Here is a 72089-nt window from a genome sequence, read left to right as displayed (position 1 = left end):
CAAAACGAAAAAAATGATGGTGTAAGTTGCACATCAATAAAAAAACACAATTTACCACTACTATCAAAAATAGAAATCTGCATGCCCTTTTACTGCAAGATTTTTAATTCATCCTGTCGAGCAGCGAAAGACTTGAAAGAAACGGCAACATGAGAGAAAAAGTAAAGGCGACACGCGAATTACTTATTACATTTAAGATTTGATAACACCTGCGAAAAGTAGGAAGTAAGAAAATAGCTTGCAACCGCGAGCAGCTCGGAGGTCGTACAGAAGCGAAAGAGGAAAAGGAAGAGAACGCAGAGGAAGAGAAGATCGGTGGTTAAGCCGCTTTTTGCTAAGTGGAGATGAGAAGCCAGGAGAACCGACCCGGTGAACTGAGGTCCCCGAGGACAGAACGGTACCCTGTGCCCTCTTCCTCCTCTTCCTCCTTATCCCACCTCCACCAGAGTTCCTTCTCCCCATCGCATGCTACCGAGGACGAACAGCAACCGCCTTCAGCCTCTCTTTCCCGTAAATTCCTATTCACGTGTTTTTCATCCATTCTACCGTGCATTCGTGCTACTTGCACCAGCTCACGTTTACGGTCTACCGTTTCTCTCACGAATTGAAATTCTCGCGCGAACTTGTTTATAGATACGGGGTTGAAGCCAATAATATAGCCAATTATCGTTAATATCGTTATCTAAGATTAAAAATAATCTAATTAAGAAAGATTTGATAAGTCTCTTTTCATCTAATCTGGTTTTGTCTAATTTGTGCATTTTTTAAAAAAAATATTTTTTTAAAAAAATTGTATTTTTTTTTTAAATGAGAATAGAAAGGAATACATGTAAAAAATAACACGAGTATCATATTTGAATATTCGTAAAATATAAAATACATTTTATTTTTTACATTTTATTACATTTTATTATTAAGGTTTTATTAAGTATAACAATCTGATATTCTCTTTCTCTGTAGATTTATAGATTTTGATAAAAATTTTATTGGAAATAAAAAGAGAAAATAACGTATTTAGAATAATAACTGATCTAGTAACTCTAAAGAATATAAAAAAAATACAAAGCTATTCTTTTTTTAAATATTAGTTTAAAAATAAATTTCTAAAAATAATTTTCATATATTAGACCATTATGATTCTCAATCTTTTGAGTTAAAAGTAATGTAAAAATTTTTATTTACTATTTCGTATTTGTAAAATGTAAAAATATACACACATTTTTTTTGTATGATATATTAATTTAAAGTATATCTAGTATTAAGTATTATAATTTGTTAAGTATCTTATCTTATTAACTTCAAATATTCTCTTCTTTTGCAGATTTGTAAATATAAAACATCTTTTCAGAAATATTTAAATTATTTTATTATTTTTAATAGAAAATATGCGAAGTAATAATAAGAAACTAATAATAATGATATTGTCAAATATTTAACCAAGTCGAAAATAGTTGATACAAAGATACACAAATAACATGAAAAATTTTCCTAAAATTTAAGAATTCTTAGGATTCATGGTATATCATCATGGTTGTTAACAAACGAACTCTTGAAAAAAATTGTAAAATTGTCAATCGAAAACGTAACAGTTAAGATTGGATCGGTAAAGGAAAGAAACAAAGACAGATTTCCGGCGAGGTCGATCGAACGGTGTTTGAACGCCTCCTCGATTCCTCTATCGGGTGAAAGCAACGTGTTCCTGGTAATGACTTCGTCATAGTCTCGACTCCGCGCCCGTTGTCTAGTAATAGTGGTAATACCAAGCAGAGTTACGGGACTATTGACGTACCGCTGTGCTACCGAAAAACATTCCTTGCCTATTTTGCTATGCGTTAATTAAAGCATCTTGTTGTCTCCCAGACTATTGGAAAGAGCGATCGTATAAATCTTTATCAGCGCTGGAACTATCGATATGTGTACTATATCCAATATACTATAGACGAATGATTATGAGAATGAAAATAAATAAGTAGGGAAAAGTAGGATAAAGCGGAACATTAATATTTCTATTAAAAATATTTATGAAAAGATATTGTATGATACGAATCTAAAAGATATATACAGCTATTGAAGCATCTTAATTATGGTCCTGTGAAGATGCTTTTTCAACGATTATATTGATGGCGAAAAATTTAAAACGTAGAATTTTCGAAGAAATAATGGAATAATAATTATTTTTTTTAATTTGAGCATTTACAAATTATTGGGATAAATAAAACATTGCATTCTTATATTATGATTCTTACGTTGGATTTTGATAGTTTAACCGATTTTTCGATTCAAGCTGAAGTATAAATATTGAAGTTTTTTTTAAAATGGATCACTTCATTTTTATAACAAAAATGAAAGTATTTTTTTAAATAACCATTCTATTTTAAAATTAAATTATTAAATTTTAAAATTATTAAACTGAATAATAATATTTAAATTGTTCACAAGTCCAAAGATTGCATCAATATCAAGAAAATTTATATATTATGATTATTGTAAAAAATTTATCTATTTATTTCTGAATTTATATTTTCATTTTAAAAAAAAATAAATTTCATAATTTTAAATAAATATTCGATTTTGATAAGCGATATTTTAAGATCTTTAAAAAAATCTTTTTTTTTTATAACTAAATATTTTTTTTAATTTTATTTTTTCGTAATCAAAGATCCATTCATTTTTATATAAAATAATACTTATATTTGTCTTTCATTTTTTTTTATTAACATATAATGCAATATAAATTTAAGCATTCTATTTTATTTAATTATATCTAATACAATTCCTGGCTAATTCTGAATAAAAAATATGCTTTTAATAATTCTAAAAATAAAAAAAACTGCAATTATTAAAAACAAAACTGATTATTTTATCAAGTTTGATAGTGTTAAAATAGTAAAATACTGATTTCATTCTCTCAAAAATTATTATTAATTATAAGAAACAAATTTTCACAAATTTTTTTTTTTACCAAAAGAGAAAAAAAAATATGAAACAAATTTTTTTTTCTCATATTTCAAGACTAAAAAGTTTTTTTTGATTAATTTTAATCATTTAATTAATTTTGATTAATTAATTTTTATTCAATAATTTTTATTCAATTTACTGTTTTGTTTTATGGAGCCTGAGAATGAACATTTCCTTTGCTTATATGTAATTTCGTTACTGATAAAATGTCATTAGAATTAAATTTAAATCATCATATGCATATAAAATTATAAAAATAATACTATATTATTACAAAAAATATTTGAATATATATTTATTTTCGACAGCATTGTATTTTAATTAAAATTATATACAAAAAAAGTATCTATCATTAAATAAAATATCGAAATAAATAAAAAAAATTCTAGATAAAGAAAACAGAAATCAAAATTATATTAGTATCTGAATATTTTTGAAAATAATTATAAAAATGCATATATATATGTATGTATGATAATGTAACATAGCGTAACATCATAAAATTAATTTCTAAAATATATCATATAATAAAAAGAAAAGATTTTTTTTATCGTTCGAAAAGTTATATTTTTTTACTTACTTTCAATAATTTTTTCCCTCTCTCATTTTCTCTTTTTCAAAATTTGCATTTTTTAAGATATTAATATATACTTTTTACTTATACATAGAATCCTGTAAATGAGTTTTCACTTTGATACTTTTTTGTAATGTTATTACATTAATCTTATACCATTCAATTCCTAGCTTTTTAATTATATCATTATAAATAAATTATCCCAGAATAGCATCGTTATCGTGCATATATTTCCTTTTCGTTTTTCTATCTAATCAACCGTAAAAATATTCAATCAATTTTAATTAATCACATCCATTAATTTTTGAATAAAAATTTTCCAATCATTTCGACGAATCGATATCATTCAATCTTTTCTTTATCTTGTTTCTTTCGTTCTATTTCACATAGCTTCTTACGTAGAGAAATATCTACTATTAATTAAAGAAGAAAAAAAAATAAATAAAAAGAAAGAGAAAAAACAAGGCGATCGAAGTTCGATAAAAAAAAAAAAGAAAGAATCTCGGCACAAGGAATTCGAGTCGAAGCAAAAAAAAAAAAAAGAGAGAGAAAGAAAAAAAGAGATGGACCTTACCGGAAGTGGCCGAGACTCGATCACCCTCGGATCGTTACAATGAGGCTCTCCCGAGTCGTGGAACGAAGGAAAGCGAGGGAGAGGGAAAGAAAGCAGGTGAAGAAATTGGAGAGATAGAGATCGAGAGAGCCGATGAACGAAGAAAGGAAAATAAGGGAAGAAGGAGGAGGGCTCTACTGTCACGGGAACGCCACGCGTGATCGAGTTACCTGGACGAACTGGCGTGGCGCAGGTGAGGTTGGTGCACGGCCTGCGGGACAAAGAACCGCAAGAAATACCGATACTACCTTACTCCGGGACTGTGAGGTCGCTGTCGCGACTCAAAATCGGGACGATCGCACATCGACCGCTACCTTTCCTCAACTAGATGCTTGTTCAGACGCTGTGGCGGATCGATCGAGAAAAAGTATGAAAACCGTCTTTTCTCTACCTCGATCGCATCTTTCACGCGAAAAAAAGAATCGATTTCGTTCGAATGTTGGACAATGAAGCGCGCTTTTACAGGAGGCCAGACATGCGAGCCCTTCGAAGACATCGATATGTCGAAACATAGATACCCTCTAGCATTGCCTCATCCTTCCTGTGCGGTTTCGCCGTTACGATCTCTTACGCAGTGTACAGATATATGTATACACCGCCAATATATCGAGAATAGAGCAAGTGATCATTGGCGCAACATCCAGACGGCGCGGCAGTCGCTTTTTTTCCCTCCCAACTTTTATGATGATAGGCTGAAAAGACGGACAAATGTGGACAAAATGGAGAAAATATATAATTTTTTGAAATCCAATTGGTCCTTTGCTATTTGCTATTAGTCCTTTGCTATCTTTATAAGAATAAAATTCGGATCATCCCGTTGTTTCCTTCTGTTGTGAAAAGTCGAAATGAAAGGTAAGAGCAAAAATGAAAAATAATTTATCCGTTTGGCAAAATTGAAATTAAAAAAATTATTATTATTCATTCTTTCCGTGATATTTAATTAAAGTATATTTGTATAAAGTATATATGTATATTTTATTTTATAAATGATATAATTAATTAGATTCAAGTATTAAAATGTTTATTTTTTTATTATTTATATTTTTATTGTATGTTTATATTTTCATATTCCTTAAATATGAACTTGTTTTGAATTATTTACTATGTATTTAGGAACTATTTTAATTCTATAATTCGAGTTCTGAATAGCCCAATCTCGATTGTCATCACCATTGCCTCTATAAATCCAAATAATTGTATGTCACAACCTGTCAATAATTGACCATTTGATATTTTCTTTTTACTTTTAATACTATAATCGATTAACACTATGACATTATGTTTAAATATATTATACATGAATGATTAAAATTAAAATAATATTATAAAAATAATTAAGTATATATATATATATATATATATTTCCTATATATTTCCTATATAACTAATTATATATATATATATATATATATTATTATATATATATATATAATTAGTTTCTATAGTAAAAAAGTATATATATATAATTATGTTTTTGACTGAATAAAAATTAATATCAATTTTGTTAAAAGTTAAATCTATATATTTTACTTGAAAACAAAAAATTGTATCTATCTCAAAAACAAAAACAATATTTGGACTTTTCTTCCTTTAATAATTGAAGAAATATTAACACAAGAAATCTTTATGTCTACTACTTATCTACTTGTTAATTATTGTTAATTAATTGTTATTAAACTACTTATTAATTAAGATGAAATAAAGATTTCATCTTGAGATTCGATTATATCTATTTGATATTTTAATTATTAATTCAATTCTATATTCGTAAATAAAAATTTATAATATAATAATTATACGAACACATATATTTTATTATATAATTCATCTTTTAATTTGAATTAAACAAATATAAAATTTTTTTCTTCGATCATCTTTATAATAAAAAAAAAATATAATTTGTCAAGTTTCCTATATATTATACCACTTTAAAATATTTTAATAGTTTTTAATCTGAAATTTCTTATATGTATTTGACCTCAAGCTTACTTTTAGATTAACCTTATAAATTGGATAATTGAACCACTATTTCTGAATCAGAAACGTTTAAGAAACCGATACACGATAAAGAAAGTAATAGCGACAAATTTAAATTTAATAGAAATGAAAACAAATATATATATATCGGGTGTTGCAAATATTATAATATAACAAAGAAAATAGATGATTGAATAAAATTATTGTAATTGCGAAAAGTAATTAAACGAAAACTATAAAATATAAAAATAGAAATAATTATTAAAATAAAAATATTTATGTACATAAAATATTAATTTATATGTCAATTCTAAAGATTAAAATAAATACAAAAGTTGATAAAAATTGTTTATAAAAATTATTTATTAAATTATAAGCAATTTATAAAATTTATAATTTATATAAAATTTATAATTAGATGAGAGACATATAGAGTGAGACAATTCTCTTTCCGTCATTCATCTAACGTAAATTTCAATTGCTTATAACTTAATGAATAATTCAAATTCATCAATATATTAATCATATTCATCATATGTCATTTTTCATCTATATTTAAACAAATTTATATAGATTAATTGGATAATTATCATAATTTTTGACATATATATATTTTTTTTTTTAGAATATATTTATTACATATACAATATATTTATTCCATAGATATCATGAACAAAAATTTTACATTTTCTTCATTAATTGGAAACATAATCCAATCTTGAAAAATGGTCCATTTCTCCAATCTATTACGCTTTTTCTCGTTACACTTATCTCTTTCCTTTCGATTCCCTTCGTTATTTGTCTCTTCCTTATTACGAAATATACATGTTTCTCGTGAAACGGCGACAAAGAAACCTTTAATTTGGTTACTATCGCGAGAAACGCGGCACCTCACTCTCTTTGTATCATACTTCCTGTATTGCAAGGGCGAAATTATGAGAGGGATGGGCAACATGGATGAGATGCAATGAGCCCTCTTTTGTCTCGACCTCCAACAAGATCTTTGTTGTTTCTTTTTACAAGGCTCATATTCCGAACAAATTTCTGGTTATTCCACTTTTTACATCCTTACCACGTTGTACATTCTCTGCACACGTATCACCAAAGAAATTTCTGCTTATTGTTAATACTATCTTTATTACTGAATTGGTGTTAATTCAAATGGAAAAAAAGAAAAATGAAAAAAGATATGTAACATATGTTTTATCTTAATTAGAATTTTTATAAACTATATTGATAAATATAATAAATTTGTATAACAATTTTTTTCTATATAGAAATGATAAAGAGATTAAGTTATATTTTGGTTATCTACAAATAGTCTAAGAATAGATAATTTTATTAAATATACTTTTTTTATATAATATATCTTTATCTATTGTTTAAAATTTTTCACTTTTTTCAGTCATAAAAAATATTAAAATAGTATATAATGTTATAAAAGTGATGTTAAGTTTATATTTTATTTCGAATCAAACATAACAAATTATTGATATTTTCAAGTTAAACATATTTATATTTTTAAATTTTTTACAATAGGTATAAAATTTTATAACAATTTGTTTAAGATTGTGAATATATATTTCAAAAAATAAATAAATATTTCAAATCAAAAAAACATAATATAAAAAGTTTGATATAGATATTTTTTATTTTAAAATTTAAACAATTTTATCCAATATATAATTTTACATAATTAATTTAATTTCAATAACAACAATAATATAATTAATTTCTTGTCTTGAAAAAATAACGTATATATTTTCTAATTATTTTAGAATTAAAAGATGTTTATAATCTTAATTCTCCTCCATATAAAATTTAATTTAGTTAATGATTAAAATATTATTTAAATAAAACTACAAAAAAAAGAAATATTTTTTATATGTAAAAAAAATTTGTAAAAATATTTTAATAAATTTAAGTATTATTTAATATATATATATATATCAAAAGAACAAAAACATTTTTCATGCAAATATTGATGAAAACAACTGAGATATAAAGAAATAAAATTGATTAATTATTTTTATTTATATTTAATGAAATTAATAATAGCAATATAATTTATGAATTAAAAAATAATGTTTATTATCTTCATAAATTCATAATAATGAATATTTTTTAGCTAAATAATTAGCTAATAAATTAGCTTAATAAATTATTATAATAATATATTTAAATAACTTAATATTTCTTTAGATTATTTAATTATTTGATTTTTATCGATTTTGTGAAAATATTTCTTGGAGTATTGGTCTGTAATGGGCAATTTAAAGCGACAATTTTGAGAATAAGTATCGCTACATTGTAAAAATTCTCAGATTCAAAATTTAACGGTTTATGGTAATAAGGATGAATATTAATTCATTGAAATAAAATAACAGATAATGTAATCACAATGTCCATTCATTTATTAATTTATTCAAATAGAAAATAAACTATTTTTCTTAAAATAAAAATTCTTTATTTCGAATAAAATACATCCCATTAAATATTTAAACACGCATTTTCAATCGTATAAAAATTCGCGTTCTAATTATAATATATTTCTCAATAAAAAATCAAATCAAAGAAAAAGCATTATATCGATAGATCTGCAAAATAAATTTAACTAAAAAAAAAAAACAAAAGAATATCATATACATTACTTAAAGTGAAATAATTAAAATAAAATAATCCTACTTTGAAATCACATACTATATATTAACAATATATTCTTATTATAATTCTTATTATCATAATAAAAAAAAATTATAATACATCTACGATTATCGTTAAATATTCTTCATTTCAAAGAGTATGAAAATAAAAATTCAACTCATTTCAAACAAAATATAACTTCTATTAATCACGTTTAAACACATTTAAACTCATCGTAAAATTCATTCGTTCTAATTATAATACATCTATGATTGTCGTTAAATTCTTCATCTCGAAGGTGACGAAGGGAGATATGACGAAGTGACGGAAACAGACCGACAGTCGAGAAGGGGAAAGGAAGAGAAGAGAAGGGAGAGTGGGAGGGGCGAGCACGTATATGTGTGCCGAGGGGGGCAGAAGGACGATGGGAAGACACGAAAAGAATGTAACGAGAGTGACCGAGCGAGGACCACGTCGCAAATTGTCTGAATTAATGCTGCACTAGGGTCGTTTTAACGTGTCGAGATAAAACTCGTCCCATATGGAATGATTTTCGATCTCGTTAGGCTGATCGCGTTCGTCGCTCCGCTTTCAAATATCGCCCGACCTTGAGATTTGCTCCCGGAAGTTTGTTTTCGCAAACCTCGAATTTTTACGACGTCCCCCACGCGCTGAAAACCGACATGCAACATCGAACGGTGGACAAAACTTCCACCGTTCGCGTAGATTGACGCAAACCGAGTTGAAATGATCTCAATTAGAGAGGTTCGGTGTTAGTCTGAGTCGGACAGCGTTCTTTCAGCCGCCAGTTCCGACGTCTTCGCCTTTCAAAAGTTTCGTCACCGAGATATCATCGAATCTACGTACTAAAATTCTTCTTGTTTTTTTCACAGTGGTAAAGAATATTAAAATCAAGATCGTGATGTAACAATGATGTTTATATATATATTTATTTATTATTATATATATATATTTTTTAATCGAATCTAGATGTATAATCTATTTCTTATTTATATGGAATGTAAATTTTTATAAAGATAATAAAATATTTATTCTTATATTTATGTATAAAATATAATAATAAGCAATATAAAGTTTATATATTTTTTTAATCAAACAATATTCATAATAGACTATTTCTTGGATTTACATTTATAATCTGTGAATTCGGTGAAATGACCATAATAAATTCGTTTATAATTCTTTTTTAATTTCAACATTCATTTATTTCTAAATAAATGAATCAAAAATTGATTTTTAAATTCGCGGAACTTGAATATAAATATCTTGAAACTTAATTTTTTCGTTTTGTTTTTTCTCATATCAACTATTGTATTCCATACTTTTCACAAAAATAACAAAAAGTTGTTTCGATGTTAAGAACACGAAACTAATGTTACGAGAATTTCAAGAAAACTTCATCGAATATGTTCTCGATAAATTTATTAATAATTTTTATTAATAAATTATTAATAATTTTATTAATAATTTATTAATAATTTTTAAATAAAATAAAATTGAATAAAATAAATATTCAATGTGTCTAATGATAATAAATATTAAAAAAATTTAACTCAACAACGTACCGATATTTATAAATTTATATATTTCATCTAGATTTTGAAAATATTTGTTTTTTATATCAAGCAATAGAGCTGAATCTGTTTAAAAAGGGTCAAAGGGAGTTTCAAAGGTAACCTCTGGTAATTGCAAGCGAACCAGTGCTGAGAAATAGGCAATTAAAAGCAATTAAGCATTAACCTACTTTCTATCATAAGTTAGCCGTCGCATTTTGGATCGTCTACGTTCTATAAAAGAAAGGTTAAAAATAATATTAAGAAATATCATTTATATCCGTATAAATTCCATTTTTTCTTCGAGAAACAGAGAGATAAATCAATAAAAGAAAAGATCGTTCTCCGGAGGATCTTAGTGATTATCGAAAACGAGATGAGCTTGATCGAGGAAGAGCCTCGCCTTTTTCCTTCGTGAGAAACGAGGAAGGCGTGTCCATGATCAACCTTCTCTTTCTTCTTTCTTTTTTTTTTATCTACATTTTTCATCTTTTAAAGTATCATATCGATTGATAAATAAATAGATAAAATCTATTATTATAGCTAAATCGTACTATTATCATTATGATGCTTATTGTGATGATTCATGGAAATGTACTAAAATAAACTTAAATAAATAAATATTCTTGCATTTGAGAATTAGATTGAATAATAAATAGTGATGGAATCGAGTACATATCGCAAACGAGATTCATATATTGATAGGACAGATTAAAATCAGATTTTTATTTCGAAAAATAGAAATGACACTTTCAAATAGAATCAAATTTAATAAATATGTGATAAATTTCGAAATTTTTCGAATTTTATTAAAAATTTTCCTTTTAAAATTATTATTTAAATTTTAAATTTAAATAATTTGAATATCTTTGAAAGTAATATTATAATTTTTATAGTTAATTAAATTATAATGCATATATATTAAATAGTTACATATCTCTCATAAGATAATGCTATGTTATTTTACTTATTATTAGTTTCGTCAGAAACATTATTTTATATTTTTATATTCTTAATAAAACTATATTTAATCAAATATTATTTTTAAGCAGTTATAAGTAGAAAATAAAATTTTATAATTCTATATAATTTTTCTAAATCTTATTTATTCGATTATTATTTATAAGAAATTCAATCTAATCTCGAAAAAATATTTAATCTGAAATTCAAAATCAATACAAGAATATCTAATATATTAGAAAAAATTTATTTCTTATTAATAATTTGATAAACAAATTTTTTAAAATGCAAAAATTATTATTTTCATTGATTTTATAAATTTTTGTAGAATAATATAATTTTGCATTCTAGACAAAAATAATATTCAATAAGAAGAAATTTGAAATAAATTTAAAATAGATTAAAGAAAATTATCATTTCCTTCAATTATATATTATATGTATTTCTAATTTGTTATATTATATTATTATAGACCATATATAAAAGTCAGAAAATACATACATCTTGTTTTAAAAAAACAAAAAATTAAAACTTCAAAACACTTCAAAAATGAATTTTACAGAAATTATTTTTTGTACGTTAGATCAATTTTTTTTTCATTATTAAAAAATAATCATATAATTTTGATTCTTTTCGTTCTATCCAATCTAATAACAAGACTTAAATGTGAAGAAAAAAATGTAATTCAAGTAGATTAAAAACGTAAAAGGTTAAAAGATAAAATAATATCCCTCATGTTGCAAGTTCCCGCGTGTATCCTTTGGTCCGGCCTAAAGATCGAGTTCCATCTCTCTCCAGGGATCGATTCGACCTCCTAAGAGATTCTCACGAAACTTTGTAGAAACTTAAAATAAAAATTCAACGTAAAACGTGGCGATTCTTTTGTCTTATAAGCTTTTTCTGCTTCCGGCGATAGGGATCCCTTCAGAAGAGAACCGATCCATCGAAGAATCGAAGAAGAAAGCCAAAGGAATCTCGAGGTATATATTCCAAGTCGTGGATGTTTCAACTGACATACACCACTGAAAGCGTCGAGTAATCGATAATAAGTTAATGGGCAGGTTTGCTCCGCTCGCTTGGTCGGTTGCTCACGAGCGAGGTATTCGATCGAGTCGATGACAACTTCCGGCGGTGGTAACGAGCGGTCGACACGCGATTGCGACTGCAATGTTCTGCAAGGTTTGGCCTCTGTCGAATCACAGGATACGTTCTTAACTTAACTTTAAAAATCTAAAATTATTCCTTAAGAATTTCGTACAAAAATTTCTTCTTGTCTTCTTTTAAATAATAACACTTACGATCAGCTATTTCCTTTTCTTTTACTTTTAATATGTTTTATCTTTTTCTTCTCGATCATATGACGCTTGATCTTGGATTTTTCTTTTTTTTTTTTTAAAGAATCTTGCGTCGCTCTACATCACCGAAAGCGGAAAGTCGACAGCGGCACCGAATACCGTTTGATAAAACGGCGAAGAAAGAGGAAGAAGACGAAGAAGAAAGAGAAGAACAAGAAGAAGAAAACGATGGAGAGAGAGCAGGACGTGCCGTTATCGTTCTCCACATAACCGTACCTCCAACAGAGGGCGTGATCCCAGATCACCTCTCGTCCTAAGGAAGGTCAGATCACCATACTCTTCTGTTTTCTTCGCTCCTGTTTTACCTGTTAAACGATTTCGAAGAAAATTTCTGAGATGTTTATTTTGTTTCATACGATTTTTCATTTCGTTTTTTTTCGACAGCCTCTTCTTTTCAATAAATATCCCAATGTATCAATTTTTTTTTGAAAAGTGCATTTTTTTTAAATAAAATATGTATATAAATGACTTTAAATTATGTACTTAATTTAAAATAAATATTATATGCATATATAAAAATTCTATTCCTTTCACTTTTTTTCATTTACTTTTATTTTTTTCTAATTGTTTCTTAATTATTGTTTTAATTAATTATTCGTTTCTTTATTTGTTTCTTGACAATAAAAGAAAAAAAAGAAACAGTGAAAAGATTGAAAAGGATCAGGTTATATTTTCCTAGTGATGGGAAAGACACGGCAATCGAAAGACTCGAACGCCTTGATGCCTTAATGCCTCGATGCCACTACGTAACGGCTCCTTGTGACTTCTTTGGCTTCCGAGACAAACGAGGGTCGCCGAAGACCCGGAAGTTCGTTCGACTCGGCGCATTAACTCCTCGTCTGCCATCGTATTACATGTCTTTTAGACTCTTAGAAATTCTCCAGCTTCTGCTACATGAATCTATACGAAGAGACGATAACAATTGGAATATTAAATACTTATATAAACTATGAATATGGATTCCTCTGAATTGTCAACATTTCAATTCTTATGTTCTTTTCATTTTTTCATTTATGGAGAATATCTATTTTTTAACTCGTTTTAATGAATAAGAATCATTTGAAATAATATTTTGCAGCGTTTTTTTGAGATATGATATAATTTTTACAATAATCAAATGAGTTCTTTTTTGTTCTTATAATTATGGTATATTGATTTTACAATTATGTATAATAATGTATATTTTAAATATATATACAATATATTAATATATTTATGAAACATCTTTATATTTTATATAGGGTTCCTAAAACAAATGAAAATTTTTATACAGAAATGTGGATTGTGATTTATTTATTGAATTATGTGTAATTGATTACAAATTTAAATTACTTATAATTTAATAAATAAGACTTTTTGTATACCAATTTTTATATTGAATCAATTTTCCCAAAAAATATTTCATGAATATATTAATATCGTGATTTTTTTTATTATATATATATTATATTATATAATATATATAAAATATTACATATATTAACATTTCGAATATTCTGAATTCGATTTTTTCAAAAATGAAGTTTCAAATAAAAAAAATTATTTCTTTTTTTTTTCAATTTATAAAAATATATAATTGTAATACATCTTGATACATCTCTTATTATTATGTTCCTATATTTTAAATTTAACTTTTCATTTTTATTATATTACAGTTTATTATTAATATATACATTAAATAAGTTAAATAAGATAGTATACAAGAATTTTCATTATTCGAATATATCCATCATTCCTATTTCATAATGATTTTGATCATGACGGATGTATTTGACGTAAAATCGGCTAAGGGATTAAACGAGATATTAAAAACTTATATTATGGCAAATATAAAATATTGAATATAAAATTCAAAATCCAATTTTCAATTATCAATATTTCATAACATTCAATTACTATACTACTTATATATACTATATATACTATAATTTTTAATATAAATATAATTTTTCATCGTGCATTCAATTTTCTTTTTAAACAATTACAAATCATCATTATGGAATAAAATAATAAAATAAAAATATGTATATATGAAATATTAATGTCGAATTTTTTTTTCTTTTTTTATTGATATACAATTTTTCATAAAATATAATCCTTTGAGATATTTTTGAGATAATTGAACATGATTACTTCATGAAGAATCTTTGATATTTTTTGTCTGACACAGTAAGTCATAAGTCACTTCCATTATCTTATTATATTCTCTTAGATATATTAAGATAAATAGATATTGAAAATTTTCATTATATAATTTTTTTTATAAATAATTGCAAATTCTAAAAATCAATTTCTTAAAGTCTAAATTAAGAAATATTTTAAAGATTAGAAGAATAAAAATAATGAATTTTCAAAAGAAAATATAATTAAATATTTAAAAGTGTCATAAGGAAATAAAATTCAAAATCCGGATTTATCGTATAAATCATATCTTTTTCTTACATTTTAAAGTCATTTTTTTTCGAAACCAAGAAAAATGAATGAAGAAAAATATAAAACAATGTTTCTTTTACCATAAAAATTTCTGTTATTTCTTTATTTTTTAAATAACTTTACTATTATTATTACTTTTTAATTTTTAATTACTATTAAATTACTACTAAATATTTTTTCATTGATTCAATAATTTATTTTATTTTCATTAAGAATCAATAATTACTAAGTGATAATAAATAATATAAATCAAATATTTTCTTTTTTTTAATACATAAATTTATTACATTTTTATTATTTTATTATAAATTAAAAATCATATAAAACAATATAATATAATATTAAAATCTATATATATTATATTAAAAAAATATCTATATATTAAAAAAATCATCTAATACATTAAAAAAATTTTTATGAAATATTTCAATTGAAGAAGATTAAATAAAATTACATAAGATTACATAAAATTTTTGAATATCAAAATATAAGAAAAAACACGAGTTTAGTTGAAATAATATTATTCCGTATCCTAATAACTAATATTTTTTTTTCTTTTTTATTCAAAAATATGCTATTATTTTAATTTTTCTTTCCAATTTCGAAACATACATTTTATTTTGTCCATTGGTAAATAAAATTTGAAATCTTTGGCAATTGACATTACATGATATCAAAATCCATTATTGATCATAAATTTGAAAATAGTGGAATTCTTTAAACGAGAATAGATTTTGTGAAAAAATGAACAATCTAATAGAAAAGAAAAAGAAAATTACAATTAAAAAATAAGATTCGTAGTTATAAATCATAAAATTGATCAAAAAAGAAACTTTAAGAAAATTGCTTTTATTACAAAATATTTTATTTAGAGCTATTTTATTTGACAAAATATTTTTTTTTATATATTTTATTCGCATTAAATTTTAAAAGTTTGAATAATGTGGAATAATCTTGTAAATAATTAATTAAAAGACACAACTTAAATTTAATTTTTATATATCTTATCTATATATTTTGTATATCTTATCTATTATATCATTTTTATAATTTACATTTTTCTTTAATTTCTTCAACATGCAGATGAAACAAATAATAATATTATATTATTTTATAATTATATCTTTTAATTTTATCATTCTTTATGAAACTCTATTTATTATATATATAATTACAAATATTGGTCAAAAATTTTACGATGATAACTCGTTTTGAATAGAAATTAAAATATATAAAAGAAACAATTATTTCACATTTTACAAGATATTCCAAAACTACTTGAATCTACATATGAAAATAATAAAAAAAATTCATATAAATTCATAAATTCATAAATTCTTTATTTGTTTTTTTTTTTTCGAGTTATATTTTATGTTGGAACTGTTGTTACTTCTATCGAAAAATAGAAATAGTTGAACTGATTCTATTATTTACAACTTAATATCTTATATAGAAGGCCTATTAACAAAAATAATTGGCGAGAAAATTAAATGATATTTCTTGAAAATATCTGAAGAAATGAAGAAAATAAAATGATGACACGTATTCAAACTGATTCAAATGCAAGAAGATCATTTTAAACATCTGTTATAAAAATAAGAAAGTATATATTGAAAATAAAATCAAATAAGAGATACATATGTTTATATATTATACGAATTCTTTTTATCATTTTCACATGTACAGTCATGTAACAGCTTCTTATAGTATAATCAAAAATTTTGCTAGTTATAAATCAGTCGAAACAATAAATAAAATCCAATAAATAATCAAAATCAAAATTTCTCAATATTTTGTGATTCACCTTTAAACTGACCTCCTCGAATTTTGAGCAAATCACATTATGAGCGAAGTAATTCAAGAAGTTAGAAACAAGACGGATTCAAATGTACCTGTTACATCGGAAGCTGGTCGAAGGCGCCGTTCGAGACACGCCAGTGTGGGAAGCTGCGTCGGCGTAAGCTGCCTCGCGCTTCGTCACGCTGCGTTACTCTGCACCGTTCTGCCTCGCATTACGTCCACAATTGATCCTAACGCGCTAGACGCCGAGCCAATTAAGAGACCTCTTGTCCGATTACGTCATCCACCACCGATACCCCACCGTCCTCGAGCTTTCTACTGCGGTCCAAACGGTATATTTCTCTCCCGGCTTGCGTCAAATTCACCTACGATCACCAAACGTTCATGAAAAAATCGGTAGCGCGCGTTGTTCTAACCTTCTTCGACTATGAAGAATGGAGAAAATAATAGATATATTGAAGAAATAATAGAAAATTAAAATATTTCCACGGGTAAATATCACTTAAAAATATTATTTCGTTTAAATTATGGGTAAATCGGTAATTTAACCTTCTTCAACTATCAAGGCTGGGAAAAAAATAAATATGTCAAAGAAATAATAAAAAATTAAAGTATTTCCATATATACTATTTAAAGTAAATTAAAGTAAATTAAAAATAAAAAGAGTAAATACTATTTAAAGGTATATTTCGTTTAAATTATGAATAAATCATAGATAGTCTAACTTTTTTTGATCAAGTCTGAGGAAAATATTAGATATATTAAAGAAATATTTAGAGAATATTTTTATGAACGAGTATTTAAAGCTATGATTTTGTTTAATGTTTAAATTATGGGTAAATCAGTAAATTAATAGTCTGTTCTTCTATCAAGGCTGGGAAAATATTAAATATGTTGAAACAATGGAAAATTGAGATATTTCCATGAATAAATATTATTTAAAGATATTATTTCATTTAATGTTTAAATTATAGGTAAATATTATTTACTACTCGAATTCGATGAAATATTTATTTTTCGATTGATTAAAACGCAATAAACATCATCGAAGATATTTTAAAATAGATTCTTTGTATTTAGATAATAGATAAAAATGTAATAATATTAAAGTTGTGACTACGATTTATTTTCTTTAGCTCTGTCAGTTCCAATTTGTCATACGAAAAATTTTTAATCAATCGAAAAAATCGAAATTAAAAATTAATAGTATTTATACATTAATTAAATAATTTCTAGTATACATTCTGTTCATCATTTATTTTTTTTCTTACATAAGTAATCGTATGAGAATAAAATAGTCATTTTCATATATCTTTTGTATATCAAATAACATGTAAATTGGATTCAAACTGAAAAATAAAAATTATATAATTATTTTATATTATTTATATTATTTATATAATTTATATAATTATTTATATAATAACAAAAAAATTTGTTTTTAAATTTTGCTCTAATGAATTCTTAGGAACAAAAATTATTTGTTATTATTATTATTATTATTTATTATTTTTAAATTATTTTTTTATAAGATTATATTAATTTTCAAAGTTTTAATCTATTGATTTTCATATATATTTTTAAACATATGTTTCGATTTGTTCATTTTTATTTTTATATCATCCATTATGATCTTATGTTACAAATTTATTATATTTTTAACTCAATATTTAAATTGATACTCATAATATAAATGGATAAAATTAATATCTCAATAATTTTGATCTAATCTAAAACAAAATTTCTTTATTCAAAATTATTTCTAAATAATGAGAAACATTAATTATTGAAAAAAAAAATTATAAAATAAATGAAAATAATAATTTTTAAATTATTTGCGATATTTTAATAAATTTGTAAATTAAATTTAAATTCTGATAATTTAAATATTATTACAAAAAAGACAACTCTTTCGCCATTAAAACCTTATTCTTATGTTTCATACCACCCTAGTGTATATATACTTTGACAAACGTGTGACCTAATTTGCACGACAGCTTAATGATACATACCTAATGAATTGTCGGATTTTATATAAGATGCATCAGTTGATTTTTCAAGCGTATAGTTTTCCAGGAAGAAACTACTATCCTCCCTCGAAACTACGCATGAGGAAAAATAAAGAAAGGGAGACATTCCATCGGAGTTCTTTCCAGGTAGCCGTGACCTCCTCCTTCTCCTTTCTCATCGTCAGTACCAGGCCCGTTATTTTCGCCGTCGAGTCGACGAAGCAAGTCTTTGATTCAAGTCTTCTTGACACATCCTACTTCTGTCCGCCAGAAACATAATAAATACGAAATTTAGCAATATTAATGAACCAAAAGAAATACACATTTTCATTAATAAATCGACTGAATTAAGTGAATAGCGAAAGATTCTGTTAATTTTATGTGATAAAATTATAACAAGTTATAATTTATTTATATTTTTATTTATTTTTCATTTTTCTTATATTTATATATTGTCATTACATGTAAATTTAATTCTATAAATTTTATATCATTTTTTTACAATTACATTATCTATTTTATAAATAATAAATATTTATATTAAGTATTTTTATTCTTTGAAGTATGTAAGGAAATATTTAAGGAAACATTTAAAAAGTTCTGTAATAATTTAAATGAATAAAAATATATTAAAGCATCCTTAAAGCCTTTTAATGATTAAAAAACTCTAAGATATATCTAATATAAATTCTCTAATTAGCTATTGAATAATTAGAATGAAGTCTAGTATTAAGGGAAAACAAGTATTTCAATTGTTATTCTGAAGTAAATATTATTTACAGATAGTTATCATTTTTTATATATTATATATTCAAATATGACTGTAAATTAAATCTGTAAATTATATGAAATTATATTTATATTTAAATTTATCATAATATTATTTAAAAAATATTTATAAATAATAAATACTCAATACAAATAAAATAAATACTCAATACAAAATTTCTGCATTTAATATAAAGTTTATAGGGTTTATATTATGAAACATTATGATATTCAAATACAAAATATAATACATTTTAAAAAAATTGTTATATAAATTAGATTATATATCTATAAAAATCATTCGTGTAATAAATAATGCATGCGAATATAATGAAACATATTATGCTCTTTTTTTTATTTAATATATATTATATTGAAAACAAAAAGTAAGTCTTTTTATATAATAATTTACTAATTAATTAATCAATTTTTTAATAGCGTAATTTATAAATTTCGTTTATTTTATTATTAAATTTATTATTTTTGTACATTTGATTTTATTTTATACATTTTATTTTATTATTAATATTAATTTGTAATCTCTGACATTTAAAATTTCAATAATGATGTTAATTTAATAATACATATTTCTATAATATATAATATATAACATTGTCTTTAAACAGTATCTAATTAATATTATTTTTTAATAGAATTTTTCATTTTCACAAAAAATATAGATCATTCATTACGTAAGTCACTTTATAAACTACTAGTGTACAGTACTTTTTTACAGATAGTGTAAATATTAAATATTTTTATTTTCATCTGATCTTGTTATCGTTCCACATTGTCGTAACACTTCTTATCTGAATATGCATATAATATCTATAAATATGCATAAATCTTTAACATCAAAATGTTATGTCACTATGATACATCAATAGTGACTACAAAGAATACTTATAGTCGATTCATATACACTTTGTTTTCCAACGAAACAGTTTTTTATCAAGTTCATTTTTGCAATGTTCGATTTTTATAGTCAAACATATATATATATTTAAATAAAACAAAATTTCTGTCAAATACAAAAACTTGATATATCATTTCTTCAAAAATATATAAAAATGTATGAATTTTTATATATATTTAGATCAAATCTGATAGTTTACAAAAAATGTATTACGCAATTTAAAAAAAGATAAATAGAATATATTTTTAACATAATATTTAATATCAATTTTAAAATTGATATGATATTATGATAATATTATAAGATTAGAAAAACATTATGTATCAAATTTTTCCATCTGAAATTTTAGATTTAACATACTTAAGTCAGATTAATTAGTATGTAAATATTACAATAATAAATACAATGGTATACAATTATCAATAGTAATAAACGATTGCCGCCACTGAATACAAATATCGAAATTATTTAAATGCCATTATGCGTATAAATACAGGTACACTATGTGTCAAAAGTTAAAAAAAATCACTAAATATAATTTCCATAAAATCTAAATACTTAAAAAAATATTTAAAAATTCCGTAACAGAAAATTCTTTCAAATTAATTTGAAATTGTTATCTATCAACCTTTGTAACATTAATTTCAAATTATATAAAAGAAAATTAGAAAAGAATAATAATTATATAAAAGAAAATAAGAAAAGGATAATAAAAATTCAATGAAAAGAGTGATATTTCAAATTTTTGACAGTTAATGTATATTAGAATTTGTTCTTTGAAAAGAAGAAAGAAGAAAAGCTAAGGAGGAAAAAGAAGAAAGAGAAAAAGAGAAGCGGAGAACCGTAGACGAGAAGAAAGAAGGCGAGTCAAGGGAATTCCAACGAGTTCCTTCCTGGTAGCAGCGAGCTTCCCCTCAGTCTCGGTTTCTTCCTGTAAGAAGGCCTTCAGAAGGGGAAGGGGAGCTGGCCTCGTGGGCGACTCTTGCGTTCCTAAACTGCATTCCAACCTGCGTTGCCACGTCTCGTCGTAAGCACGCGGATACACGCATAAACGAATGAACACGCATGGCCGAAGGTGCGTGCAGACACGTGCACTGTCTTGTACGACCAACATCTTTCGAGTGGGGACGCATCAACAGGGTCCAACTCCTCGTAAATATTCCGATAAATACTTCCCTTCTCAACCCTTTAATTGGTCCGTCTTTCCTTATTGTGGTAGTTTCTTTCCTTCCGTTATATACAGATTCATGGCGGTCAGAATAGAAAATCGTAAATTGAAAATTGTTTACACCGTTCACTGAAATCATTTGACTGGGATTTTTGCTAAAGACACAGAATTTATGTTAAAAACGTTTAACAAGTTTATTATCAAATTTATTATCAAATTATTTAAAGAGAAAACATTTTGATTACATTAATTTTCACATAATATGAAAAATATTAAAAGAAATGTAAAAATGTAATGAGTAAATATAACTCTTCATTGAATACAACAAAATTTTACAAAAATTTTTTATAAAAATAACTAATTGTTATGAAGAATATGTAGAGTCATATATATATATATATATATGCGACGTGCAATAAATATGTTAATAAAGGTTTAACAGATTTATAAAATAGAAACTTTTATAAGAAACTGATAGAATTATTTTATTATTTATATATATGTAATATGATATTATGAGTTTGTAGTCGATGAATCAAGAAGAAAGTTTGAAGTCAAAAGTTAAAGAAAAAAATAACTAAAATTGTCAATAACTTAAGAAAATGAAGATACAATTTTAAACGGCTATCATAGATTTTTTTCTTTTCTGAAAATTTTCAACAGCTTAACTTTATGCTCTTCTAATCGTTAGTCGATGATATATCATCGAAACGATGTCACTCCTATCTTTTAATCCTACTAATATAAACGACCTTATTTAAGAAATATTTAATAACGATTTAAATGTTTTTGAATAATTTGGAAATATTTTTTAATTTTTTTTTATATTAAAATTTATAAATACGTTTCTATATTCATTACGTTCTATATTCATTACATTTTTTCTTAATAAATTGTTAAAAAATGAAAGAAATATTAATTAAAATATAAAACATCATAATTTTTACCCCATTTATATATTTTATCATTTATTATTTTTAATTTTTAAAAAGTTAATAGCATTCATAATTTTTTTAATCATAATCAAATGAAATTTTGAAAATTTAAAAAATTTTTTTAATCATAATTTTTTTAATCATAATATCATAATTGATTAACAAAGAATATATACCTTATTTGCATTATAATAAAATTTTGTTTGTATAAATATTTTTAAAAAATTCAACATAATTTTATTTTCTTTTTAAAATCTATTCTGATAGTTTTATCTAATTCTGATATTTTTATCTAAAAATATATCTGATAGTTTTTGTATTCTTCTATAAATGACTATAGCAGAATCGAGTAAAATATAGTTTAAAAAAAAATAATAGTACAAAAAATAAATAATAGTACAGTTAAATTGAAAATTTTAAAATAATTAAGATTCATATATTTCAAAATATTTTAATTTATATTAAAATTATTTATATAATTTATATAATTTATATTAAAATTATATATATATTTATTATTTATAAATAATAAATAAAAAAATCATTCATTTCTTACACAATTTTCAATAATTATCATAAAGTAATCGTGCTTGCCATACTCAGCTAATGATTTACATCTTTGAATATATTAATTCTCAAAAATAAACCGTAAATAGAATAAAAAATGACCTAATTATCGGACTGTTAGAATTAATCTAGAACTAATCTAGAATTTCCTTTTTTTATTTCCAATGAGCTGAGAAACTGATATAAAATGGTAAAAACAGTTATTTACATAATTTTTAAGCAAAAAAAAAAAAAAAAAAAATAAAAAAAAGAAAACTTTCCCATAACTCTGACGAATTTTTTCTTGTTTTTATTTTAAATAGTGAACGTTCACATTCCCTGTATAAGGTGGTCTATCGGGATACTAACTTCCGGTCGACTCGAGGTTTTTCTTATATCCTTCTAGGATAGCCTTTCGTGATACTCACAGTGGCAGGTACCTATATTTGAGACCTCCGTGTGCGCTCGAGCATGTAATGACCACCGTCTCATCACAAGACAGGAAGAGGAACAGGTTTTTCATTTTTCATTGGCTTATCGTCCCACCTTAACTTCAAGCTCGTCGATTCTCCGGATGTCAGAAGTCGGATCAAAAAAAAAAAAAAAAAAAAAAAAATAGAGGGAAGGAGAAGCAAGCAGGATACAATTGGAAAGATAAGTAAGTGAAAAGTTAAAGAGAGAAAAAAACCAGAGGAATGTTTACTTTCTTTTTATTAAATCTATTAGGTAATAAAGGAAATCTTTTTTTTTTAATTATTCTTAACGAGGGAAACGAATTATTAATATTGATTTTACAAAAATCGCAATTCAAATAAATAAAAATTTTTATTTTTGATTTGACGAGATAATTATTCAAGTTTAACAAGACGTATTAATAAATTGAAATGAAAACATTTTGATGAAATGAGAATTGAACACGAGAAGTTTTCATTTATATGTCTTACAACTTTATATGTGTTACAACTTTTTCAGAAATATTTTTTAAATATATTATAATTGAATATAATAGATGCAGAAATGCATAATTGTAAATTTACTTCACCACACATTGATTTTTATTTTCAACAATTATTTGCAATTGTTTTCTCGAATATATAATTGTAAAATTTTCTTGATTATAAAAAATATAATAATCAATAACGAAAACAACATTATTTTATATAAAAATAGATAATAAGCGTGAAGTCGTAGTCTCTCTCTTTTCTACAAGAAGGACAATTAAAGGAAAATACAAATATCAGAAAAAGAGAAAACGAAACAAATTCGAGAAAGGGAACACGGTTAAATATAAGGAAGATACGGTTATGGATCAGGTCTAAGATGTCCTGACACGCCTATAGAATCTCACGGTCGATCCTGTTTTAGGATAAGGCGGATTATCAACACTGCTTCGTCTCCGATGCAGGTGTTTCTACTGAACTCACTGCAGCACTCCTTACTTTTAATCTCAGAACTTCCTCGTTTTTTTTGCATTGCTTTTCTTTCCTTTTTTTTTTCAAATACATACAATAAAATTTCTCGTGATGTTATAATATTTTAATCATATTTTATTAAATACTTTTGTTGTATGAATAAAAGTGCAATCGCAAAATTGAAAAACATAAAGTAATTGAGGAAAAGATATTTAAAATAAAATCTTCTTATTAAATTTATAAAAAATTTGATATTTATTTCTATAAAATCAATAAATTTTATTATTTGAATCACAAAATGAACATTATATTAATAAAAAATAAATATTAGCCTATAAAGACATCATTTCTTTTTATACACAATTTGACATTTTATCCCAATGTATTTCCAATATAAAAAAATTATTCATTAGATATCTTAATCTTATTATTATGATGTTATTTTGATTTATTTTAATCAAATGTTGAAAATGATGCAAACGAAACAAAACGTGTTGTATTTTTTACTCGCCATAATATTCGTAAATATTAATAAAAAATATGCAAATCTTATGCAACTATTTTCTGCAAATCTGTTTAATCTGATAAATGAAATTTAATCCATTTTAGATTATCTCTTTTATCAATTGTTATAATAAAATACTCATAGATGCGATTATAACCTAATCTAATATTTGTTGAATGAACTTTTAGTTACAATTGTTTGGCATTTTTTCCCTAAAAAAAAACCTTATAAAATATTTTATAAAATGAAAATATAAAAAAATATGATTAAGAAAAGAGTAAAAAGAATTGAGAGGGACGGAATTCTAAGGAATTCATGAAAAAATATAAAATTTTGACAGTCAAAGTCTGTAATAACAATATCATTTGCTTCTCCTTCACTTATGTTTCTCTTACTTTTTTTTTCTGTTAAATCTTCATTTGTCTCCTCTTTCCGTTAAATTGCAGCCGGTTTTCTCGTTATGACCATCAGGTTTTATCATAATCATAACTGCGAAAAAAGACGGTAAATTATACAAATTCGCGTACGTGAAACGGAAAAATCAGTATAAATAAATATCAAAAATCAACAATAAAAAAAAATTGCGAATGCATGTCGTGTTTTTATGTGTTGTAATACATATGTGTATATGTAGGAATGCTTATGCGGACGCAGCCTTTCTTCGCGGTCGTCGTTCATCGTCATCGGTCATCGAACTCGCGACAAATTCAAAATAAACGGTCAAGACACACCAAGTACACGGTTGCCATCGATAATTTTCCTCTTCGCAAAATTTAATAAATCTATATCTTCTTACTACCCATCGCAGCCTGTTGATGAGGATATATCGAACAAATTGATATACAGTCAACCATAAAAGTCTTTGTACATCATCTTAGAAGGAAATTCATCTAATCCAAAGATCCTGATTTTAATGAATGCTTGTGTATATAAAGTATAATGGGCTGAGTAAGAAAATAAAATGAATAAAATGAAATGAATCTTCAACATTTTCAGATTTTGAATGTAATTTCACTTGAAAATATTTTTCACAATACAATAAAAATTTTATTCTATACCATTATGAAATTATGTTTAAAAAACAAAGAAAGCATTGAAACTTTGAACGTTGATTTCATGTTCTTAAAGTGATATTCCTCTAAAAAAAAAAGTTTTTCGTTTAATGCTTTTTTAAACATAATTCTGTAATAGCACGAGATAATGCAAATTAATTAAAATATTTTGAATTATAAAATATTCAGAATTTATTAATCATCTTGAAAAAAATTCTTAGGCTAAATTGTATTCAAAAAAGACTTGAAAAGAAATTTTATAAACTGATTTCATATTTTTATAGAGATTTCCCATAGATAAAGTAATTTCTTTATATATAGTTTATTATGCTCTATATATGAAAAAATTTTCATTAAAATAAGCTTATAATCTTATAAATATATATATATCTTATAAATAAGTGAATTTTCTTGTAAGATAATTTATGAAGATGTTTATGATTGATATCGCATCGCATTATATCATTTACATATTTTATTGATAGATATAAAAAACTATAGCTTTTTTATTATTTTAAGGGTATTTTAAGAAATAAATTTGATTTTCAGTTTTAATTCGAAATCTATTTCTTCTTTTATATTTCATATAATAAGTTACTTTATTAAATGTTATATTGTTTTGTCAAAATTATTAGTTTCAAAATTATTGTTTTTGTTATTGAAATTATAACTTATATTATAAAACTTTATTTTATAAGAATATTATAATATTAATAAATATTATTTTAAATAAAAAAATATTAATTAAATATTAATTTTTATTTTATATTCTCATGTAAAAAGATTATAATTCTTATCAAAGTCTTCCTGTACAATAATTTATTAAATAATTTATTATATATAAAAATTCATTTTATTTGTTGTATTAAAATTATTATAAATACAATAGAATGTTGATTTCAAACTGGTTTAAAAATAGAAATGATTTTCATTAATATTTATTTATAATTTCATTAATAACTTATAGAAGTAATTATAAGAACTTATTTTATTATAAATATAATAAGATACAATAATAGATAAAGTATAAAAAAAGAATATGCATATCTATTGCGCAATTAAAAAAGATAATTTAGAAAATATAAATATTTGCCTGATTAATTTCTTTTAAAATTTATCTTCATCAAAATTTCTATTACTTCTTCTCTCTTCTATTTATTATTTTTACTTATTAATAATGAAAATAAAAAAATATAAATGATGATATATGATAATCGGCAAATATAAAACTTTTTATGAAATGAATTAATAAGTAACACTTCCACTAAGGTTTAAATTACTTACATACTGTCAAAAAAACTTATTTATTTTAAAATGTAAAATCTGTTAATTAACGATAATTATTCGAATCTTAAAAGTTTCATAAACTTTGTCTAATAATATTCGTAATACTATATGAGAATATAATCGACATAATTTTAATATTATAAAAATCAGATTACAGTTAATATTAATTCTTTTATGATTGCTAGATAGTAAAATTGTTCCGAAACGATTCCAATAGCATTGCTGAAAGAAAAGGGAATCGCGAAATCCGAGTATCCTTTCATTCGTGATTGCAGCATAGAAATATGATTTACCAAGTTCTTTCAATCAAGGGGTGAGACACAAGTTTTATCTCTAACGCTTTTGCTCTTTACAAAATCAGGAAATCCGTCTTTTTGCAAAGGGATTGAGGTATGTTTCACGTTTCTATGAATGAAGATTCATTTACATATGGTTTCGTATGGAAATTAGGTTGTAGGGTATGCAAAACCTGTTCCAAACATGTTCCAAATATTCTACTAAAATCTATTCTTAACTTAAAACGATTTTTCTTACTAATAATTTTACTTCTATGAATTTTTTATTTATTATCAAAAAATTCCTTTTATCATTTTAAATTAAAATAATTAACAAATCTAATAAAAAGATGTAGTAGGATTTTTATAATTCTATCTAAAAGATTTTTTAAATAAGCGTATTATAGCTTGATTACAAAAAATTAAAATTTATTTACTATTTACTATTTTCATATTTTCAATATTTTTTGATAAAATTTAATAACACGATATTTAATAATAATTTTCATTAAATACTATTTTGCTATAGTATTTAATAGTATTTAATAGTATTTATAGTCTCACACACACACACACACATACACACACACACACACACATTAATAATTTGTATTTCCTCTCTGCTTTGATTATAGCGTGTATTCTTTTCGGCATGTTTTATATGCATTATTTTATCATTACACATATTTTTTATTTTTAAATGATTTTATCAAATATACAGAATTTTTTTTTTTATTAATTAATGTGAATAATTGATGATATACATATTATTTTAAGTAAAGATATTTTCAATTGGATTTATTACTTTTGTTAGTAAATATATTATGTATCATAATTTATGATATGATTTATACATTAACAATTAATAAAATTTACAATTAAATTTCGTTCGGCTATTAAATTTTATTAAAAATATAAAAAATATTATTGTAATTGCTATTTAAAAAATTGTAATTGCTTCCAATTTTTTAAATAATGATATAATAGCTTTTTTCTAACAATTGTTAAACAACAATGTTAATGATGTTAATATAAAAAAAAGACATATTAAAAAAAAAATATTTTTACGTGTCAAACGGTACACTGAGCATAAGCAGTTTCGAAAGCTGCCAACGATTTTCCCACGATTCCTCCCACGACCTGCACAGATTCTTTTCGAGGTCCTTCTTTGCCTTTTCGCCCCTCACCTTGTTCTCATCGAGCTGTCTTTCTTGCGCATACGAATCGTATTGACCGAGTCTTCTTCTCGAAGAGCTCACTCGGTCATATAACGGGATGCAAGGAAAACGCACTCGAATTCCCTTTGATTTGATCGCACAATGACGGTTTTCGTCCCAACAATAAACCATACGAGGGTAAGATACGTGCTTTTCGAAAGTATTCGTCCAGTCGAAGAGAAATTCAGGAAATCAGGACCGCAAAAGAGACAAGCTACCTGCTCCTCCTGCAACCTCCTACAACCTCCTATTCCTATGATAGAGAGACGATGAAGGGGAGGAAAAGAAAAAAAAACCAGGACCAGGAAGAAAAGTCGTGAACGCGAAATACAAAAGAAGGCACGAGAACGAAACGTGCCAGGATTGAGCATCTACGTCAATATACACGCGCGCGACCATCATCCCCCTGCTTGCTCGTGGACGAAAAGTTTCTCACGAAAAGGAAGAACCATGAGGTGGTCAACTTTGTCGACGAGAAACGAAAAATGATCCTTCCACTCTCGAACCAGAGTTCTTTTTTCTCCTCTTCTCCTATTTCTTGATCGAGTCAAAAAAGAAGATGCACTCTGTTACCGGGAAACAAAACACGGATGCAGACCACAGGTCTGAAAAAAAAGTAAATGTGTGTGTATGTTTGTGTGTATATGTGTGTAGATTGAAATAGTAAGTAAAAAGATGAGATTACTGAAGACTGCAAAACCGGTGTCGTCCTATTAGTATTTACGAAGAAAATGTCAGACCGATAAGCAATTCGCAGGGTTCGCGCTTCTACCGCACCTTCGACTCCAGCTTGGGTCGCTTACGTTACTTACATTGCTTACATAATAAGCGATGAACTCTCGAAGAACACTTCTCTTCACCCTTCTCATCCTGTCCTGGTCCATCCCTTCTTCTCTTGATACTCGTCTTGTTTCCTCGCAACGGCAGTGTCGGCAACAGGCGACAGAGGTGGCACATGAGCACATCGCGATGGAAGCGCGATTGGGACTTTACCATTGAGAGTATAAAGGAAAAATGGTCTCGAACGGGAGGGAGTAGAGAACGGAGGTCGACGTTACGCCAGAGAATTTCTTCTGGCAATCCTCTTCTCGATGGTTGTCGGTTGCCGTCTTCCTCTCATCCACTTGTACGATATCTTTTGCGCAACTTGATTGGCTTAGCTTACGCGACGCACATAACCTATTCCGCAACCATTCCGATCCAACTAAATTGTTTGTCTATAAATAAATAGTAAAATCTGAAAATTGATATGATCTGGAAAAATTCATTCGCATATTCTTTAATTTAAAAATCAAATTATATTCTCTTTGATAACAAAAAAAATATATATATACCTTTAAATAAAAAAAATATATATATATAATTTAATGTTTTATCCTTTCTCTTTTTCTTTCGAGTCCTAGAAGTTGGTGAAAGATACGAGTGAACCTTTAAGCGGCCGATCCTCTTCGTAGATTATTTCATAAGCATTCCCAATACGGAAAAGTTCATCCGCTGTTACTGAATATGAGTTCGAGTTGTTGCGCAAGCTATTCGAAGCCGGGGATTGCTCATTCGTACGCTCTCTTGTTTTTTTATTTACTTACATGCATCCGTGTTCAGATTTTTTAATACAAATGCATATGAATTTAATATACAATATTATTATTATAGAATTTAATATATATATATATATAATATTATTATAATATTCAATAATATTATTATAGAATTTAATATAGAAATATTTTTGAAAAATTATCAAAATATATTTTTTAAAAGGATTCTAAAATAAAATTGACGAAAAGCATTGTAAGCATTAGATCCGTGCTGCCCTCTCTCGTGATTTTACTTATTTAACAGTAACATGAGAAATGAGAAAAATTATACCTACATGTTTGTATCACATTACGCAATTGATAAATTTTTTAACACAATAAATAATTTTATAAACTATTTTATAAACTATATATATATATAATACATTATATAAATTAATGTTTTTATCTGTTTATTTCTATTTCAAATGTATTTTAGAAAATCGTACGTAATTTAAATTATGTATCATATATTTGTTTATTATTTATTTATTAAATTTTACAAATAAATAAAAATAAATTAAGAAGTAAAATCTATTTTTATTTTATTTTATCTAAATAAAAATTTTCTTTAATTTAAAATAAAATTAAATAATGTTAATATGCATATATAATAATATTGCTAAAAATATAATCAAATTGAATTAATTTTAGATTTTTTATTTTATTACGCATTTTTTATTATGCACCTACGTAATAATACTAGTTTAATTAATCTAATTATCAATATAATATTTTTAGTATATATTTAGCAGTTTTAATGTTAATATTATATTAACAATAATAATACTAATTTAATATTAATATTATTATAAACAGATTCCAATATTGAGTTATCGCGTAAATTAAAACTGCAAATTAATTTAAATATATATATATATATATAAATTTATTATTATATACATTATTATATATATTATAAATATATTATTATATATATATTAAATTTGAAAACATATGTGAAAACTCATATCAATAAATAATTAAAATAAATGATAATTTTAATTTTTTTTTATTAAAGCTACAATTTTAAAATAATTTTAAAATTAAGAAACTTTAATTCGTTAGATATTCGATAAAAAAAAAAAAAAACAATATGAATTACCTTTCGTAGCTATACACCTCTTATGTAAGTTGAAACGAATTAACATTCGATGGGTGACCGAATCCAACATAAAATTTAAAAAACCGACAGGAATATCGGGTCGTAACTCGTTGGTAATCTTTGGCAGAGTCTCCTTACGACCGATTGCTAATCGCGCGCCTCCTGAGAAATTCAAGCGGATCTACCTCGATCACGTAGAGGCGATTTCAAAAACGGGACACGTTGTCGCGAGCATACTCACGCCCATGCGCGCACCTACGTGATCGGGTTTTGTTTTCCACGGCCTCGTGTACGCGGAAGAATTATTCCCAAAGGGCTTACCGCTTTGCGTTGTCCCGGAAAAGGTGTGCGTACACACGGCCGTTAACATTCTTCTACGATTAAAACGTTCAATTTTCGAAATCCGACAGACAATTCGATCTGTTTGCCAATGTACGATTTCGATATTATAGTCTGGTTTTTAACAAAATTTGGAAGAACCGGTTCCACGTTCACTCAGTCATAGTTACGTCAGATGTTACTCAATGCAAAAGAACTCGATTGCACCAGCTGCAGAAGCGAGGGAGTTGTGCCATCTCCGTTTATCTCTTTTTTTTCTTTCACTCTACACGCTCTGCTTCTTCGGCAGATAGGACTCAGAAACATTATTCGAATATCAATCGAAGAAAACTATCGATTCCAAAAATAAAAATCGTTTAATCTGAAATGCGTGTTCGATTACAAGAGATACGCTTTCGCACGTGACATAATATTATTTAACCCAGAATAATACCATATAAGGTGATTGCGTAACGATAGAATTCGCGTGTTGGTAATTCGCAACATAGCTGCAAGTCTGCTTCTTTTATTATATAAACCCACGGGTTTTGCGCGCGCAGCCTGCTATTGTCGCAGTCGCGGTAGCGCCCCCAGGACAGAAAGTTTCCTTCATGGAAACGGCCAAGTTTTCGAATGATTTCCGCCGAATTGAGCACTGTTGCGCGACCAAAGAACTCGTCGAAACAAGACAATGCTATGCAGAATACGATGTTCAGTCTTCTATGTGGCATTGGTATTCCAGAAAGCACACACACCTCTTGTCGTGGAGCAACAAGGAAAGTCAGAGAGAACGTCGTCTTCGTGCTGTTGCATCGCTAACGCGACTCTGCTCGTGATTCCTCGTTCGTGAATCTTCGTGATTTCTCGTAACTCGTGATCCGCGATCCCGCGATTCAGCCCTAAAGGTCGGTGTGAAACGCGAGATACGCTCGTTTATGTAATCTCATTTCTCTTTTCCTTCATCTCTCCTCTCTTTGCAACTGTGCACGATTACTTATGTGCCGATCAGTTTTCTATAGAAAATTATTCTACATCGATTATTTTTTAGTGCATAACATTAATTGAATGGATTGATGTGGAATTATCGAAAACCGCCATGAATCGCCGTGTTATATTAGAATCTTTATCGATGAAATTTTTCATATATAAAAATATATATAATATATATAAAAAATATATATAAAAAACCGGATCTTTATGTCGTGAAATAAAAACACTAACAATTAAAAGAAATATTGGTATAAATATAAAAATAAAGAGGAATATTGTATAGGATAAACAATGCATTTAATTGATGATTTAAAATTTTTTAAATAATTTAAAAATATATTATTTTATTATATTAATTTTTTTTGTATGAAGATTTTATCTTAGATTTATTTAGGATTTATTTAATATTGAATTTCCGATTATAAATTGTTTGATTTTATTTATGTTTAATTTTATTAATTTTATTTATTTATTCCTAATTTTTTAGTATATTTTACCTTTATACTTCTAACTTTTGATATTGCAATAGAATAAAATTTCTATTTTATTTGATTATTTGATTAATTTTTACGTTTTATAAAGATAAATATAAATTTAGTTTTATCTTATAAAAATAATAAATCGTATTTCTTTTTTTAAAAATTATTAATTCTTAATTAATAATTAATAAAAATTAAAAATTAATTGATTATCCAATAATTGGATTTATAAATAAATCCTAAAATATATAATTTTTTTAAATATGTATAATAATATAATTTGAAATTGTTTATTCTACAAATTTAATTACAGATTTAATAATGAAATTTTTAATAAAATTTTTAAAATTTTCAATTTCAAATTTATAATTTCATTATAATATTAAAAAATATAAATATAATCTATTAAATTGAATATCCTTCATTTTTAATAAGCAAAGTTATAATTATTTAAACGACAATTAAAATTTTTAATTAATAGTTATTCATAATTTCTTGATATATTGTTGATTATTTAATTTCTCTATATAATAATTATAATAATTTAGTAATTTAGTTATATATATTATTAATATATAAATTAACAAATAAATTAACAAATTACAAGTTATTAGATTATTAGAACTTTTTTTTTAAGTTTTATAATTTCAAATAAAATGATCAAATGATTAAAAATTTTTTTAATTTATTTTTAAAATTTGATCATCATTAAGAAGATAATTTTTTAATAATTTTTTAATATTTATAATTTGTAAGTAATCGTCACTAGTAATGATGTATGTTTATTGTGTGATTAATTTAAATTTTTTACATAAAATTGATTATTCTCTTAATGAAACTTCTTATTTAAAAATTATAAATATAAATGCTTAAAACAGTTTTTGTCATAGTTTTGTCAAAGTTTCAAGTCAAAGTTTCAATATAACAAAAGTATTTTCAATATAATTCAAATATGGATTTGTTTAGTTTAATTTATATTCTATTTTTATAATTATATTAAAGCTATTTATAAAACAAAACTTTGCTTATGTTATATTTAACTCTGTTTTTAAATAACTCTATATTTTAAATAATATAAAACAATAAGATAAATTTCTGATATTATGTGTATAATAAATGTTATTTAATTTAATTATTAAATTTTAACAAAATTCTATTAAATTATTCATTTTATATGTATAATATTTCTTATCTAATATAATGCAAAATTAAAAAATTAAAATTATAAAAGAATAATTTTTTATTTTTAAAATTAGATTAAGTCAAGTTTAGTTTTTTTTAATTATATATATTATTTTATTGCCATCTTCTTATTTTATTATAAATAACTACATATATACATTATAAATAACTAAATATACATTCACATTATATTTAAAATAAAGAGATTCATTAGTATGAACAATTTCAAGATCACACATCTACGTTATATATGATTGTTGCAGTTTTCCTGCACTAGTAATAAATAAATAAGGAAAATAAATAAGGAAAGAAGATTAATCTGGCTCCAGGTATGTAATTTAAAGAATTCATTTTGTTGTTTTATATTAAACATTTATTATCAAAAATAATTTTTATATTTAGATAGTTTTTTTATATAAAAAACCATAAATTTTAAAAATACAATAAAAATTATAAAAATACAATAATTTTTTAATTTATTAATAATATACTTGTATTTAAATATTAAAGAAACTAATTAATAATATTGAAAGAAAAATAAATTCAGATTTTAATAAAAAAAATTATAAAATATTTTATTTGATTAAATATTTCATTTATTTCTATTTGTCAATATTTTATATTATAACAGTAATAAATGTTTATATATGATTAAAAATTCGAATATATAATATAATAAATATTTATATATTGAAATATTAAAAAATATGCATTTATTATAATTTAAATATTTTGTTGAATTTATAAATAGACAAATTAATTTAATTTTGATTCTTTTCAGATATACGATCATATTTTTATATTTTTTCTTAATTTGGAAAAAATATTTTTTAAATTTCGATTAATACTAAGTATAGGTATTGCTTGATTTTCGATTTACAGCATCTACAATGCTGATGCAATATTCGCAAACGAGTTCACGAGAATCTCTCTTAACCGTTCCTGCAATTATGTTGACGCAACATCAAGAGACAGTTGGATTCACTTTCTCTCATTTTTCTAGTCTTCTTCACATACTTAGACAATTCATGGTATATCAATCATGGAATATATATATCAATTAGTTAATTAAAAGCATAATAGACTCTTTTAATGTTTTTTTTTAAATCATTTGAAAAAAATGGTTGCTTTCTTTTAAAATCGTATAATATTTATAATTATAATAAAGAAAATATAAAGATTTTTGCATAAGATAGATTATATATTGAATATATAAAAAACTTATAATAACAATGCCCACACAATACAATAAAAATTTATAAATATATAATAATTTTCTTAAAAAGAAATATCTAAAAGATTAATTTAACATTAACCTAACAAGTTTATATACAAAGTTTATATAATTGAATATAATTGAAAACATAACAGAATATAGGATAAATGAGTAAAAAATATAAAAGAATAAGAAATAAATAATATAAAATAAAATATCCGTTTTTATCAAATATATATAACAATACTTTATATTTTTAATTTAAGTTTTTTCAATTATTTCGACGATTTTCATATTTCACTTAACTTTCCATTAGAATAACCACCAGTTAGAATAATCACACAACGTTTTATTTAATTATTTGTTTTCTTTATTGTATTATAATTTTTTCTATACTTGATACACCTGTTCTCATTCCGTTCGCTGCTTTTGCTCACACATTTCTCATTCAGAAACAGTGATCCAATTATTCTATTTTTAAAGGTTAAACAAACCAATCTGAAACAAGTTGCATATTTAATAAATTTTGAATTATCAGAAAAACTTTAAATTGATATAATTATAAAAAAAGTAATAAAATATCTGTTTATTTTTATATTTCATGAAAATGAAATTATAAATATATCAAGTTGAAAGAATGAAATATTTAGATCTTACATAAATATTATTTATTAAATAAATTTCTATGTGCAAGTGCAATATATAAAACTGAAATATATTAATAATTGTATTATCAAGATATTGTAAAGTTAATATGATTTTTATAATTTAAAACATATAAAGATTCATATGGAAATCAATATAAGTTAAATTTTTTTTTAAAATAACTTATATACTTTATTATACTATATTATATTATACTATACTATTATATTATACTATATTATACTATATTATATATATATATATATATATATATATATTATACTATATTATATATATATTACTACTTATATTATATAATTTAATATTTTTTTTATTTTTGAAATTTTCAATCAATCGTTAATCAATTAAATCATTATATTCATAAAAAAGATTTTATTCAGATTTTATTCTTTTCTCTATGTTTATTAATATTTATATTTTTTTTCATTTTTAATATTTATTAAATTAATTGATTTCTATATTTATATATAATAAAAATTAGTATATGTATGTAATATATACTATGTAATATATACTATATGTATGTAATATAAGTTCAGTGATTTTTTATTATCAATATATTTTTTCCTTAAATGAAAAAAATTTCAGTTAAATAAATTTTTTATTTTCGTAAATTTATATATATGAAAATATAAAATATTAATATAAAAAATATTAAAATAATAAAATATATATATATATTTACTTATTTATTATTATTTAATATTATATATAGTTTGTATACATAACAATAATTTTTTTAAATTTTCTTAATATAATATTTATTTAAAAAAATTAATTTATAGACTAAAAATGATCATTTTATATTATGTGTAAAAAATTAATTTATAGACTAAAAATGATCATTTTATATTATGTAAAAAATATGTGTATCTACTATTATTTTTTTGCAATTTTTATTATATTATAATCAGAATTTTTGTTTATTATTATTAAATTTCTTTAAATACGAATTGTTTTGAATGATTATATTTACTATAAATTGATCATACAATAATTATCATGTAAAAGTATTATGAATCATAATCGTAATCCATTTCTATAAATAAAACAAAAATATATAATATATTTATTTAAAATATATAATATATTATTTATGAAAAATATATAAAACATATGTATTAAATTTTTCATAAAATTCTATAGATTATCTTGCAATATTTATTAAAATAATACTATTATAATTCATTTTCTTAATTGAAATATTGATTATTAACTCGAATAATTTATTTTCATTATTTTAGGGAAAATTTAATATCATTTTTATATTTTATGTTGTCAAATAAATGTTAATCTGATTTCATAGTAATTTTTTAAGATCTTGAAGATTTTTAAATTTTTTTATACTGAATAAAATAATGTAAATATAAATAAAATAATGTAATTAAATTAATTTTTTCAATTATCAATTAATCAATTAGTTTTTAAAAATTAGAAAAGAAACATGAAGTAATTAAAGCATTATTTTTTTTTAAATAAAATTTAAATATTAAAATAAAAATATATTATCAAATTCATAGTATCTCATAAATACCACAAAAATATTATTTTATATTTTGATTAATATATTCTACATTTTTTAACAATTTACTTTAAAAAAAGAATAATAAACATTAAAAAATAATTGATAATTAATTTTTAATTGGAGAAAAAAAATTAAAAAATATTTTCAAACTATACAAAAAATTTTAAATTATTAAATATTCGTTAAATAGATGCTTTGCTTTAAATAATGCTTTGCTTTAAATAATAATCGAATGTAATGCTTAGAAAGTAAGCAGATTGAAAATGAATTTCCTATTCTAATTTATTTATTTTTTGCAGTTATTTTAAGCATTTAATTGACTATTATAAAATTATCATATCAATTATCTTGGTATCAACAAGAATGTTAAATTTCAATCTATTATTTTATAATGTAATGATTAATTTAAAAAACAGAATAAAATTAAAGATTTTGCAATATTTATCTATAACTTCAAAAAAATTTAAAAAAAACTATTTATAAAATTTCTTATCATATAAAATAGTTCAAATAATATTATCTATATCTATCTTATATACAATATACAATCCTTTTTTGAATACATTATTCTTATTTGAATATAATAATTTGATTGTCAAAAATAAATCTATCTTTGACTCTAAAAACTCAATTATTGTGAAATATAAATTTAAAGCATTCTATCTATAATTTACAAGCGATTTACAAACTTTAAAAAAAAGGCGAACTTAATCTAACGATATAAAAAATATTTATTTTCAAAAAAAAAAAAAATTCACAATCTATCAATCAAATGCAATCATACCAGTATATATTTATGGTTCAAATAGTTAAACGAATCAGTTTATCTCTTTCTATTTTCATTTCATTTCCATTTGCTATTTATTATTTTTAAAGATTGCGTGCAAAGGAAGCCTAATTTGCTTAGCACATGATCCAAAGTGGAATTAAGCTTAAACGATCGATGGCCGATAAGAGAGTCCCGAGCGAAGGAAGAATGCGAAGCAAGTACGGCCTGGTGTACAAGATGGTACATAAGCCGGATGGGTTTGTCTCGTGTTCCAAGTATTACAAGAGCGATGTCCACGTGTCGAGACTGTCAATTCGTAATGTTGCGCGCGACGAGCATCTTCGTTCACATTCGCCTATCTTCGGCCACCGGGTTTTTCCCCTTCCTTCCTCACCTTTTTCATGGGAACGTTGACTTCGAGGCGTGGCGCCGGAACTCGAGAAACGTCCTAGCCCGACGACCTCCTCGGAAATTACGTGAGTCGACCGCGTTCCATTCACGATTGCCCTTACTATCGCAATCTCGTTAGATCTTTGATTTCCTCGCCCTTTCCCCTTCAACATCGACTGATTAACTCATTCGTCCCTCAACCTCGATCAAATTTCCCGCCATTTTTCTTTGCATCAATTTTCTTCGAATCAATTTTTCTTCGAAATCAATAAAATAAATAAGATAAGTAGATAAGATAAGTAGATAAATTCTTTTCTCTTCTCGTAATTTTTGTTCTGGAAAACAGTGTATATACATGTCTGTCTAAGAGGCAAACGTTTCGAACGTTAAAAAAAATTTAACAAAGAAAACGAGACAAAGAAAATTTTTTTTTTTTTCTGGAAAAATTCTTTTATCATGTAAGATTTCTATTTTAAAAAAAATTAGTAATTCTTGTTAAAATAATAAATAATAAATAATAAAAATAAAACGAAACGCACTATCATTTTATCATTATAATAAATGAAAATTTTGTTATCCCGATATCCAGAAAAAGAAATTCGAACGTGCCGAGTAAGCAGGAAACTAGAAACTGAACTTATAAACATATTATTGATCGGTGACCACTAGTGCGCCAGCGCAGCGCAATCCTAAGGGCAAAACAGTAGCAATCTACCCTCATTCACGTTTTGTACAGTGTTCTTGTGTCGTTCCATCGTCCATTCGCCGCTTCTAATTTGACACTTTCAAAGTGTCATCGCGCGTGGCTAACATGTCCGGTGGTATGTATGCATATGTTTAATTTTAGGTCTTTTGTATCTTTTTTTTTTTTATTCTCTCGAAAAAAAAATGAGACGAAAAAAGGAAAATGGATAATGTGAAGAAAGAAAAGAGAGAAAGAGAGAGAAGGCAAAACGAAGAAAAAAAATTTATTAACATTTAATCATTTTTTAATTCATTCATCAAGACAGGGACTATATTGGATTTGCAACATTACCCGAGCAAGTGCACAGAAAATCGGTTAAAAGAGGATTCGAGTTCACTCTGATGGTGTTAGGAGAAAGTGGCCTTGGAAAATCTACTTTAATAAACAGTCTCTTCCTCGGAGATCTTTACAAAGACCGACGAATTCTTGATGCAGCTGGTTGGTACTACTAAATAGTACAAAAATATTAAGTCGCACGTTCGATGATCATTGCCAAAACCAGTTCTTTCTAGAACGCATTGAAAAAACAACAACGATAGAAAAGAAGACAATGGACATAGAAGAACGTGGAGTGAGGCTACGTCTAACGATCGTTGATACACCAGGTAATCTTAATCTGTTTTAATATCCAACTATTTTGGAAGTTGATAGCGATATTTTGAGATATATTAAATTTTTGAAAAGTAAAAAAATTTTTAGTTTTTCTCAATGATAAATTTTCAAGCATTGACCCTTTATCCAATTTTATTTAAAAAATTGTAATAATGTTCTAAAAAGAAATGATAATTAAAAAATATTGTGTCAAATGAAATAAAAGATTGCTAAGATTTTTGGTATTAGCTATCTGTTAATTCATAATTTGATTATATCTTATAATGACTCATATATCTTAATCGTTTTAAATATTATATCATTAATTATTTTTGATATATTAATAATATCTCAAGTAATATCGTAAATTTATAATTATTTAACATATTTGTATCATTATTATAAAAATCTTTTAAACAAAAATTGTCAAAATTATTTTGAAATATGAAAATTAATAATATTTTCTCTATAAATCATATATTTTTTCATTTCAATTATAATGCTTAACACTTGAAGAAATGAAAAAATGTCAAATTAAAAAAATTTATTTTCTTGTTATTTATTTTAAATGACTAATTATTAAGTTTTATCACTATTAATTGCAAATAATTATTTCTAAAAATTTTACTAATAAATTATTTTTATTCTCCTATAACACAAAATACAAATATTGTAAAACTAAAGAAAAACTAAAGAAATTAATTAGGCAAAAAAGAATTATAAAAATATCAATTAAATCATAAAAATATAAATTAAAATATTAACAGAAAATAATTTCAGTTTTTTGAATCATCGAATACTTTCTAATATTAATGATTAATATAAATTTGTTTTTTTAATATCATTTTTATAAATATCTTTATTTAATATCTTTTTTATAATAATTTAAAAAAACGAAAATTTTTATGCAATATGCAATTTTATGCAATCATTGTAATATAATTTAAATTTTTTTTTACATTTATGAATTAAAATTGTGTTGTGAAATATCTATTCTAATATATTCCTTATGTCTTGATATATATTATTTCATTGAACGTGAATTACTTTATGTTTTTTAATTTATGTTTATTTTATTGTTATTTATGTTTATTTATCGTTAGAATTTGTATATTCAATAATTTTATCTAATAACTGTAGTTTAATAGTTGGATTAATTTTAGCTCAATTCATTATTATATTAACTTAATAATTCTAATCAAATAAAAATTATTAATTTCAATTAATTGATACGAATCATATTTCAACAAATTATTTTCCTCTATTATTTATATTCTGAAGATTAAATAACCTTAAAGTTAAAAATTCAATTAAATTAAATAAACTATATTAAAATTGAAAATTAAGAATAAGAATAATTGCAAATTCATATATCTAATATAAACAAGTTAAAATATGAGTTATCTTATAATGTCTAATTGTTACATTACTTAATTTAAATTAATATCTAAATTCAGACAAAAATACAATTATTTTGCTAATATCATTATCATAAAATGAATTTATCATAAATAGTGATTTGCAAATAATTTGAAATTATATATTTTACCGAGTTACAATATTTATGTTTATAATACCGAAGTCAAAAATTAACATAACTTTCTTATCAATCTAATATGTATATTTCATTTTTATTAAAAGAAAATTTCATTTGTAATAACTTGTAATAAATTTCATTTGAACTATTTTATAATCTATAATAAACATTTATTAGATTAGTGTATAATCTCATTTTTTTAAATAAATCTATTTTCTTCATGTTCTACATAATTTATTTTTATAAACAACTTACTAATTTTATTTTATGTTTGTAAAAATTGTCCAATAATTTAACAAATTTGCAGTCTCTACATTTTCTTTATTCTTCAGTCGATTTAAAATTATTCATGTGTATAAAATTATGTAATCAAAATAATATTTCTAATTATATTATAAATATTTCTAATCTTTTTCAAATATTTTTTATAAAATTTATTTAAAAATATTTTTAATAATTTTTATAATACTTTCCTTATGTTTAATATGTTCGCTATCGCTATCTAGGAAGAAATATTTTAATTATATTTTATACAATATATACAATATAATAAAAATATAAAAAAAAATTATAGTATATAATTATAATAATAATATAATATTTAATATTATAATAATATAATAATTAATATATAATATTAATATAATTTTAATATAATAATATAATTTATCATTTTTTATACTATATATAATCATTTCTTGAATAGTATTCTATAAAAATTAATAAATAATGTTCATGAAAAATTTGTATCATATATGTGATGTATGAACAATTTTATTTTTGTTTCGATTCAATTTTTAATTTTTTAAATTAAATTCATATAAAATAATCATCAATTTTTTTAATTCAATTTTCAATTTTCAATATTTAATTTTTTTTAAATTAAATTTATATAAAATAATATAGTAAATAGATAATAGCCAAATATAATGGCTAATATTATTTAATTTAATTAATTTCAAATTCTGAAGAAATAATTATTTTATATGTATTAAATATGATTTTATATCGATGTCATGAAATATAAAATAATAATAATGATATAAAATGTCACGAAACTTCCAGGCAATTAAATTAATTTATATTCAGGATTTGGCGATGCAGTAAATTGTGATGACACTTGGAAAGCATGTTCAGCCTATATCGACGAACAATTTCGACAATATTTCACAGACGAAAGTGGATTAAATAGAAAGAATATTCAAGACAATCGAGTACATTGTTGCTTATATTTTATACCTCCTTATGGTCACGGGTATGTTCAAACATCTCTTCAACGCTTAATTATATGTATATGTTGCATTTACTTCTTTGTTATTTTGTTTTTATTTTTGTTTTTTTTCTCATTCTCAGACTTAGACAAATTGATCTGGAAGTATTGAAACGATTACATCGTAAAGTAAATGTTGTCCCTGTAATTGCAAAGGCGGACACATTGACTACTTACGAAGTAAAAAAATTAAAAGAACGAATTCTTACTGACATCGAAGAACACGAAATTCAGGTAATATATTTTTCTCAATTCTTCAATTTTTTTTTTTATCAAATCATTAAGTTTTTCGAATTTTTTGCCTTAAAGTATTTATTAAAATAATGTTGTTGCAATTTGTTTTCTCAATTCTTAATATATCATAATAAAATAATTGATATTCTTTACTAAACGGATCTTTAAATAATTAAATGATTTCTTTATTTTTATTTGTATTATATATAACATTTATATTACATAAATTTCTTGTCATATAAATATTTTTATTAAATTTTATTAAATTATATAGAAAATGAATTAATAGAAACTAATTATTCTATTCTAAATTATATACAAAATATTAATAATATTAATAATATTAAAATATTAATAATATTTATAAATAAAATCGTCAGTTTTATCTTTTAACTGTTACAATTTCTATTTTAATAAATATTATAATCTCATCGATATATATATATATATAAAATAAAGATAATAAAAATAATAAAAACCTATTTGAAAAAAATTAAAAAATTAAGTTATATATTTGTACAATTTTTCGCGCAATTAATATTAAATAATATAAATTTAACATTTATAAAAAAAAAATAAAATAAAATACAAAAATATAATATCCAAAAATTATACAGAATTTTTTAATGATATTTAATCTTTTTGTACAAATTATTGTAATTAATCATTTTCTATATTTGTCTTTTATATATTATATAAACTTATATATTATATAAATAATGAAATATATATTATAAACTAATAATGAAATATAGAAAAATTGCTGAGAATGTATTTCTAATATTTATTAAATAACATCAAAAACATATATATTGACATTCTTTGATATTGGAAAGAATTTCACGTCGATATGATAAAACTTAATTGAAAGTGCTAATTAATTGATTGATATATTATATTTTACTATTTAACAAGAATTCTACTTAATTAGAAGCTTTTGTTAATTATATATAATTGTTAATTACCTCTATCGACTACAAATATTTATTGCTACAAATATCTATCTTTTTAAATAATATTGCTGAATGAAATAAATATTATAAAAAATATTACTGAATGAAATAAATAATTATCTTTCTGAAACGAATATACATTTCGATAATTTATAAAAGTTTGTATTTTAGATGTAAAATATTTTAAAATACTTATTGAGATCAACATTTTTGAGAAATTAGTATTTATTTTAAAATTAATTTATTTTAAAATTAATATGAAACATTATTTCAATATTATAATTTAAAATCAAAAATGATAATTCATCAATTAAAGAAAGAATTATAATATAAAAAGAAAAATATAACATAAGAAAAATGATATAATTAAAGATATAATATCTGGAGAATAAACTGCTTGAAAATAAATTATTGTATTAATTTAAACAAAAAGATATTTTCGATCATTCTATTATAAATAACTTTAAAATTTTCTTTCCAATAAATATGTTCATCTCTTTTTTTTAATATAATATATTATATTATATTATATTATATTAATAAAATAACTAATTTTTGAAAAAAAAAGTAGCATGAGAAATGTAAATTCAGTGTAACCATCATTTAAAAACGATCTACAAAATTTATTTAATATTTATTATTATATATTTTAATATTAATTTATTTAATCTAATATTTAATAAATATAATCTATAAAGAAAATAAAGATTAAAAATGAAACAATAAAATATGATATTTTTTCATACAGATATATCAATTTCCGGATTGTGATAGCGATGAAGATGAAGAATTTAAGCAACAAGATAAAGAGCTTAAAGCATGCATTCCGTTTGCTGTAGTCGGTAGTTCAACAGTGCTCGAAGTCGCGGGAAAGAAGGTTCGTGGTCGTCAATATCCTTGGGGAGTGGTAGAAGGTAACTAAATTTCATATTTTCAAACAACAAAAAACAATCTTAAAGTATGTATCTATATATATATATATATGAAGTCAACGAAGTTTTAAAACTAATTCTTTTTTCAAAAAATACTGGTTAAATTATCTAGTTATTATTTATTGGTATAATAATATTGTTTGAATTTAATTTATGAAAAATTTCATCTATTTGACTATATATATGCGACTATAGATATCCAAAAATTTAAAGAATGATGATTCAAACCAAGATAAAACGAAAATTATTTTACGATTTGAGTTGTTTGAATTATTCTATTCTTTGTGAAATTTGTTTTATTATTAGGAATATTTAATTTTATTTAATTTTAATTATCAATAACTAAAAAACATTAAAATAATTTATTTTTTTATTTTTGATTATTTTCTTATTTTGAATTTTTATAGAATCTTTAATTTGTGCAACCTAACCTTACTTAACCTAATCTATATATGGTAATAACGGATTCTGTTACACGATAATACAGAAATATTGTCATACTTTTTATTGTTATGATTGTCATGCATCGATGAAAAATGAAATATCGTTTTACGAAATGTCATTTTAATTCAAAAACATTTATATCAATATATCAATATAAATGAATTGAATAAAATTTCTGATAACTGATTTTTACACAAAAATTCAGAAATTTTATGACTGATTTAGAATTTATTACATTCAAATCTAAGAAGCAATAATACTTTTTTCTGAAATTTAATTTTTGATAATTCTAAAACTTCGTAGACACAACTTCAATCAAATTGTTTGAATTCCAATTAACATTTAAATTTTAATGGAGTGCAGTGGAAAACCCGAAGCACAGTGATTTCGTGAAATTAAGGACAATGCTGATATCTACACACATGCAAGATCTGAAAGACGTCACACAAGATGTACATTATGAGAATTTCCGGGCACAATGCATTTCACAAATTTCACAGCAAGCTATTCGGGAACGGAGGTATTTACGCATGTAAATAAGTATTGCATTTCAGTAGGTATATCTTCTCTCTAGATGTATATTCATCTATATTTTCTAATACTTATTTAAAATACTCGTGGTATCTTTGAATAGATAGATATTTGATACTTATTTGGATAAATCACTTTGTCGATCGCCTTGAAATATGTACGTATTGTGAACAATTTTTTCTTTTTTTAATGTTTTGTAAGCAAATATTTCGAAAAATATAAAAGATATAAAAAAATATTTTAAATAAGAATTATAGAGAATAATATTAATATAATATAAATTATACGAAAAAGAATAGTTCATGCTGTCATTTAATTGATCTTGCAATGTCTCTGAACAAACTTGCAAATCAAATTTCAACATAATTAAAATCTATATATTATTATTATTATTATTGACATTAAAATTTTTTTCGAAAAATTAATTAAACGAGTTTTTAACATAAGCCATTAATATATTATAAAATTAAAATATATACATATATGTATATATATATACATATATATATATGTATATAAGATGCTTATAATATAATATAAAAGTAATTAGAAAACAGTGATAATATTTTGACTTTGGAATATGATTACACAGGAACTATTATGCTAACAACAAAATTCTTACGTTACTTAAAATTAATTACATACTTAAAATTCTTACATACTTACATAAAGATGTTACTTATTTATTAAATATTATTAATAACATCATAAATTTCATTGTATACCAAGTAATATGCAAATCTTTAATAAAAAATAAAAAATGCAGAAAACGTTAATAATAACCATTCATGATTTTGGATTAAAAAATTAAATTATTTATTTAATCAATAAAATTATAATAATAAATGAAATTTTAAAAAAATAATTTTTATTTATATGTAAAGAAAACTAAAGATAAAATATTACAAAATTTTTTTAATAAATTATTTTATTACATTTATGATAAATATATAAATTATTTTTTTGATGCATTTTTCATGTATTTAAATTTACTCATAATGTATTGTATCAATTTTTTATTTAATAGAAAAAAAAGACAATAATATAATTTATCGAATTTTTCTGTATTGAAGTTTTTTCTATATTATAACGTTACAATCCCACTTGCTGACATTACAATCATGTTTTATATTTTTAAACTTATATTATAAATTTTGATTAATGTTTGAGATGTTTAAAATTTTTAAGTAACAATTAATATTATTTTAAAAAAGACAAGATTAAAAATTAAAAAATATATAAAATAATTACAAAGAGAATATTTATATTATATTTTTAAATTAGTAAGAAAAAATTATTCTAGAGTATCGAAAAGTTATTTTGTTCATTATATATATGTGTATTTACTTATTGCTTGGCATGGATGAATGTATTCTAAATATCATTTTTTACTATATATTCAAAATATATATTTTGGCATATTTAATATGTTATTATATAATTTATTATATAATATTATATAATATTATATAATATTATGTTAATAAATTTTTATTGATTATTATTCATTAAATTTGAAGATTTCTCATATATCAGAAAAGATTTATATTAAGAAAAAATTTAGATAGTTTTTAAATATGTCTCGATATACGAAATGTTAATATATTTTATGTTTCTCAGTGTTTCTTTTTTCGAGACTAATGCAATTTATTCCAATTTTATAACATAGATATTTATATAATATAAAATATATATTTTGAATAATATAAAAAATATCAATTATAGTTTACAATATTTTCTAGAAATTTGATCAGATTATATGAAAAATAACTACAGAAAATGATAACAAAAAATAATAAAAAATTTAATAAAACATATCAATATAAAAATTGTCTATCATGTTAGGTTTATGAGATACATGAAAAGATTTTTGCTATAATACGATAATATAACGATAATAATTTTTTATCAATTGCATTGTATAATATTCGTTATAAAATCAAATATTATTTATAATCAACAATATAATTAATAATATAATTAATCAATTTTTTTTTGCTAAAATATATCATTTTAAAATTATTTAATTTTTAATATATATAAATAAAAACTTACCATATAATATTTTGTCTTAAATATTCGAAAAATCATAAGTATACAATTTATTTTTGTAATTTCCATTCTTTTCATTATAAGTTGAAAATAACTTTAAAAAAATATATTTTAACAAAAAAATCTTATAATAATTATATTTGATTTTACTAAACAAGAATGACATTAGGCAATAGAATTGGTAAAAATATTGGAAAAAATCTTAGAAATTCTTTTAATGAAATATTCTTGTAAAAATCGATATTTTTTATTCATTTATTTTCTAAAATTAATATAAGCAATCTTCACAATCATATTTCATCAAGAAATCTTTTCATTATCAAATAACAATACGGATTTCTTCTATATTAAATGATTGATTTTCTTCTATATTATTAAGAAACATACTATAAGTATATTATAAGTATATTATAAGAATATTATAATATATTATTATTAAGAAATACTTTATAAATATGTATATAAAATTTGAATATATTGCATTAATATTACATTAATTATTAAAATTAAAAACATTAAAAATCATAATTTGTGCTACCATTTTGTATACAGAATATAATATAGTTTTTAATTTAAAAATTCGATTCGTTGATGCAAATTTATTTAAGTATATAAGATCAAATAAATAACAGCAACAGATTTATCTTTAATATTGTATATTTTTTTTCTAAAAAAATTGTTTATATTTTACGTATTTTTTTTAAGAAGATTAAGATGAGTATATTTTATATAACTATTATTTGATTTCCAAAATATATACTTTTTTAAAAAATATTTTTAATATTTCGTATTTTCAAATTCAATAAATTTTTGAAGCTCGATAAATCTAAATCTAAATTCTATAGAAATTCGTATAAAGTATCTACGAATATATAATTATATACAAATATATAATTAAAAAAAAAATTTAAAAAAAATAAGTAAAAGTATTTTAAATAAGTTTCTTATTTTTTTTTCCTCCTTTTCTCCTTATATTTTTCATTATTTTTCTATAGTGTTATTGTTGTTTCTATTTTTTGTGTTTGTAAATAAGATATTAGTTTCTTCGTCACATCTTTGGATCTTTTTCATTTTATTAATCAGATGTTAAATCAACAGAAGTGAGTAATTTTATTTTCTTTCATTCACAGTAAACTGAAAAGAGATTCGGGTCCACACTTCGAAAACAGTATATCAGACACAGATAGACTACTTTTGCAGAAAGACGAGGAGGTAAGAAAGTGACAAAGAATTATGAATAATCGATATTACGTGCTTCTTAATTATGCGTAACTTCATTTAACATAACATTTGAAAGAATTTTAAATAGCATGCATTTGTTATTTTATATTATTTCCTAAAACAATAGTGTTAACTATAAAATAAAAAATGATTTCATGGAATTATTTTTGTTTGCTATTTTTACAAAAATCATCAATTTGATTTTACAATTAATCAAAAATATATATTCATATAAACATATTTTTTAATTAAATATTTATATGGTTATTTATTTCAATTAATTTCAATAAAAATATTGTAAAACTTCATTTATTAAAATTAATAAAATTAATAAAATTTATTTATTAATAAAATTTCAATAAATAAATAAAATATATATTTTTAAAAAATTCTTATTTATTATTTGAAAAAAAAGAAATTGTAATATCTATATTTGTTCTTAAATTGTTAAAAAAATAGTAAAAATATATATTTAAATAAACATTTGCACAATCATAATTTTATTAAATCTTATGAAAAGGCAAAAATTTTTTCAAACACTATATAAGATTTTAGAATTTAATATAAATACTTTAACATAATTAAATATATTAATAATTAAACATAACAGTGAAAATATAATAATTTTAGAATTCCTCTAATTAAGAATTTGAAGAAAAGAAAAAAAAGAATTTCAAAAATAGTTACAACAAAAATTGTCAAAAAGTTTAAAAATAATTTCAATATTGTAGTTTATAAACAAAATAATAAAATTTTGAAACATTATAATAATGAAGTATTTCAAATTTATTTTGAAATCTACATAAATTACATCATTTCAAAACTTCATTGTTCATTTTATAAATTATATATTTTATAAATTACAATTTTTTCTTCTTATTTATATTTATATTATAATATTTCTTACATGTTTTATGATATATAAAATATTCATAATATATAAAATTTATTTAAAAATTGATGTATAATAACTGTGGATTTACCAATATCTAAATTATTTTTAAATTTTTTGTAATTTTTTTTAAATTATTCTTATTTAATATTTTATAATTTTTTATAATTTTTTTATTTCATGCATTATTCTGTAAAGTAATTCATAATTATAAATAATTTTATATATTCCTCGTTTTTTTATAATGATTTAATGATTTTCGCAATTTCTTTTTATAAATTATTCTATAAATTATAGATTTCTAAAAATATGTATTTGTTATTATATATTATTATTTATTTATTCAAGTTTTTTTTAATAAAAAAAGTTATACAATTTTATTGAAATTAATTACATTACTATATGAATAAAACAATATTTTTGAAATCAAAAAATGGCATTTTTTGCAATGTAAATATAATTGTAATTATTTTTTATAATGAATTCTTAATTTTTTAAATTTCTTTAATAAGATATTTATTTGCTTAAGAATTAAAAAATAATAANTATAAAATAAATTGTTTGTGTATAACCTATTATAATTTATATTTACATTTTTGAAATCATTATGTATACAATTTTTAAAATTATTTTTCAAAATGGATAAATTTCTTTCTAAGATAACTTGAATGAAAATTTTTGTAACTGTACATACATGATTTTATTGTTCATAAACAATTCTTAAAATTGCTTTTCAAATTTTATCTTCACAGATAAGAAGAATGCAAGATATGCTTGCACAAATGCAAGAAAAATTAAAAGCTACAGGACAAGTTGGCCCAGGAATTGGTCTCAGAGGAAGAGTCGGCAGTCTTGGAAATGATTTAGATGCCACGGATGTCGAAAAGAAACGCAACAGTATTATAGATGTTTAAACTCTTAATTATAATGCTAGCATATATTATTATTGTTGTAATTTCATTATATCGAATTTTTGGTTCTATGTAATGCGCACAAGATTGTCGAAACGTGTTTCAAAGGACGAAAAAGTTTTATACGAATCTATAGGAGTATTATTGATGCATTATTAAATTAATCATTAGGTAGTTAATCATGTTTACGAAGTTTTTACTTTTATATTTATACTGCTTGTATAGTAGTTAGAATATTATCGTGTCACGTAAACTATGTTTTAATATCATTCACGATATGAAAAGATTGTATTTGTATCATGCTGTATTTATAAAGATGAAAATAATAGTAAAAGTAAATTATGACATAAAATATGACAAAAGTATGACATAAGAGAAAAAAGAATACGAACCATTTTCTTTTTCTTTGTTAATTATTATGTGATTAATATATTAATTATATATTTAACCAGAAAATTGTTTTTTCAATGCAATTTCTACAACAATAAATATATATTATTTATCTAACAAATTTTAATTTCAAATAATCTTTCTCTAAAATAAAATATCTGTAATTTGAATAATTTCAATTCTTACCGAAAATAGTAAGAATTTTAGCGATTCAGGAACTGAACTCACCAAATGAATGATTGCTGTTATATAGCCAGAAAGGCAATGCGGTTTTATTATTAACTATAATTATAGGTATGGATTCGTATTAAAGTTCCCCCAAATCACTGTGATTCCATCTCCATTTCGTCGCACCCGCAACCTAAAACACGGTATAAAATCCACCGTCTTCATAACATTAAGCTATTTTCTTTCGGTGAAGACTTGCAAGATCCTGCTAATGATTCGAAAGGTTTGTTCTTAGTTATACATAATCTTTCTTACGGGATTTTAAATATCTTTTTTGTTCATAAACAATAGAATTTTTTATCTAATATTAATAGCATTTTTTCAATCATATTATCGAGAAACATTAAACATAAATCTCATTTCGACGAAATATCTTTTAATTTTTTTAAACCTTTTTTTAAACAACTCACAAGTAATGTATTCTTTTTGGATTGAAAGAAATGCAAAAGATTTTTTTTTTTACACAGGTACTTCTGTTAACAATAATGTCGGTAGGAATTTTGAGCGAACCTCAAGGACCTGCCTACCTTCCACCTACAGGAACACGTCCAGCTACTGGTGGTCACCCTGACGAGTGGGTCGGTGTAAGTAGTTTTTTCTCCTTTATATTTTATCATTCATATTATGCGAATAAAATAATGAATATATTACTTTCATAAACAAATTTTTTTATTTAGTAATCCATATTAACAATTTTATAGTAAAATGTACAAATTTTATAAGTAAAATACCGGTAAACGTACCTTTAGAATTTAATCTGTGGTCAATATAAAATACTTTTCCACGTCTTCTTTCTTTTTTTTCTTTCTTTTTTCAGGATCCGGCAAATTACGAATTTTCATATGAAGTCGAGGACGCAATAGCTGGATTAAATTTTGGCCATCACGAATCACGAAAAGATAACGAAGCAACTGGAGCTTATCACGTATTATTACCAGATGGTAGAACACAAATTGTCGATTATATTGCCGACAATGGTGGTTACAGGCCCATGGTACGATACGAAGGAACAGCAACTTATCCAGCTCCAGGACCTGCTCCTGGAGGATCTATCAGTAACGAGGGATATAGATATTAGAGATTTACATTGAAATTAGTTTTTCAATAAAAGATAAAGATGAAAATTTAAGAGGTAATCAACGAAATCGGAATGTGTCAATAAATTATATGCCTCGTAATAAAATCTTTAATAACTTTTTTCCATGTTTTATTATCTTCTTCTTTCCACTATTTATTATCTTTATATTTTTTAATGTATTGTAAAACTTCTTGGACATCTTCTTGCGATCCCAAAATTATTGGAGATCTTTGATGAAGTTTTTTGGGTTTTACGTCCAAGATATCAATTTCTCCGTTCGATGCCAAGCCGCCGGCTTGTTTCACTATATAGGCCATTGGTATACATTCATACAAAAGTCGCAGCTATAAATAATTATATATTTCAGAAATTATTTGTACATTATTTTTTTATTTTTTTAAAATAACCATACCTTGCCTTGCGGATAACTTTTGACTGCTGGATAAAGAAATATTCCTCCATATTTTAACGTCCTGTGCACATCAGCCACCATAGAGCCCACATATCTAGCATTATATATTTTCCCATTGTTAGGATATTTCTTCGAATGAATGTACGCTTTGATAGCTGTATTCCAAGAATTTTCGTGTGCTTCGTTAATACTAAAATCATTATATTATTATACATATATTAAAATTAGGAATGAGTTAATATTCGTTTTTTTAAATTCACAAAACTAAAATCCAAACTTGAAATTATACAAAATCTCAAAATTCTACAATCCAGAATTATTTTTCTTCCTTTTTTTCAAGATGTATTTATTCCGTTAAAAATTAAAATTTTAATCAATTTTGATTTCTAATCAATTTTCTAATTCAACCAATAGTAACAATAATAATGTTTTGTAAACAATTGTATTTTTATATATGTTTTATATTTTTTTCATATGAATTATTATAATGAATTGATCAATTAAAATGAGTTAAAATTTAAATGCAATTTCAATTAAATCATCATTAATTAAATAAATATAAATTTATGTTGTTATAACATTCTTATAAGTTATTTATAAATATAGTTATTTATAAATTATTTATAATACATTCTCATAAATTATTCTTTATTTATTTGACAGTTTCAAATTTCAAAAAAAATTCAATATTTTAAGTTTCCTTTTTCGATGTTTTAAATTAATTTGAAAAAATGATAAATAATTTAATTCTTACCTATAAACATTTCCTCTAGAAGGTATTTGTATATTTTTGTCGGTTAAAATAAATTCCCCGATCGCTGAATCGTAAGTAAAACCATTAACTCCGTGGCCAACCGAAAGTATTAATATAGTTGCTGAACTATAGAGTGCAAACCCAGCAGCGATTAAATTTTTACCAGATTGGAGGACATTTGCTATTAAAGGCTCTTTCAATTCCTTCGGCTTCTTGTAAATCCCGAATATCGAACCAACTGATACTACACAATCAATATTAGAGGATCCATCCAAAGGATCGAAGCATACTATATATTTTCCACGTTTTTCAATCTCCACTTCAATCACATCTGCATTTTCTTCACTTACAAGAACGCAAGTTGTGTACGAAGATGTTAACATATTTATGAACAACTCGTTGCTCAATATATCTAATTTTCTTACTTCTTCTCCGTGAATGTTTTTTTTTCCGGATATTCCGTACCTATGTTTATTTAAAAGAAGGTTATCAAGTTCTTCCCATAGAACAAACGGTTCAATTATTAATACTTAATACTTAATATTTAATATTCGAATATTTAATAATTAAATTAAAAGTTTTTAAATAATTTGGGAGATATTTTTATATTATTTGTATTAGGATTTGTAAAAGAGTTTATTATTTTTCTCTGAATAAATTGTTAAAAATGAAAAAATCAATTTTTTTTTATTAATCAAAATATAAAACAAAACTTTTATTGTATTTATTGTACATTATAAACTTTTGATAATAAATTATTTTACTTATTTATTCTTATTTTTTTGTAATATAAGAATTTAATTTAATACTTTAATATGTAAAATTTTAATAATATAACAAAATCTTTATTTTATTAATCTTTGATTAATTACTAAGTATTTCTTAATACTTAAAACTATAGTAAAAATAGATTTTATTTTAATTAATTTAAAAAAAAAGAGATTATTGCAACGATTTATATATAAAAAAATTTAAATTTTAAAAATATAGTGAATCAATTACTTCTTGATTCTTATTTATAATTATACTTATTATATTCACTCTATATGTTAAAAATACACAACTAATTAAATATTGTAAATATTAAAACATCAATATGTAAAATACTCACATATTTGTAATACCAGCTTTTTTCACTGCTGAACTGATTCCTTTTATTGCAGTTTGTATGCTGTTTAGAAGTTGACTTAGATCTCCGCTAGCGGTTGGTATCTTTCGTTGTTCGGCAAGTACGAATCTCGTCAATGTTATGCAATCTGGATCGAAAGAATGAGTCTTCAAAGCCATGTTTTGCAGTGGCGAAGTGTATTCGTCTATCTTGTAATTCAGCAGACGAACTACGATAGATATATTTACGCGTATCTCTATATAAAACAGAATAATATTTAGATATTAAATTATTATTCTAGAGAAAATATTCAAAGAAATTTTAATAATCTTAAATTTATGATTTATATAACTATCTACACATACAACTTCTACATTTAAGAAATAATTTTAAAATGTTTCATCGATTAGAATTTTTTCGAAATTAATAATTAAATTGTGAATGCATATTTTTATAGAAAATGAGTAGAAAAATAGGATTTAAATAGAATTTTTTTGGTATTTTAAGATTCTAAAAATATTAATTACAATTCTTTTTTTATATTTTTTATATTTTGCATAATATAACATAATAATGTATATATTTTACACATTACATATTATATTGTGCTTATTATTATATTATATTATATTATTTTTTGTGTATAAATTTTCATATTCGTTTATATTAGTCTGATTTCCGTTTGAACGTCGACTATAAATACATGTAAGAATTGAATAAAATAGCATTATTTTTAATTTAATTTATTAATTTAATACTGATTCTAAAAATATACTTCGAAATAAGTAATAAATAAGATTGAAATTATATTGAAAATTTAAATACATAAATTATTAATATTTTATAAGATTAATAGCTATTAAAGATTATACTGTACATCATTGATACAAATATTCATACTTTTATGATATTGTATAATGTAGGAAATTCTTTTTTTCAATGTACAAATTAATATTATCAGACAAGAGATGTCAAACAACATAGAAGAAACTATTGTAACTTAAATTATAGTAAATAAAATAATAAAATGATTTATATTATATAGATATATACTTATATTTTTTACATATTCCTTTCGAATAATACTGTATATATTTTGCATATATATATATTTTATATATTTTGACATATTATATTTACATGAATATCCAGTTTATTATTTTATACTCAATCAATTTTTATTCTAAAAATAAAACGATCTCTCTATGGATACAAAAGTTCACGATTATTATTTTTTATTTTCAAATTTTTGATAATTTCGAAGTATATATATAACATTACAATTAATATTTAACATGTAATTATTTACAATATTATCAATTTGACGATAATATTTTAATGACATTTTCAATGATTCCTTTAGGGGTTATTAATATTACGAACACTCTAAAGTTAATATTTATAATCGATAATATTTGTAACATTTGTAAAATTTGTATATTTACATTATGTTAATAATATTTGTAATACTTATATTGTTACATATTTTATATATATATATATATATATATAGTATTACATTATTTATATATATAATATATTCTATTATTTGTTGTAATTTTATTAATATATAACATCAATTATAATCAAAATCTTTAAATGCATCAAATTTCATCTTATTTATTTTAAAATTATTAAAATATAATAAACTTTTTATAATTAATATAAAAAAATTTTTTTAAACAAAATTTATCTCTTAATTTTAGCAAATTATTTGTCGATGTGAGAATAAAATATTCTGAAATGAAAATAAAAATTCTCTCAAAAATTGACGATGATGTAATCATTTTATTATTCATTTATTTACAATCTACATACATATATTAAAATAATATGGTAAATTATTATATCGTGCTAAGAACATTAATAATTATTTGCTATACTAATAAAACATTACTAAAACAATTTTGTCATTTCATATTGTTTGGAATATCTAGCATATATTAATTTTATATTTTATATACAATATAATTTTATTATATTTTTATTAATAAATTTATATTGTATTAAATATTATATAATATTAAATATTAATTTATGTTATATACATTAATTAATAAAGACACGTTGAAATAAAATTATAACTTTATAATCATTTAATAATATTTTTAATTTAATTTAATAATATTTGTTTTTAATTGCAAAACATTATTTATTATTTAAAAAATAAATCTTTTTATAGATTATTAAAATTATGTCTAAATTATAGTTTCTTAACATAGTTATATATGAATTAATTTAAAAAAAAATATAAATTTTTAATGAAAATTAAGTAAGTTATAATTAATTAAAAAAAACAATCATTTTTCAATATGATAAAATTTTAAAAACTTAGCAACAAATATGGAAAATGCTTAAAATTGCAATTATTTTGTAATCTGAATTATGTAGTTAAAATTTATCGAAGTGAATAAAATTGTGAATTTTCTTTTCAATAATTCTCGTGTTATCATCATCAGTTATTATCATCATCAATTTATAAAAATCTATAATAATTATTATATAATTATTTGAAATTGTAAAAATAATAAATAAATTGCATATAAAAGTTTATTAAATTATCTAGTTTGATTTTATAAAATTTAAAAGAAAATTATAATATATATGATATTTAATGTAAATTTTAATAATCAAAATCTATATTTTTAATTCCTATTATATATATATATGCTATATATAAAAAAAAGAAAAATTAAATTCAATTCTTATTTATGTAATTTATCATGACAACATATTATTATAAATAAATATTTCATAAAAACGCAGAACGAAAACTAGTAACTTTTAGTAACTTGATTGTCTATATCAAAAATATAGAGTTAGTATAGAATAAGAATATGAACAATGTTGCCAAATATATTCTCAATACATATAGATACAATACACATTTAAGATATATTGAGACACAACAAATTATAATTTATAAAATAATTTAATATTTAAAATTTATAAATATAAACTTGTATTTTATTGTATAGCATTTGTTTACTACTTATATAATACGTATAGAAATATTATAATTAAATTATAATATAAAACAATTAAACAATTAGAATACAAAATTTGAATTTAATTCAAATAGGTAAGAAATATGTATATAAATATATATAAATATATATAATGTATATCAAAAATATTATAAAAAATGTAAATAATAGTTATATGATTCAAATATGTAATTAATTATAATTTACAAAGATTAAACATTGAAAAAGAAATTAAAATTTTGCTTTTAAAAATAATTAAATATAGTAATATTAAAAATAAGAAGTAACAAAAAAATAATTTATTAATAAAAAATTTACTGTTTATTTATTATATTTTTTAGTTATATAATAATAGTAAATAATAATTATATATTTAAAATGACTTTTTGTATACATTTAAAATAATAACTTTAAAATGAGTTTGTTATTGATATCAAATTAATTTAACTTAAAAATGGAAAATATATATTTATTTTATTTTATTATAGACAATATGCAGAGATTTATTAGATTGAAACGTGAATTTGAAAAACTTAATCAAGATCCTATAGAAGGTATTTCATGTTATCCAAAATCTGACAATTTTGAAAACTTTGCGGCAACAATTCTTGGACCAAATGAAAGTCCATATAGTGGATATATTTTTCAATTGTCAATTGATATCTCTGAACAATATCCATTTGAACCTCCAAGAATTACTTTTCAGACACCTATTTATCATCCAAATATTGATAATAAAGGCCGTATTTGTATGGATCTTTTAAACATGCCACCTAAAGGTAATTGGAAACCAACTATTGGATTAAAAAATCTTTTAGATGCTATACAATGTTTGTTAAGAAATCCAAATCCTGATGATCCTTTAATGGCAGATATTGCACAAGAATATAAATTTAATAGACAAGAATTTGAAAGAAAGGCAAAACAATTTATGAATAAAACAAAAAATTAACTTTTATTCATTCAGTTACATAATATATATTATATTTATTTTTTTAATACTTTCATTTTCATGATTTTCTAATTATTCATCATTTTAATTTCTAAAATATTAATTTTAATGATTAATAAAAAAAAATAACTTCTATATTTACTTAATTATATAAATTTCATTTACTTGAAAAATAAATAAATGTAACATATGAAACATGAAAATTTATAATTTATGATAAAGATGTTTGATATAACTAGATTCAGCTAGTTTTCTAAACAATAGAAAATAGAAAATAATTTTATGCATAATTTAGTATATATGTATTCCGGAAGATGTTTTGAAAATTTAAAAATTATTTTTATTTGTTTTAAATATAACTCTAAATTTTTTTACCAATGAATGTATTTCATTATTATTTATAAAAGATATAGATTTTCATGTCTGTTTAAACATTTTAATTTTAATTTTATAAAATGTGTGAATACATAAAATCATATATTTATTTCTTTCTTATCTTTTATAAGATAAATATTCAATCAAAGATAAAACATTTTTAAAATATCATATTACAACTGTTTTTAATAATATATTTTTATAGAGAATTAAAAACTGCATTAATCAATAGAAAAAATATATAATTTAATTTAGAGAAATTAAAATGATCCTGAAATTTTTAAAATATCACATTTTTATCTACTATATATATTCTTATTTACTAATAATATACTGTGTGAAATAATTTAATTAAAATCTTTTTCTATTTTCTATAGTTTAAGAAATATAGCTGAGTTTAATTATATAGTGAAATATAGTTAATATTTGTTGAGTTATATAAATATAGTTTTCTTTAATAAATAATCTTTATTCTCTAATTTCAATGAAATTTGGCATATTGATATATTTATATGTATAAAAATTATAGTTATTATAACTGTTAGCCAATTATAGACATAATGTATATAAATTTGGATAGACAAAATATTTGAATAATACAATATTTGTTATAATAAAAATTTTAAAAGAAAAGTAAAAGCATAGAATTTAAAATTTTTTACTTCAGCTTCAAATCTCAAGTTTCAAAAATTTTTTATATATTAAGTTGTGCCACATGGTATATTGAATTTTTATAAAAAAAGTTTATATTATTTTATATTATTATTATAATTGAAAATTAGTTTGAATTTTAATAAAAAAATAGGCCATCTAAATCCATGATTTTTTTTTTTAATGGCATTCTAATGAAAAAATACTTTTTTTTTTTGAAAAAGTCTCAAAAAAAAAGAAGTGATAAACATTTTGAAGACTTAAATTATAAAAGTTCTGTTTCTAAAGATTTTTTATGGAAATGTGATTTTGAATAAAAAAATGGTTTTGAAAAGGTGAAAATCTATTAAAGAAAATAGAAAGAATAGAAAGGATAAGGAAGAATTTTGTAACCTAATTTATGAAAGTTTTTATAATATGTTTCTATATAGTAATTTATAAAAAAAAAAATTATGAATTTAAAGAATAATAAATTTATTGAAAAAAGCTTGATTAGAAAATTAAAAATTTATTAAAAAGTACCTTTTCTATGCAGAATATAATAAACTTTTCAAAGATATCAAATTTGCAATCAAACAATCAAATAAATCTCCAAGCAACCGAACAAACCAATGTTCAAATGTTGAATGTATACAAATTTAACATTTCATGTGATATAATGTAATACCAAATTATTATTTTAAGTATAAAATTTCTCAAAAATATAAATTATTTTTTGTAATTTTTTTATTTAAATATAATAATTTTTAAAATATTTTAAAATGTTTCTATCTTAGATTTTTTAAATTATTTTTATATATATAATAAAAAAAAAATAAATAATGTAATAAACACTATAATAAATATTAATAATAAAAATAATAGAAAATACAAAATATATCAATGAGAAATATGAAATATATAAAAAATATGAAATATTCTTTAAAATGAAATAATTTTTTAAAATTGGATTAAACGACTTGAATTGTTTTGAGATATAAAAAGGATTAGTATTAGATAATATATAAAAAAAATTTTTTTTTTTAATTGCTAATGATCAGAATTGTGAAAAAAAACTATGTTATAAATTTTTAATTTTTTTATTTGAATTTATGATGAAATTTTTTTTTGAGTCTATATATAATTAAGATTTAAAATATAATTTTATAGATTTAAATAAGTTATATTTTGTTTTTTATTGTAATATTTTTAAAAAATCAAAAAATTTTTTATATTATTAATTGATGAATTTTTAAAATAAAAAATCAAATATCTTATTTATCTAAAGAAATTAGATACAATTATATAAAAAATGATTTCATATATAAAAATAAGTAAAAAAAACAAGAATAAAATTTTTCATTTAAGATTATGTTTCTGAGAAAATTAAGTTTGAATACAAGAGAATTTAATTAATTTTCATCTGAAATGAATTATTATTATTATTATTATACAAAAATAAGTAAAAAAAAAAGAATAAATCTTTTTTATTATCTTCTTCTTTTATTGTTTTTCTTTTCTATTCAAGTTTTTGTTTTTAAAAAAATTCAAATTTAACAAAAATATTATTGAAACATTAATTTTGAAATTTAATTTTTTTGAAAAATAATCTTAAAATAAAAAAAATTTTATTTTATATCTGTTACTTAATCTTTATATATAAAATAATCTTCTATCAATAATCCATAATCAGAAATTAATTCAATTTTCTTTTATTTGATAAGTTTTCAGTTTTGATTCAAAACAATGCCTTTAATAAAAAAATGTTATTCTCTTTTTTGATTTATTTTTATAAAATTATGCTCTAATTTTACATTTATCTGATCAAGTCATTTATCTAACTTCATTCATTATAATAAACAATTAATTAAAAATATAAATAATAATAGTCAAATAAAAAGAAAAATAAATGACAAATTATTAAAACAAAAACTAACAAGTTCCTAATAAAATTATTTCAATAAAATTTATAAGAAAATTAAATATAGAATATTTGTAATAATAAAAATTATAAAAATATATTCAATCATTTTTTATATTTTTTATGTATTTTTTTCAATTAAAAAATCATTAATGATATAATAACAAAAAAGATTTTTGAAATCAAATTTCAAAAGTTTTTAGAACTTATTTTTAGAATTATTATGATTTAATCTTTTAATGTGATATTTTAGTTAACTCAATATGGTATATTATGTTTCATAATATTAAGTTCATCAAATATCTTGACTAAAATCTTTTAGCTTTAGTAAATCTTTTATGCATTTGTATCATGAAAAAAATTCTAAAAAATATATTTTTTAAGATATATAATTAAATGTTAAAAAAAAAAGTGTACAAATGTTGTTGTACATTTTTGCAATGTGATAACAAAAATAAACAATCCTATTGAAATAATGAATGATTTTACCCATTGTAAAATTAATTAATAAATCAAAAAAATTAAATTAGTGAAATAATTTTTAAAAAAATTGCTTTAAAAATATATGTATGTATATATATATATATATATATAAATGTATAATTTTATATAAAACAAATAATAGAAAAGATTTTGTTTTATATTTTTGAACATTAAAGTAATTATTTTAAATTGTTAATTACCAAAATTGCTTACATATAATTATATACTTTTAATTATTTTGAAGAAAACATTTTGTGGAAATTTTAGAAGTATTTTTCAAACTTTTTTGTATTTTTATTCACTAAATAATTAATGACAAGTGAACCACATTTCAATAAAATATATATATTAAATAATGAAATTTGTAAAAAAAATCATTTTTATACTTATTTTTTTATAGGAAATTATTTTGAAAAATAATAAATATTTATTTGTATCATGTAATGAAACATTCATGACGTACATCCTTTAACATGAAATATGTTTTAATTATTTTATTTTAAAATATGTTATTAATTATTTTACTAGAGAAAATAAAAACAATTCTATTTTATTATTTTTAATAATATTTATTTAGACATATAAAATCTCTATTATATACAGATATTAGTATAATAAATGTAATAATATGATATTAGTATAATAAAGAATAATAAATGTATTCATTTATTCTGTAAATTATAATTATACAAATATAGAATGAATATATATTATATATTCATACATTATGTATCACAATCATAATTTATATTATCAATAATTTATTTATAATATAAACAAATATATTTTTATTTTATATATTTTATTTTATTTTTTGATTTTATATATTCATTCATAAAATCAATATTTCAACAATAATTTGTCACTCTCAAGAAATGAGTTCAAAATGAGTAATAAAATTCATTAAATTAAAAACATGTTAAATTTATAATAAAAAGTTCAAGAATAATTTCTATTTATAAACATTAAATTTATAAACATTCAAATAATGTTTAAAAATAAAATAAAAAAGATATAAATAAAAAATTAACACGAAAGAATAATGTAAGTATTTTATTATTTTATTATCTATATATATTATTTTAATCATATTAAATGATTTTATATTAAATAATTTCATATTAAATAATTCAAACTATTCATTTTATATTATTCTCATTAATAAAAAATACCAACTTTTAATAAAGTACATATATATCTATATAAAACAAATATAAATTTCTGATGAAATGTAAGGTTAACTTTAAATTTTTCAACTTCCTATAGTTAAAACAAAGATATATTAATTATAAGATGTCCATTTCAATATTTGATTATGTTACTTTCAATTTTTATTCATAATATTTTTTGCAATATTCAAATATTTATTTTGAAGATATATTTATTTGAAAATATTTAATATAAATATAAAAATATATTTAATTAATGATTAGTTTAGATTATTAAACTTATAACTTTATGTTATATATAATATATTTAGAAATAAGTTTAAAAATATATTTTTTTTAATTTATAGCATTGAAATTTATTGAATAAAGAAATTAGAACTATTGAATAAAAAAATTTCGATTTAATTACATATCTATATGTGAATATGTTTTAATATAAATCCATTTATTTTTATTTACAAAACAAAATAAAATGAAAATGAAATTGTTTCTAAATTATATTATTTGATCAATTTAATTTTTTATAATATTTAATTATTATATATTTATTATAATTTTTTATAACGCCGTCTTTCATAAAATAATAAAACTAAAATAGAACGCCCTCTAGAAAAAATAATTCATATTTATTTCTTCAATAAATATCGTTGAACAAATCTCATTTCGTCGACGGAAGTATACTCATATATCAGTTTGCGAATCAATAGTTTCTACATGCAAGTAGTAGTACTATATACATAGAAGGAAATCAAAACAAATATAATTTAAAAACAATAAATAAAATTAAAAGGCATTAGGAAATTTAAAAAAATGCAAAAGAAAATTTAATTTAATCATTATGGAATTTCTTTTAGGTTGCAAAGAAATTCCGGAAGTTGAGTAAAGTAAGAAGAAAGTCGCCATTTTGTGCTCATTGAGAAGGATAAAGACTTCGTGAATGACGGCTTGATTCAAGCTGAATAATTTTCGTGTAATTATTGTTCCTTTGTTTTTTCCTTCGCCATTTGTTCGGCTTTGCCGTGTTAAGCAGCGTTGATGATTGGGATTCCGCGTGACGATCGACATAAGATCACGGTTAAAATCCGCAACAATATGAAACGGAGCTCTAGTCGTGACACTCCTCCTCCACGCGTCAAAAGAAGCAGATCATCGATGGGACGGTAAACAATTTTATAATATATTAGATATTTTTATATTTTATTTAAATTTTTTTTTTTGTATGGTATTTTTTAGTAGATTTTTTGTATATATCATCAAACACATTTTATAAAATTACTTAAAAATATTTGAAAAATATTCAAATGTATATATTGTTAATTTCTTTTTTGTATTAAAATATAATAAAAAATATTTTAATACTAAGAATACTAGAAATTTTTTAATTAATTTACAGATATGATGATTCCAGTGATGAACGAATAACACCTGAAAGAATTCGTCGACGTAGTAGAGGTGCAAGAAGTCCTAGTCCTCCAACACGTGCCTCTTCTCATGCTCGTTATGTAGAATCAAGTTCTCATAGAGATGATTACTTAAGAGCACCCAGAGAATTGCCTGCAGAACGTCCATATAGCTATAAAGTACTTTGTATCAGTTCAATTCACCCAAAAGCAAGTGATGAAGTGATAAAAGATACTCTTTACAGAGAATATAAAAAATTTGGCGATTTTTCTATTAGAATTTCTCATGAATTAGATGAACGTGTTGCATATGTTTGCTTTAGAAGTTCAGAAGATGCCAGAGATGCAAAGCATGCAAAACCAAGAATTATTATGTATGACAAAGTAGCACTTGTTGAGCCAGTTTATGAAAGACCTGATACTTATCGTCGTCCAAGATCAATAACACCTCCTGATTATGATAGATACTATGCTAGAAGTCCTGGCCCAACAGACAGACATAGACCTTTAGAAAGATATGAAAGAGTTTATGGACCTCCAGTTGGATTGCCACCACCACATAGAGAAATGAGACGTGATGCAATTCCTCCTCCTCATCATGAATTTGTTAGACCACCAATTCATCATGGTCCACCTCATGTTCATCCTGGTCCACCTCATCATTATGGCCCTCCAAGACATATGATGATACGACATCCAGTTCATGGATTTGAACGAGTGGAAAATAAAAAAGATAAATTTCCAAATTACTTACATCATGTTTCTCCAGAAGATGATCCACTAGCAACAAGAACACTTTTTGCAGGAAATTTAGAAATTAACATTACAGAAGAGGAATTAAGAAGAATTTTTAGTAAATATGGAATTGTTGATGATATTGACATTAAAAGACCTCCACCAGGAACAGGAAATGCTTATGCTTTTGTCAGATTTCAGACATTAGATATGGCACATAGATGTAAAGTTGAACTTTCTGGACAATACATAGGAAAATTCCAATGTAAAATTGGTTATGGAAAAGCTACACCTACTACAAGAATCTGGGTTGGTGGTTTAGGTCCATGGACTTCTGTACCACAACTAGAAAGAGAATTTGATCGATTTGGAGCAATAAAAAAAATTGATTACATTAAAGGCGATAGTAATGCTTATATTTTATATGATTCAATTGATGCTGCACAGGCTGCTGTAAAAGAAATGAGAGGATTTCCTTTAGGTGGTCCAGATAGGAGACTGAGAGTCGATTTTGCAGATGTGACTCCAGGATTTGGATTTAAACCAAGACCTTATCCAGAAGAAAGTGGAGAATTTAGACCAAGACCAGTAGATTATGAACCTTCTTATGATCCATATCCACCAGACAGTGATTTTGGTTATGGACCAAGAGGATTTAGAGGTAGAGGATCTGCTCCATGGCATGAAAGAAGAGGTGGAGGGAGAGGTGGTTATCGTGGAACTTATCCAGAAAGTTATATGAGAGAAGAAGCTGATTGGTCAAGTCGTAGACCGCCTCCAGAATTAGAATATGAAACACCAAGAAGTTTACGTCGATCTTTATCAAGAGAACCTGGTGTAGATAGATCAAGATCAAGATCTCCCCGAAGAAGACAAATTGATTCTGATTCAGATTCAGAGAATACTCGTAGTGGAATGCTTTCTACTTCTAGAACATTACCTGAAGTAGCAAGAAAATCAATAGCAGTTTGGCAAGGAGCATTAATTTTAAAGAATTCTCTGTTTCCAGCTAAATTCCATTTAACTGATGGTGATACAGAAATAATCGAGGCCTTGATGAAAGATGAAGATGGAAAACATATGTTGAGAATTACACAAAGATTACGTTTAGATCAACCAAAATTAGATGATGTATCAAAGAGAATTCAAACCTCTAGCTCACACGCTATTTTCCTAGGATTAGCTGGTTCAAGTACAGTTATATCTACAGATGATGCTAATGTACAAACCAGACCCTTACGCAACTTAGTATCATATTTAAAACAAAAAGAAGCGGCTGGTGTTATTTCACTTCTTAACAAAGATACAGAGGGAACTGGAGTACTTTATGCATTTCCACCTTGTACATTCTCCACAGAATTATTAAAAAGAACCTGTCCAAGTCTTAGTGAAGAGGGACTTAAGGAGGATCATCTGGTAATCGTCGTTGTTAAGGGGGGTAGCGCCTAAGTTTCTGATAATCACAAATTAGATATGTATATACTGGCTAAAGTGTTTAGTACCATCATGTTAAAAATTATTTAGTTTTTTAAAAAATATAATATAGTTTGAAAGTATTCTCAATTTGGGTCCATATTTTGGCAAATATAATTCAAAGAATTCAAATAAAAGAGAAGTAACGAGTTTAATTGAAATATCAATACTCAGGGAAACTTAAGTTTTATTTTTTGAATCTAATTCCAATAATTGAAGGATGATGGACTATTCTATGGACAAATAGTATTATATATTTTGTTTGGAATATATAAGATTTTAAAAAGTTTATAATATAATATTTTTTATATTACTTTCTTTTCATAAGTCATTAGACTTTTTTCAATCATTTTAAATTTGTAAAAATAAAAATAATTTAAAAAATTGTTAAAAATTATACATTATATAATATAAAATTAATATAAATTATTTAAATTGAAGTTCCAATGAAAAATTAAATATATTTTAAAAAATATTGAAATAAAACTTTGAAGAATTCAAAAAAAAAAATGCAAATTTTTTAAATAAATTATATTAACAGTAAATATTAAATAAAATAAAAAAAGAATAAAAATATTCAAAATAAAGAGCTTCGTTAAAATAATAAAAATTAAGAATTTAAAAAATTTAATAGATTCAAGTAATTGTTGTTATATTTTTCAGATTAAATTAATAAATCATAAATAATTTCTTATTTTCCATTTTTTAGATTATAAATATTATTAAAAAGGTGACTAGACACCCAAGCCTGTATATGCATAAAAAAAAATAAAATTATGAATCTGAATTGCTAAAAAAAGAGTTAAGTTATAATAACAGTAATACTAATAATGATAACAATAATGATAGTAACAATAATAATAAGTAATAATAATTCTATACAAACTATTATTTTAATTTTTGATTAAATATATTGATTAATTTCTATTACAATACTTTAACTATTACACACATATATCTTTAATTTTCTTTATTACTTAGAAAAATATTTATAGTTTAGATAATATCAAAGCAATTCAGAATTCATTAAGTTCTGACAAAACATTTAATTAAGTTCTTTTAAATATCACAAATAATTCATAAGAAATTTAGATTTAATTTGTATTATAATTATAATTATCGGCTGCGTATATACATATAAATATATATACCAAGTGTGTATATACATACATAAATATGGGTATACACATATACATATATACAGTTCTTTCATATTTAAATGAAATTCTTCAAAAAAATATTTTATTTTTAAATATCATGTATTGATTCTTTTCTTAAAATACAAAATCATAATCATGATAAAGATGAAATATGAAAGATCTGGTTAAATTAGGTTAAAGCTATATTTGATACAGTAATTAAGTCTAATTAATTGTAAAGCTGCATTTTATGATTATGTAGAATTATCCGTGTGATATATGCATATAATACTTATATAAGTGAATTGTGCGGACGTGTTCTGAAAAGTGAACTAAAGAAAGTGAATAGACAGTATCTTTAAATAGCTCTCTGTGCTTTTCTCCCAGTGAAAAAAGACAGAATCTAAAAAGACAGTGTTTGGTGATGAATATTTGAAAAGCATAGAAGAAAAAAAGCACGTGTACAGTGAAATGTAAAAAAAATCCAAGTGTTTGTGCTTGGCGACCACACTGTGACGCTCTTTTAAATTATTATTTTAAAAGTGCGTTATAGCAAGGCGCAACCAAAGGTGCAGTGGTTTAATAATACTATAGTGTCGGAACAACAAATAGATGACTATTACGCTGAGTCAATGCGTTCGTTATTCCTACTTCACCTACCAAAGTTTCAGTGGCGTCAAATGAAAATAATGATTGTTTCATTAGAAATGTAAATGATTTTAACATGAAGATGCATTAATAATTTCAGTGGCATTTAAAGATGTAACAACTTATTTAATAGAAAAAAAAATTTTTAAAGAAGAAATATTTAGTTAATTTCAGTGGTATCAAAAGAAAATATGATTATTATATAGAAAAGTTTAATTATATTATTAAAAGAAAAAAATGCATGCTGTGACTTGATTTGGTCGCATGGGTTGAACACAAGTTTTCTCGTGAAGTTGATCGTGAATTTGGTGGTGTGATTTTTCTTTGTTTTGTCAAGAAGATCTTTTTCATCTTGCTTAGACCAATTGTGTAATTAGTGTTATCTGTGGTCTGTGGCCATTTTTGGTTTTTTAATTTTGAAAAAGTAACAAGCATTAAAGGAAAGAATAGTATTTCCATATTTCGAATATTATAAAAACAATTGTGCCAAAAGTAAAAGTGAAAAATGGTCGGTGTCGTTTTAAAGTGTTTTTTTTAATCCGAAAGTTTTGTAAAAAAATTTACTAAAATTAAAAAAAAGATTTGTTTCAGAAAACCACAACGAAAGGATAGAAGGATAGAAGAATTCATCTACGCTCTAATGTATTTGATACATTATTCGAATAAATTACTTAAATTGGCAAATATTTTAAAGCTCAATTTTTCTTAATATCAAAAAGATATATAAAATAAAATACACGTAATTAAATCCTTTGTTTATTATTTAGAAAATATATAATAGTTTACTTGTGTTCATAATTAGTTCTTTTTTCATAATACAATTCTATTTGAAAATAGAGGGTAATAATATTATATATATAAATTATATAAAATTTATTAAAATAATATAACAATAATACAACAGTAGAATATGAATATAATTATTCTTTTCTAGGACCAGGATTACCAGAAGTAGGGAAAATGGTCACCTAGGGAATTTAATATCGTAAATAGAGAGGCAATAAGTTGGGACTTCAGGAATTAATAATACATGAATAAATATTTTGTGGACGCGTGTAGATTGTAAAAATGTTAATATTATTAATTTTGCATGCTGTACTTATCATTAATCATTAATCTATATAGCTCTATATGACATTATCTTTTTTTCCCTATAGGGAATTTTTACTTATTTTAATTTTACAAGTAAAAAATCTAAATATTTTTTTAGTTATATTTCTTCTTTGAGATTGGCAAATTCACTAGAATACACTAGAATTTTTTTTTATATCGATACAATAAAGGAAACCACTATATTGCCGCAGATTATAAATACAGAATCATCCCCACTTAGATATATAATATTACTATCTTTCAATAAAAAGACTGCCATAAAGAATAACAGTGCCATCTAATGATGTAAGTAAAAAATGATTCATAATATTTTAACCAATGAAAAATTTGCACTTTGATACAGTAAATTTTCAATAATTTTATTAAATTTAATTATTCTTTTTTTTATATAATAATATATAAAATAATATAGTTAAACTTTTTTAATACAAATTTAATTTATAAACAAGCCTTAACCGATATTTTTGTATACTAATTTTTATGTTTATTTCGTTCTAAAATTTAAATTCATAAATATATAATAATATATATTATAATATACATATAATAATATATAATAATATAACAAGATAAATATATAGAATGTTTGGAAAAAGAAAGAAAACTTCAGAGATAATTCTAAAGAATAAAACAGATATGAGATATAATTAATATACAAAAATATTTAGCGATATTTATTTTTCAAGTTAGAAGGAATTTAATTTTACACAAATATCAATAAACCGAAATAGCTGACTCTTTGTTTTGCTTTATTTAGTATAAAATTAAATTTCTTGTAACTTGAAAAATAAATTTAAATTGACATTTTCAAATTCCAATTTTTATATTTATTTATAGAATAATCTCTTAAATTTTTTCTCATTATTTCTTTGTATAATTATAATTGCATATTTATATTGAATTTAAATTTATATTGCTTCAATTCCTAAGCATTCTATAAATGTCAACTTCAATTTTTGATAACTTATGTGCTTTTATGAATTTTTATGGTTTTTAAGATTTTTGAAATATTTGCAAAAAATGGTGCTACTACATTAAATTTCGTCCATATAAATACATGACAATGACCGACATGTATATCAGATATATGATTGCCACTTATAAATCATAATAGTTGGCAAAATGTATCAAATATATCTATTATTTCAATTGTTCAAGAATTATTTTATTTTCATGGATCAAGATTTTCAATAGATAAATATTAAATGTGACAATTTCCACAGAATATCCAAATTCAATAGAGTAGTAATAATTATTTTTGTAAATATCTCGAAAATCGCTGATCGATGGTTAGATATATAAAAGAAAATTGTTCAAAATCTTTCTCTTTGTAATACATTTAAAAATCATCAAAATTTATATAAGTATTACATATCAATAAGTTTATTCAATTCTTTAATAGAGACTTTTTTCATATTTTTCTTTAATTTTATAAACTTCATTTATATTTTATTTTATTATAATTTATTTTTTATTATTTTTATCAGAAATATAAATTTTAATACTTATTGATTTGTGTCAATGCAAAAATGAAAAAAATGGAAAATTAAAATATAATTTTTTTTCCTTTTTCAAAATAACTTACAT

The 72089-nt window shown here is 22.4% G+C and overlaps 5 protein-coding genes across 14 annotated transcripts; 4 read left to right on the top strand and 1 right to left on the bottom strand.

Moving 5' to 3' along the window:
• The first annotated feature begins 32753 nt into the window (after window positions 1-32753).
• Window positions 32754-51922, top strand: LOC122714531 (septin-2). Of its 9 annotated transcripts, none has more exons than XM_043935954.1 (10): window positions 32754-32882; window positions 34892-34957; window positions 40201-40377; window positions 40452-40544; window positions 43157-43322; window positions 43421-43571; window positions 45273-45438; window positions 46264-46432; window positions 49614-49695; window positions 51349-51921. In XM_043935954.1, the coding sequence occupies exons 3-10, from the start codon at window positions 40281-40283 to the stop codon at window positions 51508-51510; spliced, it is 1086 nt and encodes a 361-aa protein (XP_043791889.1). In that variant the 5' UTR covers window positions 32754-32882; window positions 34892-34957; window positions 40201-40280; the 3' UTR covers window positions 51511-51921. The 9 variants fall into 9 exon arrangements, 8 of the variants coding, with proteins under 8 accessions (XP_043791889.1, XP_043791890.1, XP_043791886.1 ...); XR_006346663.1 differs by lacking the exons at window positions 32754-32882; window positions 34892-34957 and adding exons at window positions 38717-39652; window positions 39784-40015 and having other exon boundaries at window positions 46264-46453; window positions 51349-51408; XM_043935951.1 differs by lacking the exons at window positions 32754-32882; window positions 34892-34957 and adding exons at window positions 38722-39280; window positions 39784-40015 and having other exon boundaries at window positions 51349-51922.
• Window positions 51923-52227: 305 nt separating this feature from the next.
• LOC122714534 (pro-resilin-like) lies at window positions 52228-53319 on the top strand. The gene is made up of 3 exons (XM_043935960.1): window positions 52228-52348; window positions 52593-52709; window positions 52943-53319. Exons 1-3 carry the CDS (start codon window positions 52337-52339, stop codon window positions 53201-53203), a joined length of 390 nt encoding a protein of 129 aa, XP_043791895.1. The 5' UTR covers window positions 52228-52336; the 3' UTR covers window positions 53204-53319.
• Window positions 52244-61163, bottom strand: LOC122714532 (fructose-1,6-bisphosphatase 1). Of its 2 annotated transcripts, XR_006346665.1 has the most exons (7): window positions 60965-61163; window positions 55481-55733; window positions 54370-54834; window positions 53616-53805; window positions 53320-53547; window positions 52869-53174; window positions 52244-52258 (listed from the first exon to the last, which is right to left on the bottom strand). XR_006346665.1 is itself a non-coding variant. In XM_043935958.1 (6 exons), the coding sequence occupies exons 2-5, from the start codon at window positions 55654-55656 to the stop codon at window positions 53353-53355; spliced, it is 1026 nt and encodes a 341-aa protein (XP_043791893.1). In that variant the 5' UTR covers window positions 55657-55733; window positions 60965-61163; the 3' UTR covers window positions 52782-53174; window positions 53320-53352. The 2 variants fall into 2 exon arrangements, 1 of the variants encoding a protein (XP_043791893.1); XM_043935958.1 differs by lacking the exon at window positions 52244-52258 and having other exon boundaries at window positions 52782-53174.
• Window positions 58496-59416, top strand: LOC122714533 (ubiquitin-conjugating enzyme E2 T-like). The gene is made up of 2 exons (XM_043935959.1): window positions 58496-58559; window positions 58953-59416. The coding sequence occupies exon 2, from the start codon at window positions 58958-58960 to the stop codon at window positions 59414-59416; it is 459 nt and encodes a 152-aa protein (XP_043791894.1). The 5' UTR covers window positions 58496-58559; window positions 58953-58957.
• A 3531-nt stretch (window positions 61164-64694) lies between the features above and the next one.
• On the top strand, window positions 64695-67931 carry LOC122714453 (RNA-binding protein spenito). Its single transcript, XM_043935784.1, has 2 exons — window positions 64695-65154; window positions 65388-67931. Exons 1-2 carry the CDS (start codon window positions 65030-65032, stop codon window positions 67576-67578), a joined length of 2316 nt encoding a protein of 771 aa, XP_043791719.1. The 5' UTR covers window positions 64695-65029; the 3' UTR covers window positions 67579-67931.
• Window positions 67932-72089: the final 4158 nt, after the last annotated feature.

Source organism: Apis laboriosa, unplaced genomic scaffold (genome assembly GCF_014066325.1).
Source record: "Apis laboriosa isolate Shangri-la unplaced genomic scaffold, ASM1406632v1 scaffold30_cov140, whole genome shotgun sequence".
Classification (NCBI taxonomy): domain Eukaryota; kingdom Metazoa; phylum Arthropoda; class Insecta; order Hymenoptera; family Apidae; genus Apis; species Apis laboriosa.
Note: the sequence above shows the minus strand (reverse complement) of the source record. Positions and strands in the feature narration are given on the sequence as shown.

What these genes read in the sequence shown, in the direction of transcription:
- LOC122714531 (XM_043935951.1), top strand. An exon ending in ATACCTCCTTATGGTCACGG is followed by an intron (nt 43,323 to 43,420) that starts GTATGTTCAAAC and finishes TCTCATTCTCAG; the next exon opens with ACTTAGACAAATTGATCTGG. An exon ending in TCCTTGGGGAGTGGTAGAAG is followed by an intron (nt 45,439 to 46,263) that starts GTAACTAAATTT and finishes AATGGAGTGCAG; the next exon opens with TGGAAAACCCGAAGCACAGT.
- LOC122714534 (XM_043935960.1), top strand. An exon ending in ACCCTGACGAGTGGGTCGGT is followed by an intron (nt 52,710 to 52,942) that starts GTAAGTAGTTTT and finishes TTCTTTTTTCAG; the next exon opens with GATCCGGCAAATTACGAATT.
- LOC122714532 (XM_043935958.1), bottom strand. Translation starts at nt 55,656, where the DNA reads ATGGCTTTGAAGACTCATTCTTTCGATCCAGATTGCATAACATTGACG. An exon ending in AAAGCTGGTATTACAAATAT is followed by an intron (nt 54,835 to 55,480) that starts GTGAGTATTTTA and finishes AAATAAACATAG; the next exon opens with GTACGGAATATCCGGAAAAA. An exon ending in TCTAGAGGAAATGTTTATAG is followed by an intron (nt 53,806 to 54,369) that starts GTAAGAATTAAA and finishes TAATGATTTTAG; the next exon opens with TATTAACGAAGCACACGAAA.
- LOC122714533 (XM_043935959.1), top strand. Translation starts at nt 58,958, where the DNA reads ATGCAGAGATTTATTAGATTGAAACGTGAATTTGAAAAACTTAATCAA.
- LOC122714453 (XM_043935784.1), top strand. Translation starts at nt 65,030, where the DNA reads ATGATTGGGATTCCGCGTGACGATCGACATAAGATCACGGTTAAAATC. An exon ending in AGCAGATCATCGATGGGACG is followed by an intron (nt 65,155 to 65,387) that starts GTAAACAATTTT and finishes ATTAATTTACAG; the next exon opens with ATATGATGATTCCAGTGATG.